The sequence below is a fragment of the Amblyomma mixtum genome, chromosome 1 (genome assembly GCF_055824585.1).
Source record: "Amblyomma mixtum isolate Tamu chromosome 1, ASM5582458v1, whole genome shotgun sequence".
NCBI classification, from domain to species: domain Eukaryota; kingdom Metazoa; phylum Arthropoda; class Arachnida; order Ixodida; family Ixodidae; genus Amblyomma; species Amblyomma mixtum.
Genome location: NC_143012.1, coordinates 7,433,660 through 7,504,861, shown reverse-complemented (window position 1 = coordinate 7,504,861; position 71,202 = coordinate 7,433,660). Strand labels below are relative to the sequence as shown.

General features: G+C 48.4%; 2 protein-coding genes and 1 long non-coding RNA gene across 3 annotated transcripts; 2 read left to right on the top strand and 1 right to left on the bottom strand.

The window, feature by feature from the left end:
- Nucleotides 1-1,235: 1,235 nt before the first annotated feature.
- On the bottom strand, nt 1,236-5,171 carry LOC149365383 (E3 SUMO-protein ligase PIAS2-like). The gene is made up of 3 exons (XM_089583519.1): nt 5,065-5,171; nt 2,971-3,491; nt 1,236-2,476 (listed from the first exon to the last, which is right to left on the bottom strand). Exons 2-3 carry the CDS (start codon nt 3,445-3,447, stop codon nt 2,207-2,209), a joined length of 747 nt encoding a protein of 248 aa, XP_089439645.1. The 5' UTR covers nt 3,448-3,491; nt 5,065-5,171; the 3' UTR covers nt 1,236-2,206.
- Nucleotides 5,172-20,614: 15,443 nt separating this feature from the next.
- Nucleotides 20,615-22,233, top strand: LOC149365382 (uncharacterized). Its single transcript, XR_016291369.1, has 3 exons — nt 20,615-21,731; nt 21,800-21,948; nt 22,011-22,233. It is a non-coding gene; the product is annotated as an uncharacterized LOC149365382 (long non-coding RNA).
- Nucleotides 22,234-25,318: 3,085 nt separating this feature from the next.
- Nucleotides 25,319-44,527, top strand: LOC149365381 (glucosidase 2 subunit beta-like). Its single transcript, XM_089542088.1, has 14 exons — nt 25,319-25,483; nt 25,853-25,969; nt 26,634-26,729; nt 27,016-27,073; nt 27,733-27,850; nt 30,229-30,358; nt 32,161-32,345; nt 34,973-35,065; nt 36,297-36,380; nt 37,240-37,420; nt 38,661-38,730; nt 40,271-40,435; nt 42,060-42,159; nt 43,973-44,527. Exons 1-14 carry the CDS (start codon nt 25,336-25,338, stop codon nt 44,120-44,122), a joined length of 1,695 nt encoding a protein of 564 aa, XP_089398214.1. The 5' UTR covers nt 25,319-25,335; the 3' UTR covers nt 44,123-44,527.
- Nucleotides 44,528-71,202: the final 26,675 nt, after the last annotated feature.

Genomic DNA, 71,202 nt, shown 5'->3' with positions numbered 1-71,202 from the left:
GAAACCAGCCCTGGCCGGCACTGAAATCAATGCGGCGTTTGTTTAGGCCCTAGGGCATACCTGGCTGCGTCCAGCTCAGGTGCATACACGTTCAGGAGCGCAAGCTGCCGGGCTAGTTGGTGAAGCATGTTAAATAGAATTCAGCGCAAAAAAAAAAAAAAACGGACAAGGGACGAAGTTCAGTAAAGCAGAAAGTTTGGCTGGTTTGTATCGATCCATCTAAAAACGGCGCACAGAAAAACACGCAGAACACAGGGAGAACAGACAGGTCAAGAGCGCACTAGCAACTGAAGCTTGGTTGAAAAACACTTCTCACTCTGTAAGCATGCGCCAGGAATTTCAGCACGTGTCAACAAGATAAAAACCCAAATAAAAACGTGACGTTGCTGTACGATAGACAAACGGTCTAAACCAAGATAATAGATCCAGGGAGCGGTGCTACACTGGAGATGATGGTGGTGGTTACTTTGGGAAATTCTGGTGGAAAGAATACTGGACGCGAGTTATGTTACCCTTAGTTGTTATGTTACCCTTAATTGTTACCCTTAGGGACTATCCCCTTTAATCCACCATTCCATCCTTTGTCACACTGGCATGGTCGTGAGAATCGGCCGACGGCATTGGCAAGAATTAAGGGGTCCTTTGACGGGGAAAAGCCGCTATTTCGCCCCTGCCCTGCTCTGACCTTGGCGTATGGACGCCGATGTCCGGTAAGTCACATGTCGGAGGGCTTAGCCTCCAGCACAGCGCCTTAGCATCGATTGTCCGCTTTCCGTAAATCATTTATGCAGTTGTAACAAAAGAACTACAGAGCAGCCAAGACAAACAGAAGAAAGAACAACACAGAACTAGCGCTAAAGTTTAGGGATAGTCCTGTTTTATCCTTTGTGTTAGTCTTGGTTGCGCTATAGTGCTTTTGTTACAATATGCACCATATAGCCCAGCAAGAAGTTCTTCTAAACCATTTACACAGGGGCGCTCACATTCCCTGCCATACCTTTGAGGCCTATTGCCGACCTGCGGTCAGTAACGAGGAGCGCCAGTATGGGCGCTGCAAACAATTCGCTTCGACTCCTGTGACCATCAGGACGGCTTTGCAGTTCGATTTTTGACCTCATTAGAAGCAAGACGTAACATTTATTCTCATAAAATTGCGACTAAACGGTGAAAAACACGAAGACGAAGGCTTTAAAGCAAAGTGTTTATTTGTGCGAACTTCGCTCTTCCAAAGACAAAGCAACACGCTCAGATGAGGTCATCAGAATCAACCATGCTTTGTATTTCGCCTTGATGCATTTGAAGACTGCTGACCGGTCGCCAACATTCACGAACATCATAGAATCACCCCTGCGCGATAGCGATCTCTACGCCAATCTATAAAACAGAGACAAGACGACCGACGTCTTGAGGACAAGAAAAAAAAAATATGCTCGCGCACCGGCGATGATAAAAAGAAAGCGCTCCTGAATAAAATAAAAAATATGGCGGCAATATCATATCACTTCTACCCTAAAGTCACAAATGGCCTTTGCATAAAATTCAAAAACAATCAAAAGCTAAAAGCGTGGCAGGATTCGTATCGACGGCGCTGCAATATGAAAATACAGACACTCATAGTAGCTAAACTCAACAAAAGAACTCACGTTGCCTAGAAAAAGCATTCCGCTCAAATGCAAATGGCGATATTGACAGCAACAGCTCTTTTCTCCAGGAGGTCAAAGATGCGTTCGCGGCTAAACAAAGAGTGAAACGTTTCACTTTCTTCTTGACCCGTGCTCGCTCGGAAGACTTTCTTCACGGCGCATGCTTTTCAGCCTCCTAGTGTGTCTGCAACTAACCCAGTTCCAAAGCACGTACTCGGGCACCGGTCCTCAGCAGAACATGGCGAACGCCATGAGGACCGTGAAAGGACCTGACGACTAAGAACGAGGGCAGCGTGGACGCCGCAAGCCGCAATGCACGGGAGCCGCCGGTATTCGGCCTATTCTCCCATAACCTCGATGCCGGTACGTCTCAAGGGGGCGGCCTCGGCTTTCGCAGAAATGCCATCGATAAACGTTTTTACCGGATGCCTCCTGGGCACGCGCAGTGTCCCCACCCGTGGTCACGTGGCCACGGCAACACTCACGTCACTGCGCGTGGGCAGGAGGCGTCTGGTAAACCGGTGCACACCTGCACTAATACGTCTCCGGTATGCTAAAAACGTCTACCAACAGCGTCTACCGGCGCCAGGCGCCGGGATGATCAAGGATATGTCTTCTTCGGGATAGTCCATGGCGTCCAGCATAAGCAGGTCCACGCGTAGGTCCTGGACGAGGACTTGCTCACCGCACACGGGGCAGCTCCAAGATGGCTGCAGTGTGCTCTCGTTTTTGTCCAGATAGGCGAATACGTCGAAACACTCGAAGTGCTGGCAGCGGGCTCCACGGCCAGGAACCCGCATCCTGTTCTTCGTCAGCGGACAGAAAAAAGTTACCTGCATACAACAAGCGATAAACAGTAAGCCTCGTTACGGCATCGCAAGTATACAGGCGCTCGACATCGCACGAACCACGCCAATTAAGTAACGGGATCAGGTGAATAATGGCTCCCAGCATGATAATACGCTCTCCGCTAACGACACGCTGGCGGATGAGCCGTGAAGCAGTGTACGTACAGCTGTGGCGAAAGTCCATAGGCACAAGAGCTGTGGAAAAAAAAAATACACGTATCGTTGGCGCGCTATTTGAAACTTATTTGAGAACGCGGCATCTCAGAGACAGAATATCCTGCTCTATCCCGATATCTTGAAACTGAGACGAATGAATTTTTTCAGCCACCGGGGTGATCACGAAGCAACGTCTTCCGATTACCTAGCGTTGACCTCAAGTTCAATTTTTCTCTTTGGAACTAATGAAGAGTTTTCTCCCCCTTTTACTGTCCTGTGCTCAGGATATATTTTTTTATTCCGTTGTAGGGACGGATACACACCTCCAAATAAGACTTAGAGTTGTGGTCTTCCTCGGTGAAGTGTGCTGCGGCTAAAGCCAACGTGTCATCCCGTTTGCCCACATAGGTGGAGCTGTCGTTGATCCCTTGCAGCAGCTCTTCTTCCGTCACCTTCTTCACTTCGTCGACGTGCACGGTGACGTCTGTAGGGATGGGTTCCCACCAAAAGACTAGCTCATTGTGGTCAGAGCTGGAGAGGAGCTCTGTTATGTTGACCATAGTGAACGGCAGGCCACGATAAACTTTGCCGTTGACGCTCACGTTCGCCGTGTGACCAGTGAGAGCGGAAGTGTCGGACTTCAAGTCGAAGTGGACGAGTACCATCCTCGACGGGGAGCGGCTCGCCGCGGTCGTTGAGAATCTTCCGCTGCACGAAACCAAGTCGGGGGACCGGGCCGAGATGTCGGCGGTCAGCCGCAATTCATTTACTGAGAGGTAGAACGGCTGGTCCGGAAGCATGGCTATGGATGCGAGGTAGAATAGCACGTGACGTTGCCTTTCACCTAGGGGAAGGAGAAAATATATAGTCAAGGGTACTGCATAGTGTACTTAACGAGGACGAATAACGTCTTAAAACAGCATGAACGAGGCAAGGGCGCAGAGAACAGACGTGTACGTATCTGCGTCTTTGTCTTGTTCGAGCTGTTTTAAGAATGATATTCCACCGTCTCGCCCAAGCTTATCCGTTGTCAGATACCCTTACGAGTCCTATACAAGGACTTATGCTTCTGGATAAGAGGTACACCCGTATAAACGGTATAAAATGCATTACCCTTTGCACTTATAACTCGGCTCGGTTCACTCATTTATGATTAGCCGGCAAGAAAAAAAATATCGATTCCTGCAGCAATAGGAGCAGCACTCTGGTTGGAGAAGTGCTGTACAGCTTTGACATTTTTCAAGCGCTAAGACAACGAGGACGATGAGGAACAGACAAGGACGAGCGCTAAGACAACGAGGACGATGAGGGAACAGACAAGGACGAGCGCTAAGACAACGAGGACGATGAGAGAACAGACAAGGACGAGCGCTCGTCCTTGTCTGTTCCCTCATCGTCCTCGTTGTCTTAGCGCTTGAAAAATGTCAAATCTGCACCAACTAGCCCGATCCGCTACCCTGCTGTACAGCATGACACAAGAGCGCGTGGTCTCATCCCTGAGGCATGTTGGCTTCAGGGAGCCTGCATGCTATTTTAGATAATTTTAGGTATTTTAGGGTAATATTTTTGTGCATAAGTTAGTTTATACCTGCACTCACTTTTTATGTAATATCCCCAAACTGAGGGTATTTAAGGTGGTAAAATGATGTGATATGACCACTTCCAAGGATTTGCCGAAGGCAGCACTATTGCACTGTCGCATGTCGTTGCTTGAGTAGAGTGCAAACATCATTAAGCTAAGGAAAGGCAGCGCGGGAGATTATTTCGGTACTCTCAACGCCCAGCCACAAAAGTTGGTCAGGTTGTAAACGAAGTTTACTGTGTCGAAAACTGCAGTCATGGAAGCGTGCGCTATGGTGCAGACGGGGACGCCCTAAAAACGAACTTGAAGTCAGGCTGGAAACCAGGACAACCGCAATATCCTCAGTGCTTTCCCACCACACGCCGAAGGCATTAATGGGCCCGCGTCCAATAAACACTTCCGATAAAGCTCTTCCGAGTAGCTTCACATTAATATTCCTTGCAGGCTCCAGCGCTAAGCTGCGGAATATGAGAGCATCATTTCGATACTTGACAGCCTCAGCACGGCTTTCCAGGCGCACGGAATAAGGCACCGTCCAAAAGCAAACTCATACTCTGAAAAATGAAATGTCCCGAAAACTGAGGCTTCAGCAAATATCGGAATCCCGACATACGCACATTTCTATAACGCCCCTCTTCTCGGGACCTCAAGTGTTCTCAAGGGCTGTTTTGTGTTACGCCTCCGGAAGCTTCTACGCCATTTCGTCGACAAAGCAAGAAAAAGAAGCTCAATGAATCGCGAAAAAGGTTGACACTCGTTGGAAGAACAGCCACCAAACTACGGAATTGAACTTGCGCGGCAAAGAAAACATTTGTCGCGGGTTAAGTATACGTACCTTTGGTTGAATCGTTGAAGGCACTGCCTCTGAAGCAATCTTTACACGTGTAGTTGAAGGACAGCTTTCAGTGCTGGCATCGGTTGAAAATGTTGTTGAAAATCGGCCTTGTTACAGAAGTCGACCCAACAGCCACAGCGTCATGAGCGAAATGAAAACGAAGAACAGGGAAAGTGCGATTAAACGCGCGATAAGTAGGAAGCGTCGCCTTGACGCCACCTATCGCAAAATTCACTGTGACTGCCTGTGCGAGTGAAATAAAGAAGGATGAGGAGGTTATCAAAGGAGGAAAACAGAGATAACTGTTGCTCTGGGTGGACACCTGAACCACGAAGAAATGAAGGTGGCGCAGGATGGGAGAGAGAACAAGATACATGTTGATATAACGGATGGTTCGGCAATAATTCCTGTAATTCAATTTCAACCACATCACTCGCTTCGCAACGGAACCGGTTAGGGACGCCTTGGTTTCCACAGTTGTCGTGATGTGGAGCCACTTACGTGGAGCGCCGGCTAACGTCACAGCTTGAACTGCATGGAGGAAAAAAAACTGAGGAGGGAGCGGCCGGCGACAACCTTGAAGCCTAGTCTTAACAAGCAAAGATATGGTAAAAAAAAGAGAGTGTGTCCCCCCATGATCACACCACGTGATAGCGTGCGGTAAAATCTAGCCCTGCTGCGCGCGCGCATGCGCAGATTAGCGCGGCAGACTGACTGTAGATCAACCTCCTTGCTGTGGACGCCCGCGCCGCGGGTCGCACATACGCGCGCACTAAAACATACCAGAACCAAAACATAAAGGACAGACTCGTAGAGCGAAAAACTGAGGGAGAAAACGGCTTCGTAAACACTCGGCTTGCGAACGCTGGTCGCGTGACGTCACGCTCCCTCCTTAGTTTTTTTTTTTCCTCCATGTTGAACTGGCATGATTGCCGAATATGGCCGCGAGATCCAGCAGAGTCACCACCCTGCCGCACAGCGGCGAACCCTCCTTAGTGTGAATGCTTAGTGTTCGCAACAGTGTTTACGGGAGCGTGTACGGCACACATTCCTGGTGACTGATATTTGTTTCGCATTTTGGTTATCTGCCTCTTAGTTGTCTGTCTTTTACGAAAATAATGCGAACACGCTGTAATCCTACGCTGCAGTGAAGACAACAGTTGTCCACATCGAATAATTCATGATGGATCTTGACATCTCGTGGTAAGGGAGTAATTATTCACTGGCGACCACCCAAACGCAGCCATACGACTACAGAGGAAAACTGTACTGGCACGTCACTCGCGTTACGGGAAGGCCATGGGTTCAGCCATAATCCTTCAATGTTTTTTTGCATAGAAGGCCATGGATTCAGCTGAACGGAGCGTCGTGGGGCGCTGCACGTATACGCAGGAGGCCAAACTACGAACGTGTGTCCACCGAGGTATGTGCGGCAGTTTCTGCGTCATTTCCTTCCCTCAAAACCAATTTTCAATTCAATTTTGGCGGGTCTGGCAAAGGACGAACACTCTCGGAACGCTGCCCGTAAAGGGGCCGCTTCACACTGCACGCAGGATCCCCGTGTCCGTGTCCATGTCATTATCAAGAACTCAGTGTAATCCCTCCCAAAGTCAACACAGTCATCGTAAATCCTCATGACTGGCGACATCTATTCGTTAGTAATTTCGCGAACCAACTAGGGCTGACCGATCTTCAAGGGGGCTGTCATAGGAAAGTTATTTCACTGAGCGGGACTGCTTTTAACGGCGCAGCGGTAGCTGTGGCAAGAGAGCGCCACGACACGTGGTAGTTTATAATTTGCACACTATGGGGTCAAAGACCCCTTTCCAAAGAATTTCTGCCCAAAGGAGTCGAGCACCAAGACGGAACAAAGCTTAAACCCATTAGAAACCGGCAGGTACTCGGCGGCAATGGGGATCGAACCCCGCAACTCCCGCATACTAGGCGGATGCGAGGAAATGTTGGAACTGGCACGTGCCTAAATGCCGAGTCCACTCTCTGCAGCAAGGCGCTCCTCGTCGTTGTGCAAGCGGCCGATGGCTCCTGGGCTGCTCGGCGGCCGAAGCGCCGGCTGGGCGCTGAGGGGTGCCCTGCGCTTAGTGATCCCTGGCGCCCTTGCGTTGGCCTGCACCACTGGGAGGTGCTCTCCAGTGGTTAGGCACGTGGTTAGGCTGGCGGTGGGGGCCACCGCGGCCGTGGAACCTGCGCCACTCGCGCGGCTACTGCCGCCAGCCGGGTGGCGCGCCTTGATGGCGGCCACCGTTCGACGGTGGTCTGCCTTGCCTTCTGGAGTCCGAGCCACGGGCGTCGGTCCGCTGGAGCTTCCTAAAAGACATACTGAGAGGGCGAGAGCATGGCGAGTGATAATTGATCGAGAGACACGGGTGCTACCTGGTCCTCAGGTTGTAGCGTCGGTTGCGAACCGCACCGCTACCTGCTCGTCCTCCCGGGGGTGAGATCGCCGCATCGCGCTGATTTTCCACCGCTTCGCAGCCATCGTCCTTGCGAAGGCGGAAAGCCTTCAAATCAGCGACATGCACCGGACCGGCGGTTTCGCCGTTTGTCAACAACCGCAGCTGGTAGGTGAGCGGCGTAGTCCGTGCCGTAACTTCGTACGGCCCAGCCCACTTGTGCGCTAGCGACGCGGCGAAACCGCGCGCTGCGTTACTAAGTGGGTGCGTTCTCTTGAGTACTAAGTCGCCCGTGTTGAAAACGATGTGACGGCGACCTTTGTTGTACTGATCCGCCTGCTCCATGCGCGCGACATCGAGGTTTTCGCGGGCTGCGCGCTGCGCTGCCTCCAAGCGCTCCCGGAGCCTTGCCGCGCACTGCAAAAGCGGAGGGGGCGCAGGCCCCGCCGCGTCGAGTAGGGCATTCTCTAGCGGAAAAGCGATCTCTCTCCCAAAATTCAAGTAAGCGGGTGTAATACCCACTGACCTGTTCACGGTTGTCCTTGTAGCGAACGCCAGTTCGGACAACCGCGCGTCCCAATCTCTGTGCTGCTCGGTCGTCGCGACCAGCATGCTCTTCAGATTTCGATTCACCCGCTCGGTTATGTTGCTCTGAGCGTGGTAGGGACTCGTTCTCCTGTGGCGGATTTGAAGCGCCCGACAAGAGTCTACAAAGACTTTGCTTGTGAAATACGAAGCATTGTCTGTAATCAGGTCGGAAGGGAAACCGAAACGAGTGAAAGTCTCCAACAGTTTTTCCCAAATTCGTTCCGACACAAGCTTCCTAAGGGGGAAAACCTCAACCCACTTGGAATAGTGGTCCGTTATTACCAGGATGAATTGGTTTCCGCGCGCGGACCGAGGGAGGGGTCCCATGATATCGCACGCGACCACTTGCCACGGGTAGTTGCTAACTACCGCCTTCATCATGCCAGCGGGCTTGCCCGCCCGAGGCTTGGCTACCTGGCATACCGGGCAGGTACGGGCGTATCCCAGCACATCCTTTCTCATGCCTGGCCAGGTCGCGACACGGCATAACTTGTCGTAAGTCTTACTGCCGCTGCCATGGCCTGCCAGCGCTGAGTCATGGAAGTACTGCAGGAACCGTTTCCGCAACCTTCTCGGGACCACGACTCGGAAAGGGGATGCTATCGCCTCTTCCTCGTCAAGTTGGGGGATGTAGCGGAGCAGCAAGCCATCATCGCCCAGCAGATACGCGTCGTACTTGCCCTCAGCGTTCCCGGTGCAAGCTGCGCTGCTCGCAAGCTCCTTCAGCACCCGCTGGCAAAGACCGTCTGCTTTCTGGGCCTCGATCAGCTCTTCTCTACTGACCGCTACTCCCCAAGACAGATTTCTTTGTGCCTCGCTCCTAGGCAGGCGAGCTGTCGCCGCCACGAGCTGCTGTGTTTCCCTTCTCTCACAGCACAGTGCGGGACCTTTGTCCGCCTCCTCCATCGCCAAACCGGGCGCGACACTCCCGTCCGCCCTCTCCTCCTCTCTAACAGCGGTGACGCCGCTTTCTACGAAGCTGGGCTGCGCCTCTGAAGCGCTTCCGCCAGCATTCCACGGTGCGCGCGATAAAGCATCGGCCACCTTGTTCAAGCTGCCCCGGCGGTACTCGATGGCGTACGCGTAACGTTGCAACGTCAGCGCCCATCTCGCGAGTCTGCCTGCGGGGTTCTTGAGCCTCTTTAACCAAGACAATGCCTGATGATCTGTCTGCACGGTGAAGACCGCTCCGTCTAGGTACATGTCGAACTTCGACAATGCGAACATGATCGCCAGGCATTCCTTTTCGGTCACGGAGTAATTCCGCTCCGCCGATGTGAGCGTGCGACTAGCGAACGCGACAGGGCGCAGTTTGCCCTCGTGTTCGTGTAACAAAACAGCTCCAACACCGTAGTCACTAGCGTCTGTCTGCAAGACAAACTGCTTGTTCAGGTCGGGGAGGCGCAGACTAGCGGTATTCGCTATCGCGCGAGCCAAGGCAACAAATGCGTCACTCTGTTCCTTGCCCCAGACCCACTTCGAGCCTTTACGCAACAGCAGGTTCAGCGGCCTTGCAAGCTCCGAACAGCGCGGGATGAATTGCCTGTAGAACGCAACCATCCCCAAAAACCTCTGCAAGCTTTTCACATCCATGGGGCAGGGGTAGTTCAGAATTGCCTGCAGTTTGTCATCATTCGGTCTCAGTGTGCCATCATCCACGACAAAGCCCAAGAGGTTCACTCTCTTCGATGCCAGCTGCACTTTCTTTGGATTGATGGTTAGACCGGCACGTCTCATTCTATCCAGAACGGAATTCAGGTGAATGAGGTGCTCCTCGAACGACTGTGAGAATATCACAACGTCGTCGAGGTACGCCATGGCGTAGTTGAACCTTGCATCGCCCAGCACGATGTCCATCAGTCGCATGAACGTGCTCGGGGCGTTAGACAAACCAAACGGGAGTCGAGTAAATTCGAAGAGCCCGCGGTGGCAGGTGAATGCGGTTTTCTCAATGTCACCTTCGGCCACCTCAATCTGCAGGTACCCTCTGCTTGCATCTAGGACTGTGAAGAACCTCGCGTTCCCTAACGCGTACATCACAGCCTCGATCGACTGAAAAGGGTACGCAACCGTAGGCGTCAGTGAGTTGAGCTTACGATAATCAACACACAGCCTGACCGATCCATCTTTCTTCGGCGCTAGAACCACTGGTGACGCCCAGGGACTTTGTGAGGGTCTCACCGCACCGGTATCAATCATCTCGTCAAGGGCACAGTCGAGAAGCTGCCTCTTATGCGCACTTAACGGCCTCGGGTTACACCTGAAAGGGCGCGTATCACCCGCCTGAATATCGTGCTGAAGCAGGTCGGTTCTGCCCGGTTTCTCCGTGAAGCAATCCGAAAACGGGAGTAAAGTTTCCGCGAGCCTTCGGCGCTGACTACTGGGTCCTGAGAAAGACGCAATAATCGCTTCTAACGGGCCACCGTCTCTCAGCATCTCGAGGGAGCTCACCTGCCTTTCTGTCGCACAGGTGTGGACACCCACCTTTTGTGCAGGACAGCCGGGCAAGGATGCGCTTTCGAAGGGAATGAGGGGGGCGAGCTGGCTGTAACGATAGCCATTCTCCCCCATGTCGAGCACAATGCCTTCGCTCGAGAGAAAATCCCTTCCCAGAATTACTGGTATCGACAAGCCAGGCAGATAGACGAAGCGATGTCTCCGCTTTCTGCCGTCAAAGCGCATCGTAAGACGCACTGCTCCCTTTGCCTTTGCCGCCCCAGCTGCTAAGCTTAACGGGGTTTGGGCCGGTCTGACACGGATGTTACCTATCCGGCAGGCCTCGTACACCTCGTCACCGACCAGTGACAGCGTTGAGCCCGTGTCTACGAGTGCAGAGTAGCATCGACCCGCTAACTGCACTAGCATAAAAGGGCTTGAGCGCGGAACGACTCCCTGAGCTCTACAGGCGAGCGGGACAAAGGCCTCCCCGTCGCCGGCGCGGGAGTTCTTTTCCTGACTAGCGCCTTGACAACCATGAAATTCTCCCGCTGACGGTGAAAGGCCGGTGCCACCAGACATCACCGCCAGCGCCTGGCGTTTCCCTGCATACGCCTAGCTTGGCATTCGCGTGCCACGTGGCCGGGCTGGTTGCAATTCCAGCAAAGCCGGTCGTTCACCCGCCGCGTGGACGGAGGACCCCTCGTTCCACGAAGCGGTTGGGGACGACTCTCCCCTTTCTCCGCGCATTCCTGACGCTCGCTCGGCGCGTGGCCTGTGAGGCCGGCACGGCGCCGCTGCTCGAATGCGTACGGGTCCAGCGCGCGAGGGACAACAGGGGGTTCCGCCTGCCTTTCCACGGCCATTACCTCGGCGCGCCGAGCCCTCATCGCGCATTCTCGGCCTCCATCCCATGCGCATCCCGGTTCCAGCGATTCGGCCGGCCTGGGGGGCGGCTGGTAGCGCAGTGGTGGTGGTGGTGGTGGTAGTGGTTTATTTAAAAAATAAAAAGTGAAGCAAAAGAGTGTTGCCGGCCGCGGCAATTGCTATCTAATATCTTAAGCACCCGAGCTGCAGCCGGCGGAAACGAAAGGGAAAGGGAGAGGATAGTGAGGAGAAGTATAGAGGGGAGCGACAGCAAGAAAGGACAGGGGAGAGCTTTGTACACTATTTACAAAATACAAAAGTAATCAAGTTCGCGCCGCTCGCGCGCTAATGTCCAAGCATTGTCCGAAAATAAGTGCGCAGTTCGGCTAGTAAATCCGCCTGCACGGTCTTGGCCTCCTGCGCTAGGGCCTCGAGGTTTGTAAAACTGCGGCCCCGCAGATACGGCTTGAAGCGTGGATGGCACTGCCTGATCACACGCGCAACCTGATCTCGGTCGGTTGCCGTCGGATCTGCCCTCTTGTACAGCTCTTGCATTGCGCGTACGTACTCGAGGAGGCTTTCCTCTGGGTGTTGGGTGCGCAACGCGAGCTCCTCCAGCATCCGGCGCTCATAATCAGGCGGCAAGAACTCGGCGCGGAAACGGTCTTTGAAGTCCGCCATCGACTGGAAAGTCGGCTGGCAGCGCCTCCATCGCGCCGCGCTCTCGACGAGTGCTACAGGCAGGACCTGCCCTAGCATTACGTCATCTGGGGCGCCCAGAGCCGTCTGGTAGTCCTCGAGTTGTAGTAAAAACTCGTGGACTGATTTCGCGTCCGTGTACCCGGAAAAGGAGGGGACCTCCATATTTATCCGCGGGCGCGATGCTGTCGCCGATGCTACCGATGCTGCGGCCTGGTTGGCGCCAGCCACCGAACCGAGCTGACGGGCTAATGCGGCAAACATCTCAGTCACCTGCCCCATTACGGCCGCCACGTCGGCCGTCTCACTACCGGCTGCCCCGCCATCCAAAGCCGTGGCTGAAACATCCTTTCTGGGAGGAATAGTTCGCGCTAACTGTCCGGCCGCATCGGCTAACTGCTCATGGCAACAAGAACATTCACATACACAACAATCTATCTACAAACACGCGGAAATACACAACAGAAAACGCCCGAAAACTACATAAATAACACAAAACCCCTAACAAATTTACAACACTACACAAGTCGCTACCCCGCGAACATTCCGCCTGACCCGCTCCTTAACCCTAGCGGTCCGGCGTGGCCCCGAACAAAGAGGGCCTGCCACGAGTCTGGCTGCACGTCCCAAAATCGGCAGAGAAATCGTCCACAAGGTGTTAATTTAAAGCCGCACGCTGGGCGCCATTATTTGTGGGCAATTCCTCTGCGCAGGGACGCACAGGCAGTCACTCGGGGCAGGACTTTGTACAAACGGTTTATTCTCACATCAGGGGGGCCGGTCATCGTCGTGGCAGCTGGGTCAGGTGGTCCTTTTGGGCAGGGCTGGTCCAAGAGCGAGAGAGCGCGAGCCTTCCCGGTCTCGCCTTATAAAGGCTTTCTCCCAGCCTCGCTCCCCCCGCCCCCCCACTCGGGAAGAAGGGGTCCGAGGCTACCCGCGGTGAGCGGCGCGAGATTTGACTTGCCCGCGAGCAGACCCTACAACGTCGAAAGACCTCTTCGTCTTGAATATCTACTTTTCCGCCCTTTGAATCACCGAGATAGGCGGGAGCACACGCGCACTGCCAACTCCAGGCTGCTTGAATGCTGAGCAGAATTTGGAAGAAGTAGCCATTAATTTCTTTTTCTTACTTTTTCGCTAAAGAATTATCTCTTTGCGATAAACATTTATGAGTCTCAAGGGATAGGCCCTATCTCTGTATCTGTAGCCTGATATTGCTTGTTTTTGGACTGTACCCCATCGCCACCAGCGCACCCATTTGCCCGACTATAAATTTTCTTAATCAAGCAACATTTAAAGCCGGTTCAAATTTTCTGGTTTGCTGTTTAACGAAAATCAAACTCCAACGAGCCTTTAAGGCTCGTTTTACAAACTTTAAAGACTTAGGGCTCATTTAGTAAGGTTATAATGGATAGCACTTCCCCAATCGATTTCTTTAGCGCTGGAAGATTTTTTCTTCTTTTGCAGCTCTCTACCTATTGGTGAAATAAATAGTATTATAAGCGCGAAGTGTACCACCTTTTCTTGTTCATGCTGGTGGACTTCTTATTATATGCGAGTCTATGCTTCAGTTTAGTACACAAATTAACTGGCCTATTAAGATTATGTGTCCTAATTACACTCTGTTCTAATCTGCGCTCCGCATTTTATCTTTCAAATATAACATGGCGGGGCATATCCGCGTAATTAAAGAAACATAGCGCAAGAACAAAAGCCCGACGACGACGAGACGGGACAAGCGCTAACTTTCAACACAGCGTTCATTGCGGCTATACGTATACCCTTCTGAATCTCCTGAATAAAAAAAAAAAACACAAAACCACGGAAAAGTTGCTGACAAACAGCCAAGCCACGTGCTAAGCCAAGATATCAAGCTCTTTTCCTTGAAAAGGCCACAGGCGGCCTACTGACACATACACCCCCTGCCCGAGCTATCTCCAAAGCTTCCATGATTTCCCTTGTCAATTCGTTGCGGTGTCGATACAAAGTGATCGTCTTATCGGACAAGGAATGGCAGGGTGGTTCCGCGTCGCATTTTTTTTTTTTTGCAATGCGCTGCCATATGGCCATCTGTGACAATGTTACAGACTTTTTTGTTGTGCTCTTGAAGACGCACGTTCAAACACCTGCCGGTTCGGCTTATGTAGTACCTTCCACATGAGAGAGGAAATTTTTGTAGACAGTCTCCCTCCTGCAGGGCACATAGGGATCTTTGTCTTTAACTCCGGTTTCCGCGTTCGCGTGGGGCAGCTCTTTTTGCACAAATCAAAAGCTTTTTTGGCGCCGTAAACAACACGTTGACTCCAGGCCGGCTGTGGCTTTATCAAGGAAAGAACTTGATATCTTGGCTTAGCCCGTGGCTACGCTGTTTTTCAGCAACTTTTACGTGGTTTTGTGTTGTTTATTCCCTTCCGCTCATTTCCGCAATAAACGCTGTGTTGAAAGTTAGCGCTTATCCCATCTCGTCGTCGTGTTTTTTTTTTTTCCTGTGCTATGTTTCTTTAGTTACGATGTAATACCAACATGCCCAAACCTATTCACTTCTCTGACATATCCTTCCCGAAGCCGACGCCATGCTTCCGTTCAGGCCGTTTTTCTAGCTAAAAAAAAAAAAAAATTCGGCCGAGAACCTCAAAGTCCTGGTATGGTTTCCTACTATGAAAACTTCCTCCCTGTCCTTGAAACGCTGATTTCAGACAATGGCCAAAGCATCAGCAACACCGATAACAGCTCGGCGGAAGCCCGGGCCACCTTATCATCATATCCGCGTGATGTGTCCATGCTCAGGATTGTAAAGAAACTGACGCAAACCGCTAAAAAGTTGCGACAGAAGCTGCGATGAATGTGAAATCTTGATGATACTGCATTCCACTCCTAAGACTTAACGTGACTTAAAGGGACACTAAAAGGAAATACTGTCAGGATAAAATGATAAGTTAGCATCACCTGATAGTAAATATGTCATTTTTACCGAAACCAACGCTTTTATAAGCCAGAAAATTGTGTAAAAGCGAGGTACACGTGGAGCTGCCACTTGAAGATTCGTGCAGCGGCGAACGCTATTTCGCCGTCTCAAAGGGCAATTACCGTCGAAATACGAGAAAAGCAGCTCAGCGAGCATATCCTATAATTTGCAAAGAGTCTCGAAATTAAAGCAACGCGAAGCAGACGACGGAGAGAAATGTTAGTTGAAAACACAAGCTCTGAATCTTTCCCCTCGCATTCTGTGCACTTAGGCTGCGTGCAGCCGCAATACGCAGCAAGCTCAGAGCAACAACATCTAAACGGCATTTACGCTGTGTGTGGTTGCTCCATGACCGGTGAAGCGGTTTTGCTCTAACGTCAGCCGTAAAATCGGCTACTTTGTTCCGGCAGCGGGTGTTATCAAATTACTAGCTGTTTGTTTTCTTTTTTTTTTTTAGTACGTGCTCATGCTCACACGCGCATGCGTACACGTCTTCGAAAGGAAAAGGCGGGTATGTTGAGATATGCTAAAAAATACCTCTGGAGAACCAATCGAATGCACCACCACCTCTCATTTGGCTCATTAAGGGGGACGTGGGTCTTTAAATGCGAAATAAGTTGTTTTTCCAAAAATCACATTTTCGGAAGAACTGAGGATTGGACGAGTTGGTGGTGATCCATCGTAAAAAACCAGCGCTTTAAGAACACGGACCGAGGACAAGGTGAAACAGACTGGCGTCAGTCTGTTTCACCTTCTCCTCTGTCCGTGTTCTTAAGCGCTGGTTTATTTACGATAGATCACATTTTCGGCATGCTTATACCTTCCATTCTTTTTATTTGTAGAAGATATTGAAAATATCCAACTGCAGCAAGAAAAAATTTCCCCAACTATCTCGTGGTCGAGAGCAGCATGAAATGCACAGCAGAAAAGACGGCTCATACATACTGACAGCCGCACACGACACCTAAGGAGCGTCCCTAATCAAATGTTTTTCTTTATTTAGCTTTCCTTCACAAGCTACAACGTGACCGACTTTCTTTGCTGCTTATAGTGTATGGCGACCCGCGTGACCAGCGATCGCTTCGTGCTAAGCTTAATTCATTACTGCGACAGCCACCGTCTCTACCCGGCACCTGCCAAGGGGCTGAGTAAGGCGGAGGAGCGAACTCTGCGGCGTCTGCAGACAGGAACTCTTCTCTGGGCTGTCATATCCAGGCACATAGCAATAGATGGGCGCTGCCCGCACTGTGGAGAGATCTGCTATATCTTTCACATGGTGTGGGCATGTACTCAGAATCCTCACCTTCCCCCACACGAGAGGCATGGGAGACTGCCCTCCTCAACTGCTCCACACTGGAGTCCCAAAGGGCTCTAGTAAAGCGGGCGCTAGACGGGGCCTGATCGTGCAGTGTCCCTGACTAAGGATACCGACTATGTAGGGGGGTCTTCTGACCTCCAAACTCTCTTTGAGCATTAAAAAGTTTTTCACCCCCACCACCTCGTGCTAAAGAAGCGGGGATGGTGTTAGTACACGCTACACACAACTCAAAACCACCGTCACCGCCTCCGCCAACCACCTCGTTGAAGAACGACAAATTAGAGCTTGCTAGTAGCCGTGCTGATGGATGGCACCAAAGGACCTGTGCTTTAGGATGGATGGGAAAAACTTTATTTGCCACTAATTATCTGAGGTGTTCGTGACCTTTAAGAGCCATTGGGCGACGTGTGGTCGATCCTTGGTCCAGGACATAGAGTTTCTTACTATTACCTAGAGGGAAAGCTGGCAGCCCGTCTATGGGAGTTTGCATGGCGACCCCTCGAGACCACTTCAGCCACCATGGGCGCTCAAAGCATCATGGGGCGGTGAGCTACTTGTTGCGGAACTACTACTTTTGGCCAAAAAGTAATAGAAAAATAAAGCTGTTTGATAACTACAAACGTCCTAACTTTCAATATCTTGCCTAATGATTGCAACAAATGAGCAGAAAAGCATTTAAGTGCAAAGTTTGCCCAAAATAAAAGATGACTAGCTTTCCTATTGGCCAAGTGATGAACACTAAAAAAACTAATATTTCGTAATTAACAGGCGCACTTTTAAAAGTAAATATGTTTTCAAAAAAATGTTGTTGCTTAGATACTTAAAGATTTTTTTTAATGGCATTTCGGAAAAGTGAAACCTTTTATTGGCGTTGTGTGTCGTCGCGTTTTTACTACTATGGGTTTTGCCCTCTGCGTTCGCGCGAAAGTCGTCTGCACACACACGAACAGCGTTTTAGAAATGAAACGTTTTAGTAGTGCCACTCCATGTTCCCGAAAAATTACGACTGTGCCGCAACGAGTAGCTCACCGCCCCATGATGCTTTGGGCGTCCATAGTGGCTGAAGTGCAGCGCCGCCAGCTTTCCCTCTAGGTAATAGTAAGAAACTCTATGGTCCAGGATGCCACACTTGACTGCTGCCATCGTGGCTCGGCGCACGAGAAATCGTTGCACTTCCTCGTCCTCCCTGTCCAGTAAGTACTGCGCCACACATGGGTTGACTGTGCTTGGCTCTAAGTTTTCCTTAGGGCAAGTCCATGTGACATGTTCTAGGGTCGGTTTACCCTGACACCACGCACATTCGTCTACGTACTGTGTAGGGAAAACCTTGTGTTGTTCGAGTAGATGTGGGTAGGTACTGCTTTGTAGTCTGCGCCAGTCTATCGCCTCCACTTTGGTTAGCCTTTTGTGTGGGGCTAGGCAGCGTTTTCACTGGCCCCTGACCCCAATATACACCATGAAAGAAGACAAGCCAGAGTCCGAGCACTCAGCAGGAAATTCAGCAACACTCCCAACGTAGTCTACACGGACGAAGCAAATTACTTATACCAATACAAAACTATGGTCATGGCAACGGACGAAGGACGCAAAGAAATAACCAGCGCAACGATAAACAACCCCAGCATAGAGGCAGCTGAAGAAGCCGCCATCGCTTTGGCAATAGCGTATGCGGCAACGCAACAGGACAAAACCTCATTATGGTAATGGACTCCAAGCTAGCGTGCAGAAACACAAGAGGCAAGATCGACAGAATCGCGAATCGTATTCCACAAACGACGAGAATACACATAACAAACTAAACATAGTACAGTATGGGTTCCGGGACCGAGGGGATGAGCGGCAACGAGGCAGCAGACGAGCTGAGTTGCTCGCGTGTACGTCAGACAAGCTGACTCAATACTCTGCACCAAGGGCATCTTTGACCCTGTTACCCCCCCCCCCCCCCCCCCGTACTCAGACGCACTCGACCTATCCTTTAGGGTTCGCGCAGTGACGGTAACTAACGCGGTGCCATCACACTTGCTCTGGAAGCCTAGTCCGAGCCCACCCAATCTCTAATTACGTTCAAAGACATCACTACATATTATAAGGACAGTCTTCGTCGTTTTCAGGAACCCTGTAAGGGTCTCCGGAGAGCAGACGAACGGCTCCTTCCCAAAATTTTTGCAAATACAATGCTGTGCCCGGCAGTATTGCAGCACTTCAACACAGAATTTGATGGTGGCTGCAGCCTGTGCGGAGCAACGTTCTCGAACGTTTTCCACATGGTCTGGGCCTGCCCTTCCAATCCCCACCCATCTCAATCCTTCATCTCCCACCCTTCTAGGGCCTGGGGGGCGCCGCTGCTCAGCTGCCATGACTACACAGTCCCAACGAACCTTCGTCGCCAGGGCGCGAGCGGCGTTATACGCCATTGGGGCTCCGGAATAAGAGCTCCACCTGGATTTGTGAGGACCTTGGCCAATAGGGCCTGGGCCCAAACGCCTCCTTGTACATAACCAATAAATGTTTACCGCCATCACCACCACCATGACTGCCGGGACTGCGCGTGCGCCTCTCGGGATGTATGGGTAGAACGTATGGGCTCCTGCACGACGCGCGATGCTTTCGCCCACCATAGGCCCATGAAGACGCTGTTGTTGACGCATGCGCTGCTCCGGTAACAGCGCAGCCCTCAGGTGCCAGGATGGGTGAACTGAATGTTTCGCCAGTTTGTCTAGGTTCGCCTCCGTGTACTCCCTCCGTCCTGGCGCCAAGGTCATCCACAGGACGCCGACAACCGGAGCTAAAAGCATTTCATGAGTAATAAAAGAAAAGGTTTGCGACTAAACAATGATCGAGGTTGGCGGATGAAGACGAATTTCGCGGGCCGCTCGCTCCACTCCGTCTCTTCCGATCGCGGCCATTTTGGTGTCGTTGGAAAGCTCGCTTAATCCGCCACGTTTTGACTGCTCGGGCGCCACAAACAACCCTACTCAGTCGGTTCTTCAGCCCCTTTTCTGAGGCATGCTTTCAGGCAGCCGATTGGCTCATCTCGGCTACAGAGAGCGCCGACGATGAGAGCCGGAGTCCGTTTCCTGCAGGGGCAATGTTGGCGGGTAGACCGACAGCGGGAGCATGCGGCAAGAAGCAGGTATAAGCAGATGCCTCCCCGTTCGGTCTAGCGGCGACGGCGGCGAGCCCGCGTACACCATCCTCTAGATTGGCCGTGTTACCTCAAACCCGGTCCCACTCTCCCCACCCCACTCGTAGTGGCACTGTGCGAGTCGCATCGCCAATAGTTCTCCGTGGATACGTCTTCGGGTAACGGGGATTACCTGTATGCATTTTCAAGGTGATTTCACCTGCATTTGTTTCTTATTTTTGTGTTGTTTGCGACCAGCATTTGATCTATGATCGTAAATTTGAAATATACAGAGAAAACACATTTGTCTGCAAAGTTTCATGAGTCTGGCAATAACTAAAAAAGTTAAATATCCTAAGCTCTTTACTTCGACATTTTTTTTAAATGTTTCCATGCATGGAACGAAACACTTTTTGTATGGTACATCTAGATAAAATGTTGGCTGATTAGCCGTAGAGCTCCAATGAAAAGACGTCGTTGAAATAACGCCACCGCCGTTCGTTTTTCGCAGGCGCATGGCAGGCGCCTTGAATGGTGAAGAGTTTCACTACTTTCGTTTGCGGTTTTTCCAGCAACGCAGCCATCTTTCCCCGTGGAAGAAACGCTGGCTCCTTAGGAACCAAATGTTCCTTAGGAATAACATATCCGTCTTGCTTAGTTCGAGATCTCCTTTAGTGCAATTTTATCACGAGAAGATGCGGGGGAAAAAATGCCCCAAAGCTTTCAGTCCTCCACTTTTTCCAGTATCGGAGACAAGAGCAACAAAAATGTGGTCTAGACAACGGTCTGCAAGCGTGCAAGACGGCATACCCGTGAAGACGCGCGTGTCTGGAACAAGATCGATTCATCGTGACCCTCCCGCCGGGTGCCCAGTGCCGTCCAATGAAGAAGCAAAGGGAAAAGCGGCGAGCACCGTCCGCGCGCGAAAGATGCGGCAGCGAACTGCGTCGTCACCACTTCAGTCCGCACGTGTGGAACCGCTCGAAGACGCTTGGAGCCAGCGACAAACTGAAGGGGAATGAGGAAGGTGGGGGGGGGGGGGATTTGCGGAAAAAGCTGAGTCACTGATCGCCGATAACCCCAACGACAGATATCGCCTTCCAGAACCTTGCATATGTGCTTCTACCAGCGTCGCTCGAGCGTGCGCGAAGGCGCAGTTTCGCGGTTAGAAACGTAGCAGCCGGCCACGGATATGCTGCTGCCATGCCTCTTTATTGATGTTGGGGGACAGCGTTTGTAGACTAATTTACGTATTGGCGGTGGTTATTCTTAAATAGTCTTCGCCATTCCACGGGGGCCCCTGGAAGCCGTTACTCCGATGACCGACCGACAAGCGCCGAGGGAATTATCTCCGAGCCAGGCCTTCGGCATCCAAGGTAGGAGCGGGGCTGTAGCCCCGCGGCGAGGGCGACCTGTGTCCATGAAACCGGTTCTTGGCTACGAGCCAACATTCACTATTTTCTCCCATAAGCATTGGAAAATTGCGTGTCATTAGCACGCATAGGGTACAGGTTTCATGGACCGCCGCCGTCGGGTTTTCTTCGGTGACGGAAGCGCGGCGGGCTAATTCGCGGCACGCTATAGGTTTAGCTGACACTAGGCAGGGATGCGGTAGAGTCGAGTCAGCGAGGAAACGCCACTTGTTCTCGCTGTCTCAGTGAGTTTTAGCTCATAGAGCCCGCTGCCGTTTGCGTCATGGAAGAGTCGCCCGTTCCGAACGCCGTTGCGGCTCGGCCACTATGTCGTGTCAAGGAATGCCCGGGCGCGCAAGTGCTCTTGAGCGACATGTGGTTTGTGCCCGCGTACGGCGCTCGGAAATTCTCGCCACCCTCGTCCAGCAACTCTGAAGAACGGACGCTGCCTGCGGTCTGCGGCACGTCGTGTTTCCGCTGCAGCCAAGGTTAGTGGACAGCTTTCATTGTATACTTTACAGCTCCGGCTTGGGCATCATCGGTGTCTGCGCTTCGACTGCTGTGAGGCCCTGCAGCCTACACTGTGAGTACCCCACTTACATGTTAGCGTTCCTGCAAGTCTTTTTTTTTCTTTTCAGATGTGCGCGCTCCACCTCTCACATGTGCATATGCGGAGGAAGGCCCTGCGCTGTGACGTTTCGAGACGCACCTGGCCAAAGCCACCTAGACTGACCTGGCCCGTTGTGACAGCTGCTCATCGTGCCAGTCTCTCCATGCTCCCTGCATCTTGTGCTCTGCGCGCTGCTGTTCCTGCCGTCAAAGCTCTGCAGCCGCCGAGTTCGAGTAGGTCGGTATAGCTCCCAAAGTGCGTGCACTCTGCTTACTAACGTGCAGGTTCCCCTTTCGTCTCCGCAGGTGCGCGCGGACTTGGGCTATCCAGTGCTCCACGCATTCAGCACAGAAGACCCTGCAGGCTGTGTTCCAAGGCGGCGTGCGTGGACCAGGCGTCACAGCCGCGCGTCGTAAGCGGCATTCCCTACCGGCTGATTGCTGACGCCTCCCAAGTAAGGACCCGAATTCGGTACGCTTGGGTCATTTTGTTACAGCTCCGCTTTTATCTTCGCAGATGCGTGGACTTGCTTGCTCTTGGACACTACACAAAGCACTCGGTTGAGCGTACGTCTTCCCAGCTCACCTCTAACCCCGGCGTGAAGTTGTGCGTCGTGCCAGATTCCTACGTTCCACTGCTCTCAAGCCAAAATCGTTGTGCTGTCACAAAGGCGCCTACGACTGGCCTGCTGGCATCAACGTGGCTTGCTTAAATCGCGAAAATAAAAGTATACACCATTTCTCCCCTTCGTTGTTTTCTCTCACCACTTCTGTGCTCGCTTGCTCAGCTGGTTAGAGCACGTTTTGGCTGACGAAACTATCGCGTTTGTAGTTGCATTGATATTGCCGAAGCAGCCGAACTACGGTCGGACAAAACTGTTTCCGTATCATTGGAAAATGGGCATTTCTGGCAGGTTCTCTGGTAAAACTTCGATGAAAAATTTGGTATGTTTATACGTTACGCTTATAATGTGAGAAAATATTTTGTAAATTTTGAATTATGCTTTTGAAATATTTGGGATGCTTTGAGAAGTGCACCTCCAGCTGCAAAAGTGTTTGCTGCCTATAATATACAGCTATTTTTTGAGGTTGTTACAAAATCTTTTTTTCTCCAAATATATTGATTGAAAATGCTGGTAAGTATAAGCGCGTCTATTAACGTCAATGCCCTCTCGAATGACAGACATTAAAAGAGCTCGGGGAATTATAATCCCCAAGAAAAATTTAATTCTTAAAAGCTAGCGAACTCTGCAGCAAATCTTAGAAGGAAATGCGAATATCATTAGAGGCTCACACGCCACTGAGCGACACATTTATGTTCAAATAACTTTCGCAAAACTTTGGCTGGTGTTGTGTAAACTCTGACGATTTTGTTCTGCGCTAATGTATTTTGTCTAGCTATATATTGTATACTCAGGACTAATCTTTGATGTACCCGTTTCCTTTTTCTCCATTGTTTTGTTCTATATTTTCTGCCCACTCCCCTCTGCAATGCCTGCAAGGCCCTGAGGGTAAAATCAATAAAATAAATAAATAAATAAACACTTGTACAGACATCGCACACAAGAGCAGTAAAATGTCACGTGGACATTAACCTCGGGAGAAAAAGACACGAAAAAGTGCCGGCACAGCTTCGCTAGAGAAGCAGTCATAGGAGATCGACGACATTCTTGAAAACGAGCAAGGCATTGAACGAGGCATTTTATGAGTCATCAGATTTATTTGGAGGTTGTTCGCTCAGGATTAGCATTCAGACGTACTCATTCATGTCGACTGATATTTCATTGCCGCGGGTGAGAAAAAAGGCCCGACAACATAGCTATTATATCTCGTCACCTGTGTCTGCTTCATCGCACTGAAGTGACACAGATATAGATACAGATGAACAGATGTATCTGAAGGGATGGAGGCAGGAAAACTTGGCCGAAATGTAGACAGGCGGAAAATAGGGGCCATGAATTAGGGGCCGCGGCGGCTTGGTGTCAAGAGAAGGGGCAGTGCAGCGCGTTCGGCCATAACGCCGCTTTGCCGTGCATCTGAAGAACTCGGAAGGAAACTCTGTACACAAGGACAGCGAGAATACCTCTTGAGCGGCGGTGATAAACAAGCTAAGAGCAGCGCCAATAAAGGATGAAATTAATTTCCGCGGCCTCTGCGATAAAGATGATAAATGAAGTTTCTCACGCCTCCGCTGTGAACACGCGGCGAAACCGAAAGCACAAAAATACGTTGTCGCAAACCGCGCGTCACGCTGAAGCTAGAAATCAGTTTTGTTTGTCTTCGCAAGATGGCAGCACTTCCCACAAAGACAGCACAATTAATTTATGGCCTCCGAGATTACCAATTGAAATCACCGGAAAGCCTCATGTCTCTCAGTTAAAAAAACTTATTGTAAGTCCCAGCAGGTGGCAGCACCTCTCAGTATGTATGCCGAGAGCATGGATGGTTGAGAGCGAAAGCCGAGCATGGTCAGAGCATGGTGGCACCTTGTTTCAAAGGGGACGCTCCTACCTTCCGTCCACTTATCCTTATGCGGTGGAAATTAGTAAAAGACGTTCGGAATATTAGTGGCTCAAAAGCAGACAGGTTACATAAGGTTACAAGTGTAGGAAACTTATTGAAAAAAAATGGCAAATTTTAATAACAATTTACAGCACAGTTAAAAAAAAAACTGAAAAAAATTGAGATGGTGGCAGCTGCCACTATTCTTTTTCAAAGAAAATGCTCCTATCTTTTATCCACCATTCCCAGTGATCCTTCTATCCATGCATCGTCAATATGGCGCGAAATTTCAAACAGAGGGTTGAAACCTCTCCCGTACGGAAAACATTTTGTGCACTGACAAAGGCTCATTTCTGGGTCGTCATCACTGTGTTATTCATTTCTGGGTCGAGGCCACTTACTTCTGGTGGCTTCAGTGTCTTTTGGCATGGAGGAAGTTTTTTCTTTTCTCCATAACTACAGTGTTCTGTACAATAACTTTCGGTTACCGGATGCACCATAGAGTTAATGGGATGCACTATCCAGTCCATAGAGTTTCTTACTATTACCTAGAGGGAAAGCTGGCAGCCCGTCTATGGGAGTTTGCGTTATAGAGGCTCTATATTTGCGTGGAGATCCCTCGAGACCACTTCAGCCACCATGAGCGCTCAAAGCATCATGGGGCGGTGAGCTACCGACTGCAGAACTTCAACTTTTGGCCAAAAAATAATGCAAAAATAAACGCTATTCGATAATCAAGAATGTCCTAACGTTCAATATCATGTCTGTAAATTGCAACAAACGAGCAGAAAAGCATTTAAGTGCAAAGTTCGCCCAAAATAAGGGATGGCTAGCTCTCCTATTGGCCAGGTAATGAACACTACAAAAACTAATATTTCGTAATTAACAGGCGCACTTTAAAAAGTAAATATGTTTAAAAAAAATGTTGTTGCTTAAACACTATAAGAGGTTTTTAATGTCATTTCAGAAAAGTGAAACCTTTTATTGGCGTCATGTGTCGTCGCGTTTTCACTACTATAGATTTTGCACACTGCGTTCGCGCAAAAGCCGTCTGCGCATACACGAACAGCGGTTTCGGAATAAAACATCTTAGTAGTGCCACTTCGTGTTCCCAAAATATTACGACTGTGCCGCAACAAGTAGCTCACCGCCCCATGATGCTTTGAGCGTCCATGGTGGCTGAAGAGCAGCTCCGCCAGCTTTCCCTCTAGGTAATATAAGAAACTCTATGATCCAGCCCCCTAGTGAAAATCAATGAACACCAGATTTTTTTTTTTTTTAAGCGACACCTGGCGGCCAAAGCGAAGAATGGCGGCTGCTTCGTCACTTCCGGTGAAGCGATGGCGGCGGCCATGCGTGGCAGTACGATGCCGTGTCTCTCACGAGAGATGGTTGCCTCCGTAATTTTGGCGCTTGTATTTGCTGTAGCTCAGTGCCTAGCTGACGATAGTATTAGAGTTTCTAGACCACGCGGCGTCGCACTTAAACGTGAGTTTATTTTTCCTACCCGCAACCCGGTTGCGTCACCGGCCAAGTAGCGTAGCTCAGCTGTGATCAGCCGGCACTTGTGTGCCTTTGGTGTCGAGGGAAGTGGAGGCGTTTGAAAACCCCCCTCCGCATCTTGCAAATAACCCGCTGTGAACCGAGGTTCGAAAAAGGTGCTAGAAAGACTTAAAGTAACTTTCGGGGAACGCCCACAACCTTAACGCCGGTGCTTGCTTCTCAGCTCGTCACTGTGCCTCACGCATCATACAGAGATAAAACGTAGCTGTGTTTTATTATCGCGCCCCCTCATAAACGACCGGTAAGTGCAGCGGTTTCACTCAACGCTCGCATTTTCTTGTGCGCGCTTTGCAGATGCATCGTTATACGACCGTACAAAGAATTTCACGTGTTTCGACGGCAGGAAGGACCTTACATTTTCGATGGTGAATGACGATTATTGTGACTGTGACGACGGCTCGGATGAACCAGGTAAGGAGCCCTCGCAATTTTCAGAGCCGTGATCGGGGCCTCATGGTCCACCGAGGCTCCGCGGTGCTTCGTTCACATTGTAACGTGCGCTAAGGAGGAAAACGAATGCGGCGATACTTTGCTGTATCCTCTCGTGCCGACTTTCTTCCTCATCTGCGGCATGAAAATATCCTGGAAGAGTCCGTTGATAACAGCTGCATGCCACTTTGATCTGATGTATAATTTGCTGTAATTTATAAGGTCTACCTAATTGGTTACGGAACACTTGTTACCAAGAAGCGCTCCTTTGCAGCGTGGGTACGGCTTCGATAAGGCGAAACAAGTGTATGCTTTATTGCAGAAAACAGTTTGATAGATACACACACTGTGTTACTGCAGTTTCTCGTGTTTATTTTTCTCTGATACCTAAAGTGTGAAACAGCAGTATGAATTACTGAGGCAGGTGCCATGCAAAGTTTTAAATAATTGGCCTGAAAGTTCATAATGCATAACATGCTATGGCTTTTTATTTTTGCACTGTTTTATTACTTTCTGTACTTTTGTAACTTATGACCATGTATTTCTTGCTTTGCCTTACCCTGGTTAGCGAAGGCTGATTTGCCAGAGAAGAAAGTAACACACTGCGGCTTTCATAAAAACATCTTTCTTTGCCCTTACTTTTCAGGCACTTCGGCCTGCATAAATGGCAGGTTCCACTGTGACAACTTGGGCCACAAGGGGCAGGACATCCCCTCTTCCTGGGTCAATGATGGCCTTTGTGGTGAGAAATGTGACACCTTTACTCAGTGTGGTGTCTAGCATTGAGAATAGAACAGAGGGCAAAATAATTTCAGGCTTTCTTTGTTTACTACATCTCTGGCAGCTTGCCTTTTCATTTCTGGACTGAAAATTGGCACAACGTCACGTTTTCGCAAATACTTTTTTATTGCTGTCATTCGCATTGTTAACCAAAAACTCCAACCGAGGATGTGTGCTTGTTTCAAGAGGCAATAGGCACCAATGATGATATGAGCCTAACTTAGCCTAATTTTTCTCTTCCACTGCAGATTGTTGTGATGGCAGCGACGAATACGCGACTGCTGCTGGCTGTGTCAACAATTGCCTGTAAGTCTGAGCATTCTTACTTTCTTTAAAAAAAAAAAAAATATTAACCATAATCTACCCTTCTAATTCCAGCCAATTTTGGTTCTAGCAACCAAAAACGAGCATAGTTGCTTTGATTTTTTTTTCTTAAAGCTTAAGAGTGGTAGAATCTGTAACAATAGTTCTTTGCTTTCTATTGTGCTATGGCAGTAGGTAGCATTTGAAAGATTTAAAGGAGTGAATCTAAGTGAACAAAAAAAGTACTCCCAAGAAAGATGGAATCTGTCAGTTCCCCCAAACTTCTCTGAAAAACATCCTGAGAGTTGTAGTCATGCCACTCACTCTGTAGGTACTCAAGCTGTCCCACTTGAATGCAGGTCTACCAATGTTAGTATTGTTGTCAGGCATGGTGCTGCTGAGATTCTGCACTTATTGCTGTATGGCTCCACACAGTCCTTAGTAATGTTAAGCCGTGTGTCTTCTTTTCCTGATATCGTGCTGGGTGCTTGAGGGTAAAATGCAGTTGAGTAAAGCAGAAATTTGGTCGAGTTGGTAGCGCAACAGCAGCGGGACATACACAAGACAAGCGCTGGTCCCGTACAGTGAAATGCAGCTGTGTAGAAGTTTGTAAACAAGATGTATGAAGCTGTGCCCAACAAGTGTGTTGGTTTTTGTTGCAGGGAACTTGGGCGACAGGCACGTGAGGAAGAAGCTAAGCAGAGAGAGCTGCTGACTCGTGGCCTACAGCTGCGGCAGCAGATGGCCAACGAAGGCAAGCAGCACCGACTCGACTGCAAGGTTGGTGGCACTGCATTGTGATCGTAATGCTTGCTTGCTTATTCACTCACTAGCTTTCGCACCTATCTGCTCACTCGGCTCGCTCACCCAGCTTGCTCACTCATTTGACTCACTCTCTCACTGATCAGTTTTCTGCCACTTAGTTCCTTAGTAAGCTACCTTATTCGCACTTTGTCATTTACCAAGTTTCCTACCCACCCACCTACTTATTCACTCCTTAACCAAGTTGTTCGTTGACCATCTAATTAGCTCGATTATGTTCTGACGCATCAGCTTGATCACTGACAATTTGTTCTAATCCTTCTGCCTGCTATGCAGAAGCTTGGCTCTTTCAAACTGCTTGTACTACTCTCACAGTGTGAAATCTCAGCTTGTCGCTTATCTCTCAAGAATGAGTTGTGGCCACTGCCAGAGACTACTGACGTTCTCCAGGAGTATCTGATTTAGCTTGCTATTTTAAAGTTGTTGCCCCAGAGTTTTACAAACCATTTCAGTACCTTCCTCAGCAGTCCGTTCACTGCAGATCATTTAGATTTAAATTCTGATGTGAGTCTAAGTGGCTATGAAATTTTTAGTCAACCCAGTCCTAGTCCTAGTTAGCCTGATTTCAATTCCAAGTGAGCCTGTGTCATATCATGCAAGTGAGCTTGAGCCTATATGAGCCCATGCAAAGCATGCATTACGCTTAATCTGTGCAACTATGAGTGCAGGTGACAGGTGAGCCAGTTTGAATTCATTGAGCCTTGCTGATCCATGTTTGCAGGTCCTGCCGTAAGTAATAATAGTACAGGGTTAGAAGACATTTCATTTTCCGGGGAAGCCATGGATGGAGTTATTGGTTTTGTCTGTCATTTACCAGTTTGCTCAGGACTCGTTTGTCTGCTTTTGCATCAACAAAGTGTCAGTGAGGTCTGCACACATTTTTTCTAAATGAAACACTTTCTCAACTGATGTTTGTTTGCATGAGACGTTACTATATTTGGCGATTTATGGTTATGGATGGCATATGTTGGTTTCTTGGAGTAAGCCATTGTTGGCTGGTCATTAATTGTATTCTGATACTGCTGAGCAATAGGTTTGAGAGCATTCAGCCAGCTCTGCTTCATATCCCTAAACTGGAAAGCACATAAGATTTATGTTCTGCTGGTACATATTAACTTTTGTAGCGACAACTTTGAGGCCTAGGAAAAGTCTTGAAATTATATTTTGACAATAACACACTGTGTGGTGGAGAGAAAAGTTGTAAGAGTTGTGTTAAGAGGCTGAAAAAGTGGCAGGAATGCAGGTACCGTATCTTCCGGTATATAAGACGGTGCTTTTTTTCAAAAATCTTGCTGGTGCGTCCTATACAAGGGTGCGTCTTATATGCGACTTTTTCTGTTTTTTTTTTGCGAGTTCAGAAATTACTCAGGTCCATGTTCAAGCTTTTTTCACCGAAAAAACATCACTACCAATAACGTGGTTTTAACACGGTTAATAGTTCAATACGGGGACCACCGAGAGCAACTTTATTATTAAACGGTGGGGATGACGACTTCCGGAATCATAAACCCGCGACCGTTTCGCAGGCCCCAAGCAAAAGTAATGTGAAATGTCAAAAGATGGTGACAATCACGTTTCTCGCCATTGTCAAGACAAGCCGGCGTTTCTTTCAGTCACCCTTTGAAACTTTGTTTGCTCCGTGTTTGTAGTACGTACGTAGTGCGAAGAAAATGTTTCAGCTGGGTCGCCTCCAGAAATGGGCGTGCTTTTTGATAGCACATCTTAAGATCAAGACTTCGAAGGTTTTAAGTTAATATAAAATGTTCTTATGGACATAAGGAGAGTTCCTTCGTTCTTTTTTTCTTTTTTTGCTAAAACGTGGGTGGGTATGGCGTGAGTGTTGCCTTTTTCGATCACTTAGCGGTGCTTAAGAACTTCTCACAGGTAAGGTGCATTTTGCAATGGTCGCACAAGCATGTTTAATTAAGCCTCACTAGCCTGACTGGGTAAATTGGGATGCGTCTTATACACGGGTGCGTCTTATATAATAGCTTTCTCAATGACAGCCTGCATATATGGGGGGTGCGTTTTATACAAGGGTGCGTCTTATACACCGGAAAATACGGTACATTGTGAACTGTAGTTGATATCCTGATGATCAGGTGGAGGATTTAGACTCAGCCTGAGCATGTAACTCGGAGAACAGGTAACTGATGGTCTGTTAGGGATACACAGTGGATTCCAGTGTGTTAGAGTGCAAGGCCAAAGGCAGCAAGCAGTCGGGTAGGGAGATGAGGTTGGGTTCCCTGGGATAAGCAGGTGCAGCACGATTGGAAATCATTGGGGAGGTCATCAGTTTGCAGTAGGGGTAACCTCCCTGGTGATGGTGATTGCAGAACAAGCTTGAGGAGCTGCGTGGGAGTGTGGAGGATGCGCAAAAGGCTCGCGAAGCCCTCGAAGCTGTCAAGAAGCAGGCCCTGGACGCCGAAAGCCAGGCTCTGCAGAAGTATAGGGACGCAGAGGCTGGTGAGAACACTTGGCAATTCTTGACCCTGACGGACGCACGCTGTCTTGCTCACCGTGTTGCTTTTCAGAGGAATGATCTCGTTTTGATGCATGATGGCAGCCAATGTTTGACATTCACGGAGTGTGGCGGTCAAGTAAAGGTTGGCTCTAAGAAAACAAAACCAAGAAAAAGTGATTGCAGTTATGTTTACTCCACTGAAAAATTTAGGACAAAGATAGTTAGCATCTTTCTCAGTGTAACGATAATGCTATAAAGAAAGGCTGCCAAGCTTTCTTGAGTATTTGTTACTGAAACAAGTTTTCTGCTGCTGCTTATCAGGGATGACAAAGTGCTAGGCTAGGACTGCCTCAGTGCTTGCAGATTTTTTGTTGATTTATGGGCAGTCAGGCTGTTGTTCTGCATTTCAAGTACTGTACACAGTTTCAAGTAACGCCACCCAGAAAAGCAGTGTTCTGGTTGAGCAACTCTTGTGCTAGGTTGTGACCCTCCAGCATCAGCGGGGGAGATCACCAACTGAAACATGAGAAGAAAATTCAATTACAAGTTGTACAATCTGGCAGCAATACCTTTCTTGACTGCTACTGTTCAATCTCACAAGCGTGGTACACTGCATGCATCTTAAGCACGGAAATAAATAAACCATCCAAATGACGAAGACAAATACCATGTACCAACTGACCCAGATCGAAACTGTTCTTAAAGGAGTAAGGACATCTAGTTTTAGTTATGTCCTGTTTGGTGGAAATGATGCATAAGACTTCAGCAAAAATGGATAGCCACGTGGATTATGCCAACCCTCGGCAAATAATTTATATCTGAATTTTTTTCTCTCATGTTTCATTTCATGATGACTGTGATGTAAAAGGTGACTTGAGGTTAAGTGAGTCATATCAAAAACTGCAGTATCGTTGCTGCTTTCTTCGTTTGAATTCATTCAAACTTTTATACAAGCCTACTCTATAGCTATAATGAAAAAAAATGAACAAGCAGCGATTATATTGCAATCTGCGTATGCCTCGCATGTCCTCAACTCGTCTTGAACGCCATAGCCTCTTCGTCTGTTCAAACCAAAACTGAAATCACACAAGAAAACCATTCGGTTTTAATTTGGGCAGTTGACATATACGAATTCCTTATCGCGGTTTATTGATACTAATGTAATGTGCACTATTCCAAACAAGAAAAACCATGTATCCAGAAATTTGGTATGGACTTAGTTAACCGTATTATTCGCAGTGATGTACAATAATAGTTAAAATTCAATTAGTATTGCAACTGGTCATACTGTTGTAGTCTTACTGTGATTAATATGATTTGTGGATAAAAGCAATTTATGCATTCATTCATAAAATATTAGGTAACACTTCTCAAAATCAAGATGCAGATTTTTACTGCCCAAAGCTACACCTGACCATGAGGCATGCCAGGATGGATGGTATAGGATTAATTTCAACTGGAGATCTTTGATGTGTACTGAGGTCTTGGCACACAAGCGTTTTTGCAGCTTTTTCCATCCAAACGTTACTGCGCTACTGTGAATGAAGCCTCTAAACTCAGTCCTCCGAAATTTCACTTGATCATAATCACCGTCATCAGCCTGACTATGCCCACTGCAAGGCAAAGGCCTCTCCCATGTCTCTCCAGCTAACCCTTTCACTTGGCAGCAGGCTATTTTTCTAGGCGACACTGGTCAGCTCACTAGTGGAGTATTGTAGTGAATCCTGAGCTTATTTGAATCTAGCATTTGGAAATTGGGCTTACCTTGTGTAAAATGGGCTGCGACCATTACTTGTGTCCTCAGAACGCAAGCGAGAGCAGGAGGAACAGGAGATGCAACGACACCAAGAAGAGGAGAAGGCCAATGCGCGGGAGGCCTTCACAAGCCTGGACCTGGACAGCGATGGACTGCTCACCGTGGTGGAGCTGCAGAAGAACATCATCTTCGACCAGAACCGCGACGGCGCTGTGTCTGTGGAGGAGGCCAAGGTAATGGACATCTTGTGCACGATGTGTGGACAGGAAGAGGAGACGATCGAGCATGTGGTGTTGTCATGTCGATTGCTCCGCCCCTGCCAACCGAGTGGATGTACCCTTCCGCAGGCGCTAGGTTTTGACACAGAGCAACCGGCAGAAGGATGGTGTGGGCGACAGTGAAATGAACAACCAGGAAGCCATTACCAAGGCCAGGGCGGTCAAAACAACAAAGCGCCGCCTTGAAAATTGGAGTGGACTGAAGCGTTAGGTGGTGGTGACGACACGGCGGGACAGACTTCGCCGTAGCGTCACAAAGTTGGCTAGGACGTTCGTGTAATGTCCGCCTGTTACAAAGGGATAAGCCCCAAATCCAATCCAATCCAATCCAAAAGCTGAGCCGGCGTAGGGACAGTGGTTATGATGCTCGGTTGCTGACCCATAAGACGTGGGTTCGATCCCAGCCGTGGTGGTTGCATTTCGATGGAGGCAAAACGCTAGAGGCCTGTGTACTGTGCGTGTGAAAGAACCTCAGGTAGCCGAAATTATCCGGAGCCCTCCACTACGTTGTACCTCATAGCCTGAGTCGCTTTGGGATGTTAGACCCCGTAAAACCAGAGCCAAACCAAATTCAGTTTTTTGTACTAAGATAGGGAAGCTGTTAGCTGCTTTTTTCCAAGTAACTCAGTAAATCAGCTTGAAAAAAAGAGGTGTAGATATTGAATGAAAACTGGAGGTTTCCTGACACCTCTCTGCCCTATGCTGCAAGTGACATGGCTAGCGGCCAAACAAATATGAAAAATCAGATTTGTGATGCTGAATAGAATACGAAAGGCGAGAGTACAGCTGCACAAGTTTTGTATGACTTATTTATAGAGCCGCTTATTTGCTATAAATTGGTCTTTGGTTTGGTTTGGTTTATGGGGTTTAACGCCCCAAAGCGACTAAGGCTCTGAGAGACACCGTAGTGGAGGGCTCCGGAAATTTCGACCACCTGGGGTTCTTCAACGTGCACTGACATCGCACAGTACACGGGCCTCTAGAATTTCTCCTCCAAAGAAATTCTAGCCGCCGCGGCCAGGATCGAACCCGCGTCTTTTGGGTCAGCAGCCGAGCACCATAGCCACTGAGCCACCGCGGCGGCTAAATTGGTCTTTAATTTAATTTCCCGTACGTGAGGCTCAGAATCACACTAATGATTTTGTTAGTGCTTAGTACAAGAATTGATATACAGAAGGAGGTCCCATAGTTGGTTACTGTGAAGGAACTACCTATTTAGAATGACCATAAAATAAATGAAACAACATCGCAGCATATTAACAGACCAAGATCGCTCAAAATTAAACCAAACACTGTTTGTGTCTGTATTTACATTGTTGACAGGCACTTGCTGAGGACCAACTTGGTTGCAAGACTGGAGGGAGCTTTTTGAAGCTACTAGATTTGTTCTTATTTTGCGTTATAGCATTTGTACATGCTTGTAGAAATGGGGTCCTTTGCCATGAAGGACACTTCTTGAACTGCTTGTTGAGTCCTTTCAAAGGCAGCATAAAGCGAAGTTCATGGGAGGCGAGTGTTCATTTATGCGAAATTGGCTCAACAGGGAAGGCAGGCTGCATTGTGGTCTTTCAGTTTTTGTCATCACGGTGTGACCGAACAGTCTGTTAACATTTGAGCGAAGGTGCTTCAGCTATTCTTTTTTTGGGAAAGGGGATGCTACTGTGTGGTCGGCGGACATCTGCGTAAGCATAAGAGTTTGCAGGATGCAACATTCAACCTGAGCTATTCATCAGTGCTCGAGTGCCAGTGACGTGGTTCTGTATGCTTAAAGGGACTATGAAACAAATTAATTGAGATTACGTAAAGATAGGCAATCCATCACTCGTCACCCCAGCGAAAGAATTTTCGAGCTAGCATGAATAACAACGAAGTTATAGACGATTAAAAATCACGCTCCTCCTCTCCCCCCTCAACTCATACACGCGGAGCACGAAGAAAAAATAAAGAAAACAGCTCCGGGACTGGGCTCCGCCTATGAATACGTCATTCGCTGACGCTCGGTTTACGACTTCCGGTTGTCGCACTCCCGAGGAGCAGCGTGCGTCGGCAGCGTCTCTCCGGTCTCGGCGCTTTCTTTGCTCCCGAACTCCCGGCAGAAAGAGGCGGCAGAGGTAAATTGAAAACATGCGTGAAGGCAATGCCCTGGCCCGCGCTTGCCCGAGGGGGTCGCGCGGCGCCTCGGGCAGACGATTTTCACCGCTACCGGAAGTGTGCCTTTGATGTCGTAGCTGCCGCGGCTCGAGTGAATGACAGCGTGTGGTGGCCTGCCGACGTCACGGGACTAGTGACGTCTGTTTTCCCGGTTTTGGTTTCAAAATCGCTCCCTACGAAGACACCAAACGGCCCACGAATTTTAAAAAACACGATTTTTAAAAAGCCATAATAAATTGGTGGCTCAGCTCCGAAGACTCATACTTGGTGTTAGTGCTTCTGAGCATAACTTCTAACATTTACAAGCGGCTTTTAATTCTTTTCATGGTCCTTTTAATAGTTTATTTATAGGGCAAGTGCCTCTGGAGCATTGCATTGTGATGGTTGATGGTTGCGTGAATGTGCTGTGTTCTCTCCTCTGTTCGGTGCAGTTCTTCTTGCACATGAAGGACGAGATGGGCATGGAAGAGTTCACCACCACAGGCTGGATGATCATGAAGCCAATCTACACTATGGGCAAGGGTGTAAGTGTTCGCTGGATGCTACCTGATGTACATTACAGTGACTACAGTGATATGGTGCTCACCATATGTGGTGAGCACCAGATGACCTGGAGACACGAGGACAGCAGTGTGAATAAAAGCTACGTCTTGGAGAATGCTTTTAAGCACAAAAAAATAAGTCAATATGCTATATATTGGTGTGTAAAAGTAGACTCCAAATACATATAAGAAACTGTTCCTACTCACATCCCTCGCAGGCCAAAATTCGAACATAAGTTGAGGCTTCTTGGAAGGTGTGAGATGTATGTCTTCAGCACATTATTTGTTATGTAGTTCCCGCAGAATGGCATTGAGGCGTGCGTGCAGCTTGAAGTAACTGATGTGTTTTGTATTATTCTGGCACAACACACATACTGGGACTTACCAGAAGTTTGCTCTTGCGCCATATATCACTCAACTGCGAAATGACCATCATCATGATTGAGCTGGGTCAGCGGCTTGCATTTCAAATATTTTCCAGCGCAGCTGATTTGCCTGCAAATAAAGGCCTTTTTTTTTTTTTTTTGACACAAGGCACCCCGTGTGTTCTGCCTGGAAGGGGCACCAGTCGGAAGTACTATGTACTACCCACGACTTGACTGAAACTTACCTTAGATCAAACAGCTTCGTACTTAGGTGGACCCCCCCCCCCAGTCCCCTAATATCAGATGGTCATTTCTGTAAAAAAAAAAAGTTTGATGTGTATGTGAAGGCAGTGTACGGTAAGGTCAACCACAGCTGCAAGGGGCCAATCTACACGCACACTTGTCATCTTAAATTTTTTTTCTTGCACTGTTTGTTTTTCTGGACATCTAGGTCATCTGTGGCTTACCAAAAAATTCTATTTTGGTTATTTTGCATCATTACTAACAGGAGTTGTGCTTGTAGTGGTGCTAGTAGCAGCACTAACCGCTTAATCTTGCCTGACCTGTTGACCTCCAGTCTATGCTGTGCCATGATTAAGGCACCTGAAACACCAAGGACAATCCCCAACATTGTAGAAGCTGTCACACATTATCATAATTGTATGTCAGTGATCGGGTCGAGTCTTGGGTACTCGTATGCAGAGTGGTGTAAGCCTCTGCGCCAGACGTGATAAATAATGAAAATAAAAAAACAAACAGTTTAGCAGCACTATGTATTGGTGTGATTGTTAAAAATTGAGGTTAAAAAACTGGTTTGGTGAGTGAACAGTGTTGTGACTTCTACACAGGCGGAGACTACTCCGGCTCCTGACACAATGCCGCCGCCTTTGGAGGAGCCGCCAACTACCACCACGCCCTTGCCTTCATCGAAGGTATGCACACTGTCTGTGGCACTGTGGATGCAGTTTACCACTTGCTTGACTGTTTCAGAATTTCAGCTGAACATTTTTTTTTTCTTCGTCTGCTATTGCAAGATTTCTAAACTCATTCAGGTGCCATTCATAGTTTTGGTGAAAAAATTTGGCTTAAAGAAAGGCAAATTGTTTTGGCATGGGAAATACTGTTAATTTTCTGCGGTCGTATAGTTAACTTTTTGGCTGCTCGTCGCCCGGCTGCTGACTCGAAAGACGCGGGTTTGATCCCGGCCACAGCGGCTGGATATTTATGGAGGCGAAATTCTAGAGGCCTGTGTACTGTGTGATGTCAGTGCTTGTTAAAGACCCTCAGGTGTTCAAAATTTCCGGAGCCCTTCACTACGGCGTCCCTCATAGCCTGAATCGCTTTGGGACATTAAACCTCAATAAACCAAACCATCCTTTAATTTTCTTTCTACACAGTTGTGTAAAAGGTGTCACAGGGGTTGCAAAGTTGTAACGTGCTTTTCATAAGTAAAGGAAATGGGCATTCTATAAGTGTAGTGGGGAATTACTACACCAGTTTTCTTGGGATGGCGTTGCGCACACGAACAAACGTACACAGGAAGAGGCAGAAGACAGAAAGAGCGCGCTCTTTCTGTCTTCTGCCTCTTCCTGTGTACGTTTGTTCGTGTGCGCAACGCCATCCCAAGAAAGCTATGCACCAACCCGCCCAGCAAGAAGTTCTTCTACATTACTACACCAGTCACAGTTGCTACAACTGACGCAATTTAGTAGGAAGGGCATCAAGCTGGGCTAGCACTATGCCCTTGCTGCTTTGTCGTCGAATGTGTTTCCACGTCCTGCCCGCCTGCAGGAGGAAGAGGATGAGGAGGAAGAAGTTCCGGAAGACACCACTGAGGAAGGCGAAGATGATGAGGAGGATATGGAGCCGCCCAAGTTCCCTCCCAAGGACGACGAAGACGCCACTGCGGACACGCCGCCCGCCACGGACAGCACCACTGAGTACGACGAGGAGACCAAGGCCCTTATGGAGGGTGAGCTTGGGTTCTTTGTCAAGGAGCGGTTTCTTTTGGCAATGCTGGTTCTGAAATTACTTCACGCACCCTTGGAAAGACGTGAAATCGTGCTTAAAAAAGGAGTTTCTTGCCGCCATTTACTACCCAGCTGAATGCAAGGGTGAACACTCCTATGCACTATTCCTTGACTGCGCAGCATAGCATCAATGTGTAACTGTAGATGAAACACTTTGCAGAACTTTTTAGTTGAAATATGAATTTCAGTATTTGCTTACATAGCTCAGTGTAAAAAAAATGAGATTGATACCTGTGCCACTTGGAAAAATTCAATGCCTTAAGTTTCAATGGCATTTCATGGCATTAGCCTTACTGCAATTTGCAACCTACTGAGTTCATTAAAGCTCATTTGCCCGAGCAGTGCACGCTCTCGTCCCCATGCCATACACTGAAAAGCAAACAGCATTGTTATTAACAACTTCCTAACAAGTAGCAAATAGTTAATTCATAACTTTCAGTGAGATGAGATACTATATCTAGTGCATTTTTGATGCGAAAGGCACCATTTATATCAGCACTTATGACAGATACTCTTGGCTTGTGTGCTGACATGAGAGTTTATGGCTACTTTTTCGACTTGTCAAGCAAGAACACCAGTATTTTCTGCAAAATAATTTTGATGTTGCGTTTGAACAATATTCCCTAGATATTTTGCTCTTTAGCACTGTTTATATTTGGGTGCAATTTTTTGCTGTCTTGGAAGAGTTATTGTCATCATGACTTTCGTATAACATGAGATGTGTACGTGTAGTACCAACTCTGGAAATATTCTCATTAACAAACTTAAGGCCTTAAGCATTTACTGCCATTTCTTGTGCACTTGTGGCAGGGGTAAGAGTTCTGTTCAACTCATTTATTGCTTGATGACGGCATGAAAGTACGCGAGTGCATTTTTTTTTTTTTCATTCAGTGACTAATTTGAATTGTTAAGTAATTTGCAGCTGACATTTCTCCAAGGAATGTAGAACCATCTAGAACCCCTAGAAGCCTGTAGAATTTATATTTAACTTGCATTACAGTTCTGCCAGCAACTTCACACACCGTTTTTAGTAGGATAGCTTTATTCTCTTGTCTAGTTGAATTTTACTTAAAAGAGGTAACGTGTGTGGATGCTGTTTATACGTAATAATTAAGGCTGCATTTTTTAAACTTGTAACTAAGTCTGTTTGAGCATCGTGCCATTTTCTGCATGTTCTTTCAGCTGCCAAAAAGGCACGAGATGAGTTCACCGAGGCCGACAGCAAGGTCAGAGACCTGGAATCCCAGATCAGGTAAACACAGAATCACTACCTATGTGCCCAAAATATGATTGCAGATTGAGCCATTTTTTCTGTGTATGTGTGCTGTGTTTTGTGTGTGTGTTTACTTGAAGCAAAATCAATGGTATTTTATGCACCACATATGCGCGGTCATTTTCTCCCGGTCTGGTGTCCATCTGCCCTTAGCACTGTTTCCAATTTTTAATGCGGATGCGTTAAGGAGCTCATGTCGCAGGAAATCCGGCATCGGCGGTGTTGTTGACCGTGAGTGAAAAATCCATGATAAATCCCTTGAGAAGCAGGAGGCAGGTGGGCCGCCTAGATGATGTAATCTTGTGGTGTTATCATAACCTGCTCACCGGATTATGAGCGAACTGCTTACCGTGGCAGGTAAATTATTGATTGATTGTGGGAGGTTGCTCGGGAAGAACAACATGGGTCGCACAAGCACCCACCAGTGGCAGCAGCTGCCATCGCAGGGCACTGGCTTATCGCTTAACCACTGCACCAGGAGGGGTAGGAGGATTCCCAGGGATCTACGAATGTAAAGTAGAGAGTGACCAATTCTGCATATATGGGCATTAACCCATTAACGCTACTGCGTCATACCCTTAAGGCAGAGCTTGTGTGGCCCCTCCAATTTTTTTTTTCTTAATGTATGAAAGCACATAAGCTTTAGTTTGAGAGCTTCAATTGGCTCTTAGTTTTCTGCCCTGGCTTTTTTGGGACTTATGTCTGCTAGGGTTCGTCACCAGTCGCAGCTTTGGCTGGTTGCTGTGATCCATACTAACCTTCTTTTGCCAAAACCTTGAGAAGTGGCGACACTGCTAGCTCGGATGCTAACCTCTTCCAAATTGCCACTGACAGCATAAACCAAGCAGGAAAGCTGCTGTAAGAATAGAAGCAGGGTGTACTTCGCACATGGTTAGTGTATGCTGCATAGAACATCTGCATTTGCAAGAGCACTTTATAATTTCAAAATAAGGGATGGCACACAGTTAACATAATTGCACAAAGCAGTGGGTGTACGTAATATTATAGACAAATCCCATTTTGGTACTGCTGCGGTGGCTCAATGGTTATGGCGCTCAGCTGCTGACTCGAAAGACGCGGGTTCCACCCTGGCCACGGCGGTTGAATTTCGATGGAGGCAAAATTCTAGAGGCCCGTCTGCTGTGCGATGTCAGTGCACGTTAAGGAACCCCAGGTGGTCAAAATTTCTGGAGCCCTTCACTACTCGCTTCAGGACACTAAACACCGCATACACCATAATCCAAAACTCATTTTGGTTTCCATGAGCTATGTGAGGGTCACCTGGTTATATGTTCCCTTTGCATAAGCATTGTACAGTTCGACATTGTGTACTTTCTGGCTTATGTTTTCACTGATGGTTTGTCATCGATGCTTGGTCTGATGTAGATTATAGTTATGCGGCTGACACTCTTTCAGTCACCTTTGTTGTTTTCTGTGTACCTGCACTTCCCCCTCGCTTTCTGCCTTTTGGCTCTCTGGGTAACTGTATATTAAATGCATTGCGACCTCAACTGTGCAGGAAACTGGAGCAGTCCCTGGAGACAGACTATGGCCCGGAGGACTCGTATGCCGCCTTGCGGGAGCAGTGCTTTGAGTTCTCGGACCGCGAGTACACTTACAAGTTGTGCATGTTCGACAAGGCATCCCAGGCACCCAAGTCTGGTGGCTCTGAGACCAGCCTGGGGTAAACACCTCCTTTCTTCTTTTTTTGTTGTGCGTTAAAGCGTCCCAAGTCTTCCTGTACCCTTTCTGTGTGCAAACAAGGTTGCACCCATGCACGGGCGTAGAAATGGCCATATTTACGCAACTCATGCACCTCCACATTTATTGCTTATTTTTTTGTTCATATGGTGTTCGGTTCTTTGTTTATATGTTCATTCTCTTCTGTGGTCATATCTCCATGCAAGTCATCACAGTTGCCGGGAGATGCAGGAAAGGGTTGGGTAGCAACTCAACACTGAAAAAAATTTCAGGAATTAGTCACCTAGTTTTATTTTCACGTTCTCTTCTCTGTAATGATGTGTAAGACGTTAGAGTAAAGGGATCACCACGTGGTTTTAACATGAAAGCACTAATCCAGAGGTTCAGTGCCTAGCTTAGCAAAACTGTCTAGCGTTTGTCTTTTTGAGAGCAACCTGGATTGCGTAAATTCCACTGTTGGCAGCACTTGCCATCTCAAGGCAGTGGCGCACTGCTTAGCTGCTGAACCATTGCGCCAGGAGGAGCATGAGGACTTCCAGGGATGTATGAACGTTAGATAGAGAAAGACCAATTCTGCATGTACGGATACACCGTGCTTTCGCACTGTCTACAAATGTTGTACACATTCTTTCATTTTTTTGCCTACTTTATTATTCAGCTTATATCATGAGGACCTGGTTTCACTTTCATCAATCCGATAATGGCTGTGACTTCAAAGCTGGCACTAGATCATTTGAGGCATGGAAGTAACTGCATTAGGATTCCAGCTCTTGAAGCTTGAAGCAAGCTGGCTTAAGCTTTGTAGTGAATTAAAGCTATGTATCGGCAATTATATTAGTTTTTTTTCATGCCTCACACGACCTAGTAAAGCCACCTTTCATGTCACAGCCATCGTTTCGTTGTTAAAACCAGCACACAAACAGCATCAAGAGGAAATTCAATGGTAAATTATTTAGCAGCTGCAGGGGAATATCATGATGAGGTGATATATGTGTGCTAACACACAGGAAAACACGCGAAAAAATTTGGTGTCCACAGTCCTTTAAAGTTGTCTGTCAAAAAAAAAGTGCAAAATTTTGTTAGCTGACCTTGTATAAATGGCTTACTGCCTTGAATGGTTACGTTAGCCTTAGGAAAGTGGTGTCAGCCAATAATAGTTAGTGCCCTTCCTGTCACTTTCATGTGCTCAGGCAGGGACTTCTATTTCTAATTCTTCTTGGTTCTCCCACCACAGTATTGGTCATTTTCATGTGATAGGTGCATTTCATAAGAAAAAAAAATTAAAGATGGGAATAATTGATTCTAGTGGTCATTGTTATGAGAAGTTATTTTACTTGAACTAGCTGAACCAAAGTAAGGATCGAAAATAGAATCTAGAACCCCTCTGCCCGCAGCTTGAGAGCCTATGATCAAGAATGGCAACAGGTTCTTCAGTTGACAAATAACTGCAAGTAGCTGGGGACCGTGCTGGCTTAAAAGGCTGCACAGTTGCAAGTCAAAATTGCTTGCTTCGTGTTCATTGCTTTTCTGCCTACTGTGTTGTGAATTTGTGGGAAATATTCATGGCCAGGAATAACCATTTCTTCCACTTGTAACTTTTGTTGCAGACAATGGGGTAGCTGGCATGGTCCGGAGGACAACAAGTACACCCAGATGAAGTACGACAGTGGCGCGACCTGCTGGAACGGGCCCGCCAGATCCGTTGTGGTGAGCTGATTGTGCCAGGGGGCATTTTGCGCTGGGGCTCCACTGCCGATCGGGAAGCAGCGAAGCAGTAGACTGCGCCGGCGGCATATGCTCTGGTTGCACCAGAAGAACTTGGTTCCACGCCAGTGCTGTTACTTCGCTTTTTTTTTTTTTTATCTCATCCAAATAAGTGCAGGCCCTCTATCCACTGCGGTTCCTTAATCCCAGCCCGCTTGACGCTTACATGGAGAAACAGCGCTGTGGGCAATGCCTCGGCTGGCTCTTTGCCTGTGATCATATGGCTGCAGCGCGGCATTTTGAAAGCCTTTGAATTGATAGTCTATCTAATCAGTGACCAGTTGAACGCCGCTGCAATCGAGTCAGTTGTCTATCGAGTCAGCGGAGCAGCACGGAGCTCTATCTGGATTTCAAAGGCCTTTGTGTGGCGGCAGCGTGCACTGTTGAATGTGGAACACTTGCAGCATAGTTGTGAAGAATAAAATCAGAGTAGTGTACAGTGAAAGCTTGTTAATTCAGACCCTATTAGTTCAAATACATGGGCAATTCCAACTGTATAACTTGGTCAGTCCAAGCTTTATAGGAGTCTATGTAAAATATAGCAGATGATTTGAACACGAATCGGTGGTGCCGCGATAAATCCAACTACCCCCCCCTCCCCTCCTTGGCACGCAGCAAGGCAAGCAACTGTCCCATGAGGCTGCGCCGCCTCTTTGGAGGCGATGTGCACAGGGTAAAAACGGCCTGTGAGGTGTAAGGCCGGATAAACGAAAGGGAGGGACTCCCTCTGTGGCAGCATGGTGACAGCAGCTAGCACGTCCTCAGAGATTTGTACCTGGCTGTTGCTTGTAGTCACTGATCTCGAAGGCTTCAGTAGCCTGCTGCATAAGCTTTTGTTGTTTAGCGATAGATGATGCGACCAGCGGCGAGATGCAGAAAGTCAGGTGCGTTGCATTGTCTGTGGCACTCAGGCTTCAGGCTTTAGAGCAGAAGATGCTGGCTGTTGCCTTGGTGGAAAATAAAGCAAATGGTGATAAATGGTTATTTTAGAACAATAAAATAGAGTAATTTCACTATGTGACTGCTGCGTGATCACAATGTACCCCATATTCTGTTTGCTTTCGTTAGTTCGAGCTTCACTTAATTTGAACTGTGTCAGCGCACCCGTAGAATTTGAATTAACGACACTTTACTATAATCTCTTGGAAAAAAATATGAAACTTCAAAATACTATGCCACTTAGCTATTCTGCAGAAAAAAACAGCCTGGGTCCTTAAACACTGCAGCAAGCTTAATACCATTCTTTCCAGCAGTACAAAAGAAAGACACCAGCTCGCTCAGAATTGCATAAACTTTTGGGCTGATTGCTTCCTTGCCTGCAAAACTGTTCTTAGAGACGGTGGCAGCACATCAACCTGGTGCAAGATGATGGAATCTCTCGGAGGCGATCGAGCAGTGGCATAACTGTTCTGAGTGTGACCAGAATTGAGACACTCGAATACTGTCAACTTGGTAGCCATTTGAAACTGTGTGTGTGACAGGAGTATAACATTGTGTTTGGCACTATAGCTTTATCCGCTTATGCACCATAAAATTCAATACAAGCCGTAGCCCTTATTCTTGTGCTTCGTTGCTGTTAGATTGGATCTTCAGCCCTAATTGTGGTACTCGAGCTCGAAAGAAACATTGCTAGTTTAGCTGCCAGTCATGACGTCACAAAGGGCCTATGAAGGAATAGGGAAAAGAATTGCTGCAAAATACACCCCGTGAAACGCTTTTGCTAGTGCCGTCCGCGTCAACTCTGACCATTTTGCAGGTCGACCTTCACTGCGGTCTCGAGAACCAGCTGACATCCGCGTCTGAGCCAAATCGTTGCGAGTACCATTTCGACTTCAGCACTCCAGCAGCATGTGTGGAGCCAACGGACGATACATCCGCTGATTCACACGTCCACGAAGAACTGTAATGGATCTTCGTTGCCGTGCTCAACCATTGGGGGAACATCCATGCTTGAACCATTCCAGCGGGCCCAAATAAACTGTCACCACAAGGGGACGATCATGGGTGTAGCCTAGGGGGGCAGGAAAGGATTGTCAAGCACAAATTTTTGGCATTGTGTGTAACAGTCCACACAGATTGATCCGTCAGCAAAGAGAGCAGAGAGTGGTTTTCACCTGCCTGTTTCATGTTTCGCCTTTTGTATCTTCAGTGAAAGGCAGCACAAAGCACATGTACCTTTCCCTGCTCCCTTTGTTTGCATACTGGTGGAAGTCCTCGACTGTTTGAACTGCATCAACCTTCATTTTCCTGTGCTCCTGTTTTCTCTTTATCTGGCATAAGGAATAAAGTTTTGTGTGATTGCGATTTTTAAGCTGGACTTGCGGCTTGCTTTTTCTCAACATGCATTCCGTTATCAGCATCATGGCATGGGACTTAAGCAGTCTGTTTTAGGTGACTTCTAGGTGACGTCTGGTGGTCTATCACTGCCATCCACTATCCATCTTTCTTGACACAGGCTGGCTTTAGTGCTCTAATGAATTGAAATGACGAAGCATTGATTCATATTCAGAGGCAGGCTGATGCTGCTTTGGATCTAGGTTGATGACAGAAGGTAGAAAGCAGAGGAAAGTTTCAACTGGCATTATAACTGTGCCACTAGCAGCTTTCGAATAGAATGGAGGTGAATGGGTAAAGAGGCGGAAGCAAAGGTGGGAAGGAAAGACAAGCAGCTGTGTGAGAACCGGATACCCTCTCTTCCCATGTAACTGAGGAACTAAAGAACTTACCATCTGCCATGCTTTGCCATAATTCAGATATAAAAAGCTGTATGCCAATTATTTGTCACCGTCAGTGACGGCGGAGCGTTTGCACTGCAGAACAGCCATAGCATGGGTACCAGGCATTAGCAGTATCGAAGACACATGAACCTTCTATGCTTATCTTTGGTGTATCGTTCTTAAGTATCGCTTGACAAAAATAAGAGCGGATTATAGACTTGAAAGTGCGTCAGCACATTCATCCGACCCGCCGCGGCGGCTTAGTGGCTAGGGCGCCCGACTACTGAGCCAGAATACCCAGTCTCGAACCCGACCGCGGCGGCCGCATTTCGATGGAGACGAAACGCAAAAAAGGTGCCCGTGGTTTTAGTTGAGGACAGAAAGTGACATTGTCTGTCTCACATCTCAGTGGAGGTCTGAACCGCGCCGTAAAGGGAAAGCATAAAGGTGGGAGTGAGAGAAGAAAGGGATGTAGTTGAGGGTTTCGGAATAATTTCGACCACCTGGGGATCATTAACGTGCTCTGACATCGCACAGTCCGCAGCCGCCTTTCACGTTTCGCGTCCATCAAAACGCAGCCGGGTTCGAATCCGGATCCTCTGGCTCAGTAGCCGAGCACTCTAACCACTCAGCCACCGCGGCTGGGTGGAGTAGAAGTTTATATTTCAGGAAGCGTATCTTGTTATACTCGCCAAACTGGCAGCTAGGGAGCCTTTTGGAGTGTAGGTATACGCACACCGAGGGCTTAGAGTGTTGATGTTGATGTTCTGATTTATGTTATTCTTGTCTCTCCTGCTTGGGCCAATTCGGCCTGCTGAATCGTGAAATGAATGAATAAATTAGCAAACAGAGCAGCGGAAACCCTTCAGGCACTGTATCCACGTTCTAACTTTGAATTCCGCGCCATCAGCATCAACATGGCCGCTGAAAGCTATAAAGTTAATAGAGTTAATATAACTATAGTGCCTAGAATATTATATTCTAGACACTATAATACAACCAAAGCATCATGGTCTGGTGAGCTAACGAATGCAGAACTGCAACTTTTGGCCAAAAACTAATGCAAAAATGAACGCTGTTCGATAACCAAGAATGTCCTAACATTCAATATCCTGTCTAATGGTTGCAACAAATGATCAGAAAAGCATGTAAATGCAAAGTTTGTTCAAAATAAGAGATGGCTAGCTAAACTGTCTAAAAATACAAAAACTAATATTTTGCACTTAACAGGCGCACTTTTAAAAAATACATGTTCTGAAGAAATTGCTGCTTAAATATTTTAAGAGGTTTTTTAATGGCATTTTGGAAAAAAGAAACCTTTTATTGGCACTGTGTGCTGTTGCGGTTTCGCTACTATGGCTTTTGCACACTGGGTTCACACCAAAGTTGTCTGCGCATATATCTCTAGGCAGTTTTTTTTGTCAAGTTTGTGGCGCCACCTCTGGTAGTTATATCGAACTATAGTTGGTTATATTAACTCTATGGCTATATCAGACTCTTTGAAACCCATCTCTTTATCAAGTTTGTGGCGCTATCTCTTATAACTACATCAAACTCTCTGAGGCACTTGTCTACACTTGTCAAGCTTGTGGCGCCATCTCTTGCAGTTACACCGATACCTTTTATAAAATTTGGGGCCTCTGAGATTACCGTTTGCTTAATTTCGGAGGCCACGGTAAATTGCTTGTAAAAAGTAGAGATAGACATCGCGAAGTAGCTTTGATTTTTGCATGCGTTCTTTTCAAATGGTCGTGAATGATACAATTTACCTTTCGGCATGCCTCAACAGGTTAATGTAGAAACGGCACACCAATTTTTATTGTCAGAGACGGAGAAAAAGTGCTACAGTGAACGTTTTGAGCATAGAAAACTTAAGAGGCGATGTCCAGTTTCACGCCCAACACTAGTGGACGGGGCGTCTAATGCCGGAAATACCAATGTGGCGTTTTCTGGCCTCTGTGCGCCGTTTTTTGGGCAAGTGTGGTATGAAATTTGCTTATTGCTTAAGTTGTTCAAAACCAAGCTTCTACCAGAAGAAAGTTGCAATTGGACGATTCCAGCGCTGAAGCGGTGTTCTTGAAAGCAGCCAATGGAGAAGCCCCTCCAAAGAATCGCGGCCGACCGAGCAATGAAGGCCCGCAGGCGGTCGCAAAAAAGCCTCACAACGCTGAGCCGTCACCGAAAAACACAGCGCGCTATGATGGAAGCAACCGTTGGCCCCAGTTTTTGAAGACGTCAAACGCACAACGCTGCAGACAGGAAGGCTGCGCATCCACGAACCGTGTCCTGTGCCAGAAATGCGGAGTTTTCGTCTGCCTGTCGTCACAGCATTATATGGCTTATCAGCAACAAAACCCGGTGGCGCTGAACAAGAAATATGGTGCCAGAACCTGATGACGTAACCATGCCCTCGCATGCCGTCAGCAGTAGACCATAAGATAATGATGATGAAAATATTTATTGTAGTAAAGGTAGAGGGTGGGGGAGAGGAGGGGGGTGTCTTTAGTCCGGGACTCCATCGACGGAAGCTGCTGCCGTTGCTCGCTCGATGAGATGACGTTGATGTCCATCTTCCGAGGTAGACAGTGCCGCCTCCCACCCCTCCCTCCCGCGTTGGCCGAGTTATACTATCAATGACTTGGTTCTTCGGCAGGGCCCATACCATATTGAACAGGCTTGCCTTGTCCCCGCAAAATCTGTATTCTGATTCGATCGAATCCGGGTTCATGGCGTGTAATACATAAGGTCTGTGGAATGTCTCAGACTAGTCTACGAAGGTAACTCTCCTCGTGTTTGCTCAGGTTCTTGGCAGGTGGGGGATATATGTCTGCAGCTCTAATCTGAGATAGTTAGTCTCTCGTTGTATGTCTGAGGGGATCGAACTGGTCCAATTCCGAAACTTTCATGTTCTTCTGAGTTCTTGTTTAAATGTATTCGACTCATTTTGAAAAAAAAAAACAAAAAAAACTTCGCAGTTATTTACTTCACAGTAAAACTTTACTTCACAGTAACGTTTCGGTGGTACCTCGGCCCATCACTGAATATAGAGAGTATAGCAGATACTACATCGTTGTATGTTTTATGAATAAAGCTTGAAAACTTGGAACATCCCCTCGCTGCCGGCAGACGCTCCTCGCATCTGATACATTCGTTTATAGCCACTACATCTTGAAAGACGCTTCTGTGATCGCCTCAACAATGTGGCGCTTTCATTTCGTTGAACCAAAGCAGATGAATACAAGTGAATCTATTCAACATATGGTTCTAGAATTACAAGCGAATTGTTTGACGGGGGCACGAATTCAAAATTTAAATACAAATTTCAGAGGGCTGCTTTGTCTATATCTCGAAATTAATCTTGAGGACCAGCGCAAAACAGACATAGGAGCGCTAACAACTGAAGGTCTAATTGGACAAACCCAGGAAACATATAAGGCGAAAACGCGTGAAGCTTAAAACACAAAAAAACATCAAGGATTACACCGCAAAGAAAAGGCACTTATCGAGGAAAGCTATCTCGTTTCCGTGTAAAGCAACGGACGGTTTTACCTCACACGTGTCCAAGTTCTTAGCAATGCTATAAGCTTCGAAAATTTCCCTGCATATCTGGTAACTGCTGTTTTATGCAATCGTCGTATTATGTAATCCAGCAGACAAGGGTAATCTTAATGTTCTTTGCCTTCGCCGCAGTGCCGCACGAGGTTAGAAGAGGGGGATTTTTTCATGTTAAAAGAATTTCTGTGCTCTTTCAATCTGACGTTTATGCATCTAGCCGTTTGACTATAATACACCTTTCCGTTTGACAAAGGAACCCTTTACACAACCGATTTTTTGAAGTTAATGAACTTGTCTGCATGCGACACAGTGCACCGTCGAAGGTCGCGTCCGTCCTGTATCTGCATGGTGTCTCGCATCGTCTAAAAAGATCGCAGAGCGACACAATGTGCAGGTGGCCTTCTCTACCGAACATAAAGCTGGGAAAGTATGCGCTGCAGTGAATAAGAAGCTGGAACCGGACTCTTTTAACAAAGTGGGTGCTTGTGATATCTCAGAAAACTACACTAGGAACACTAGGAATTGCAGCGACTGCCAACCAAAAAGAAGACTCCCCTTTTTTTTGAAGAAGAAGAAGATAAACCTCGTTCACATCGCTCCTGATAGAGAACGTTTCCGCCCCACAAATATCGGATTTAAATAAGCAGAGTTAGGCCTGACGAAAATGCACCTTTTAATGAAATATAACCCAGCCAGAAATCATGAAGTGGACGCCAACTTTAAGTACTGTACGTGCCTAATTATTTATTGTCGCCTTTCGTTCGCCCTTACACTTACCTGTAAACATCACAGGACTTTACGAAAATTTATTTTCTGTGGTACCAACATCCAAGTTCACTTAGATGCTGACACCAGTGGTTTCCAAGCCGATAAACTTTCCTGGTACGGCTCCTACACTGCTCAAATTGACGTTAATTTCCAGCAAGATCACCCCCCCCCCCCTTTTTTTTTATATCCTTCACGTATTTTTCAGCACCGATATAATTATGAAAAGCTCGGCTTCAACGAAACCATGTTCGCAGACGCCGACAGTACGCCCTCGCATTCCTTTGTATCCACAGTGTGCCTCAGAATACGTTCGTTACAAGTCTAAGAGTGGCGGCAGAACACGCGCGAACGGCGAGTGTGGGAGGGAGGGTAGATAAGTGCTTTCTAATACAAGCGCTTGCGATCACTCTCAATACGACAAAAAGAGAAGGCTGTTCCAAGCTGTTCCAGCTGTTGCAGCGCCCTTGGAAACACGCCACTCAAGCGATAAGTCCTATAGGAGGTATACTCACTGAGGCCGCACTACCAGGCGGCGCGAGCGTCGTCGCGGCAAGCGCGCCATGTTTGCGGTCGTTTCACGCCAGCTCGCGCAGTGTCACGGTGCGCGGTGAGGTACCCGGCCTGAACTGTTAGTGATCCGTAACATATTTGTACGATGTTGGATACGTCAGCGACCACTTATCTTCGTGGAGCGCGTATTGTGGATGAAGTTTGCAGCAGAATTCTTCTGCGCCGTGATATAACCGAGCTAGCTGCCTCAACTCGGCAGCAAAACTGCCTGGTTGCGCTGCTCGCAAGAATGTACACGACTGGCTTTTAATATCAGTTGATAACTGTCAGCTAGTCATGCAGGGCACATCGTGAATAAACAGCACGATTAATTACCGAATTTACAAAACTGCCGCCGCAGAAATTGATAATTCAAGCGACTGTAGTCCGCGAACTGCTGACGCTTCTCACGGTCTTTCAGCAGAAAGGCAAAGCGTCATAGCTGCCTTATTTACACGACAGAACGGTGAAACAAATACTGCCATGCGCTCGCAGCACGAACGGCAGACACAGCGAGAATGTTTTGCAGTTTTGATTGTAGCTACGTAGCGCTACTTCGTATGTACAAGACGTCTAGCGCTTTCGCAGCAACGCAGTCTGCAGCCATTCCGCTAGATTCAGTAGTAACATGTCACTTTCAGCAGATAGAGATGACAAGTTAAGCTACAGCTAAGCGAACAGACCCTTCGAATTACTCGCCTCTTCAAAAACGGCACTTCGGCCGTCGGCACCGCGGACGTCAGCACCCTCAGCACGGCTCTTGGACTCACCCGCTTGTCAAGTAATTGCACCCTCTCATAGGTTTGTATGCTTTAATTCCTTGGCCTGTCAGCAAACTTAAGCCGTGCACAAGGTGGGCCTCGATACCGGTGAATTCAACGCGCGGCAGCAGTCCTGTACGTCTCACACTGCGCCGGCGCCTCCGCTTTCTTACGGGCCGACCTTTTCACAAAGCGGAACCTTTTGATCGTGGCCGCTCTTTTCTGCTTCGCGCAGTTCACGGAACACCCTCTCAGTAACGCGGTGTTACGGGCCGGACAGTAATTATCTATGGCGAGACGCGAAATACACTCACATTTCACCCATCACCGGCTATTCAAACGCTGCGGCTGGCTGCGGCGGCCGCGCGCGCGACCACCAACATGGCGAATGCCGCGCCGGCCGCTAGCGCCCCTTGCGGCTGACGTCATGTGAATACCTCCTATAGTTTCGTTTTCCCTGGCCTTGCACGTCGCCGAGCCGGCACACATTGCTTTTAGCCGCCGGAAGCAGCAACTGCAAACAGCTTTGTCGCCGACGGCCTCGTAAACGCACGATGATTCATCCGCGCTCGCCTCTTCTGACGCGTACCGCGCTGCATGAGTCGCAAATGATGAGGTAAAGGGAAAATAATGCGCTAAAGACGCCTTCTCTTAACAGTGTTCCCCCAAGCTCTCTACCAAATACACTGTCAACAAGAGCTCTGCGACAGTCTCCATAGGGCCCGTGTATTGCAATCCGCCGGTGTAATTGTTGAGCCGAAGCTCGGAGGTTAGCTGACTGTCGCGACGATCGTAGGCAGTAAAATAAAATACAAATTGCGAAATATGAGGTGGTTGTCAACTGCGCTGGCGCCTGGAAGCAAAAGCAATGAAATAGATGCAGTAAAGAAAATACGGTTAAATTAAAAGCCGTTCTTGGTCTGTTGGGTTTTATGGCGCATTAGTGGCTAAGACTGTCATGCGCCAAACACTAGGTTTAAATTCTCGTATGCTGCGTTTAAAGAAGTAAATGTTTTGAAGGCTAAGGATTGTTTGACATGTGTCCTTCCTTAGGAACAGAAAGAAGCGTGGTAAATCTACAACTGCGTTTTCTCCGAAGAAACCTTGGGTGGAAAGGAATTAGTCCATCGTAGAACAGAGTGAATGCTTTCTTCGCAGTTTCTCATGAATTTTACGTATACTAAAACAACGTTTTCATTTAATGACAACGAATGAGAAACGAAGACAGTTTTTAATTACCGCTCCTATATGGTTCCTCAGTTTACTAACTTTCGCGAAGTGGTGGCCACTTAGCAGGCTGGGTGAACGTGGAGCCAAGTGCCATTGCCCACAAGAAGCTACAGAAAGATATTCACAGTGGAAATTCCTGAATGGCTGCATGCACCGTATTAAAGCATACTTAAGCCAGCCCTAGGGCAGACTAAGCACACGTGTCAATCTCTACGCCCTTCAGCTTTGAGGCGAGGGCAAGGGGCTCGAAGTGTAAGCCGGGCTCTTTCTGTAGAAACTAGCACGTTCGAGAAAAAAGAAGAAAAAAGCAACCTCCTCGCCATTATTTCGAGTATATCCGATACTCGGTAGAGTTACGACAACTGATAGCGCATTCTGTATTGTTTTATCTTATCGGAATGTTGGCAACACACCAAGCTGCAGGAAGCCTGAGAGCATTTTGGATAACTGAGAGCAACCGCTGAGCACCTTCACTATCTTTTCCCCGAAAAACAAAGGAAACGAGAACCTAGAAAGGCAGCAGCGAGTTATGGGCAAATTGCAATGCCAAGGCGGCGCTTCGATTGCTCCACTGTGTTGCTGAAAATTCATGGAGGAAGGAAAACTAAGGAGAGGCCCTTCGTATTCCCAATGCATTGGCAAGAATGTGGCGGAAGTGACGTCAAAATTTAGGCTTAAAAAGTCGGGCCACTAGCAACGTTGTCGTTGTTGCTAAGAAAACTCGGGCCACTAGCAACAGCGTACGGCGTCGTTAGCGTCGTTGTTGCTAGGGGCCCGAGTGTTTCTCGGTGGCGGTGGACGGGCATTTCGGCACGGTGTGTTTGGCCTTGCGTGTTAAAGTCTACATGCGTAGCGTCGTGACGTTACGCACGCATCTAGGATTGCTTTTAAATGCGGCAAATAACCGCTCATTTGATATTTTGTTCGTCAAACTTGGTGTCGTTACGCGGAGCGATCGATGCATTGAAATGAATCTCGCGAAAACGTGGCACTCCGGAACCGCGCTTCGACACGCGAAGAAGCGTTGATTGTTTTGATCAGCGAACTTTCGCACCTCACCAAACAGCACAGAAACATGAAGCCGCTCTCGGCGATGCTCAGCTGCGTTTCGAAGGCCACACGGCGGGTGTACGGTAGCCCGAGGAGGATGGTGATATATGTTGTCTTTCTTCGCCTGGCATCGGAAAAGGTTCACCGCACCTGTGCGCCGGTCTGTGTCTAGGTGCGTGTTTGCGGGGAGGGAAGTGTAGGAGTGTAGCGGCGAGCGGCGCGGTTTTTTTTATACCTTTCTTTTACGAAGCGCTTGCGAGCCGCGCGCGATATCCGCCCCGTAGCTCGGTGGAGAAGAAAGATAGTGAGGAAAGCCGAGCAAACTTCCGGTTGCGGGGCGGCTTCACAAAAAGTGACGTCAGGGCCTCTCCTTAGTTCTTTCCTTCCTCCATGTGAAAATTGCAGTAATCGTCACCACCAGCATCATCATCATCAGCTGCTGCAGTCAAACTACGTCAAACGCAGGACAAATGCCTCTTCTCATTAACCTGGCCTGTGCCAGCTGCGGCCACAGCGCTGCGAAAATTTTGTTATCTTATCTACTCGCCTGATCCTTACCGCCCCCTGGTATGCTTGCCTTCTTTTGGAATCCACTATATATGTTACCCAAGGGGCCATCGCTTACGTGCTCTTAAATTTGCTGCTCGTCACAACCGCGAGACGATGTTCTCGCGACGAGAAGCGCGCGGCTGAGGGCGGCTGATAACGTTATTAAGCTAAGTGCTATCAAATTAGCCCAGATAGCAAATCCACGCGACGTGCGGCTTCAGCATAGCGCGTGGGCTCGTGCCGAGGTGTATACGCGAGGGGATGGCGTCGCCAAAGCACTATGGAAACAGACCAAAGGAACAGACGCGTGCAACTAAAAGCTGCTTCCTCCTCTCCCGAGGCCGTGTGTTACGGAGCTGCGATCGGCAAGGATTTTAGTCTTTGGTTTTGCGCCCTGTGGCATGAAACCAGGAAGGTGTTCGGAGCGAAGTGGTTGCGTGTATTTGCGACAGCTGCAATGCGGAAGACTGCGTACATATGGTTATACAACGCCCAGTCAACGCCGAAAGATGGTGGGGACGCTGCACATCGCGACCTAGGTAAACATAGAAGTTGCACTACTCTAATGAACTGGATTAGTATCGTGTATCCCTAATCTAGTTCACCACAGGCTGCAGTGGCGACGGCAGGGCGCCAGTTATTGCACCATGGCTACGCTGTGCACAATGGGGGACTGGTTGTCTAAAATGAACGGGGGAAAATGAAATTTGCTCCTGCAAACTAAAAAATTGGCGGGGGCTTAGCTTTGGTTAAGCCTAGAGAGGTGAAGGCCTGAAAAAAACACTGCAATTTTGGAAAAAAAAAACATTTTTTTTCGTTTTTTTTTTCAGACGAGAAAAAATGGAAAGAAACGTCGAAAATTTCCCAATGCAATTTCAAGGTTCTATGATTGCATGCTTTCAGTTTAGGTTTATGTTTTTGCTTAGAAAACCATTACAGTGTGCATCGTTGAACGATTCGAGAGCAGTCGTCATCGCCGGTGCCAGGTAGTGCTTTTAAAATGTTCGTGCTGCGAGTACGCGGGTTGAAGGCCAGGTCACATATAAGATCTATGCTTGACTTAAAAACACACTAATACTTGAACTCACGGCTGAAGTAGAACAAAATGGCTGCAAATGCTACAACGCGACACACACGACATAAATAACATAGGCTGCTGTGCACGTAAGCGGTTTTAGCCAAATACAGGCCTAGCTTCTTGATTTCCAACGTAGCAGAGTACAGGACATCCGCAGGAATTTGGTCCAGGACAGGGGTCTTCAGCGAAGCACGTGACCCTATCTACCTCGTGGCAAGGCCTTTGCACCAACCAGCCGCTAACCCCTCCGGCTTGCCGACTGCTGCAGATACCACAATCAACCTCCAGCTGCGAACGAAACAGGTCACGTTTCGGAAACGTGCGAACAAGGATTCGCAACAGGCTTTCAGGGGAACGCGTTAGAAAGCTTGTGTATGTGGAGTCGAACCTAGCTGTAGACACAACTTCAATCCATGCTGCTGCGCGTAGTGCCGCATCCAGCGACAGTGACTCTGAGTGCGATATGGAGTGACTTATTGATCAGTTTTCATGCTCCCTTTCTCGGTGCAATAGAACAAGAAGTTTGTTCCACAAATATGAAATTTATATCTCCATATTCGTCTGAAGTGCAAATCATTATCTTCTCGGTGCAATAGAACAAGAAGTTCGTTTCACAATATGACATATCTATAACTGCATATTCGACTGAACTTCGGAGCATTATTATTGATCTTTGTGCTGTTGCAAATAAATCTGTTTTTGACACGTTTTGCAAAATTTCCAATTTTTCATGAAAAAAACCCTGAAAAAAAAATGTTTTTTTATGACATTTAAAATTTCTTGAAATTTTACATTTCTAGTAAGCCTGGTAGGTTGTGAAAGCAAAAGCGCAGCTCCTCCAACTGAAGAAACGCAGTGCGCCGCGTTTTCAGGTCACGCGTGGCTACCGGCCGCCGCTGCGAGACGACTCAAAGCGTCTTCGGTAATTTTTTTATATTTGTTTTTGATGTTGTTGCGACTGAGAGAAAGAAAACATAGTCTACAGCTGGTATGACGTCACAGCGGCAGTAGCGCCACAGGTGCGCAGCGCGGCGTAACTGCAGCCGGGCTCTCTGAAGGAGCGAGTTGGTCGCCCATATTCACTCCGCTAAAGGTCAAACGTAACTGCGGCCGGGTCACGCGAAGGCTTGAAAGTGCGAGTAGTATTGCGAGTAGTGCGAGTAGTAGTATAAAAAAAAGTACCAGTGGTGGAGTCTAACCCAGCGTTGCACGTGAAAGGAGCGTAGCCACTCAGTCAATTACACACACTAGCTGTAACTCTCACTTCGAGAAACAACTGCACAGGACCCGACGTTAGCTAAAGCTTCAGTTTTAATAAAAGCCGACAGTCAGATACAACTCAAGAACGAAGCAGCTTTTAATCACTAAAGGACCCCCCCTTCCAGCCAATGGCGTCGTCCGATTCTCATGACCCTGCTAGAGTGACAATGTAGGCAGTTGCAGATAAAAAGGGATGGTCCCCTCCCTCTATGGTCGGGGATACTCTCATACTTTCATTGCCACGCCGCTCCCTGCATTGTCACGCTAGCAGGTTCATGAGAATCGACCGGTGCCATTGGCTGGAAGAGGTATTTTTACGGGGAAAAGCCGTTTCGTTCTTTAGCTATATCCAACTATAGGCACAGTACAAGTACGTGCTTTAAGGCAGTGAATACTCATTAGCATCCACTCACGCGCAGCCGCACGGCTACAAAGGAAAATTTATACAGCTTCCAAAGAAACTTCGTAGTTGAAGAAAAATTTGTCTTGGTTCAAGGTTCGAACCCGGGACCATCGCCTCACCGGGGCAGTTGCTCTTGTTTCTGTGTAGCCGTGTGGCAGCGTTTGGGTTGATGGTAATGGGTGATTACTCCCTGATTACAAATCTGCTCCAACTAGGGGATTCCCCTAAACGTTCATCCAACACAATTCCCACTCAAGTTGTTGACCAATTCGCCCTCGCCCAACCATGTCCTAACCATCCCAGTTAGCTGAATTGGTACAGTGGTGAGGCGATGGTCTCGGGTTCGAACCCCGGATCATTAAGAATTTTTGTTGAACTACGAAGTCCCTGTGGAACTTAAGCAGAACCGAATGAGTTGGTGAACGTTCAACATTATGTACAGCGCAAAAAACGAAGACGGGAAGAAACACGCAAACAAACAAGCGCTGACTATCAACTGAAATTTTATTAGGAAATACTCGGGCTTATAAAGGCTTCAACTCAGCACGCGCAGGCGCACAAAGCATGAAACACAACAAAACAACAGAAAAAGCAAACCAAACCACACGTGCGCATTAGCCTCATTGCACTGCAGCAGTACTCTTAAGATAGTTCAGTTCTACCTGGTGTAACGCCACCGAAGCTTTTGCAACGCACAGAATGCGCGATGTGGCAATCGGATACGCCTCTACTATTCCCGGCACTTCTGATTCCTGTGCCTGAAGACGTCGGCAACGTCCCTGTGGAAGTTATTTAGCTTTCCTTTGTAGCCTTTATAGCGGCGCTTGGGTGCACGTTAATGAGTAATTACTCCCGTATTGCAAATCTAATCCACTTTAGGGCATTCCCCTAAATATTGGACCTTACGTGATAAACGAAGCCGTTACTAGACGACGATGTCATTGTCAAACCGGGGCCAAAGTTAGGCTTGTCAGCATTAATACCGACACATTTGAATCATAGCTGTTTCGCTGAATACGCACAAAAAATTTTGCTGCCTTAGTTCAACAGTTTCTCCTCTATGGGTTTTCTCCACGCAGTCTGCAACGGGACTCTGTGCCTTCAGAAACATGCAACAGTGTTTTATGACATACGTTTAGTTAATCACACGCATGATAAACTGTGGATTTAAATCAAAGTTACAAATATCATGGTAAAGCACGAGAACCTTGAGAACTGTTCGGAGGAAGCAAAAAGATGATTTAAACAAAGCAAGCAACTTGGAAGGCTTCTGAGAGCACATAGATTGTCGGAGTTCCTCGCGTTTTCCCCTCTGCTGCCATGCACCCTCGCCTCTGGCGTAATCTCTCTCTCTCCCTCTCTAGCATACCGCTCCTCCCTCCTCCTCCAACCTGCTGTTTCTTGAAGGGAGATTTCCCTGCGGCGAGCCGCTCGCAGTTGCCGACGAGCTGGAAACAACGCGCCATGCCACGCGCACTCGCGCGTTCTCACGTTTTGCTGTTGCTGACGCTACTCGCGCGCTTTTTTTCTCTTCTGCCGCGCGCCGATAGCAGCGCCGCGCAGCCCTCTCTCTCTCTCTCCTCTGACGTTATCCTCTTCATTCGCTCTCTCTTGCGTGAGACAAACCAGCGCTGTGCAAGCGGGGAGAGAATGTGAAAGGCGCCTGAGCCGAGCGCAGCCACACGTGTTTGCACGAGCGAGAGACCGAGCCGCGCATTCGTCGCACGGACCGTCGCAGCTTGCTGTTGGAAGGACGGATGGATACTCGGATCTCTCGCTTCCGTAGATAGTGTTGTAGGTGGGCAGGTAGTGTGGTTCGCTATTGAGCTGAAGCTGTATGGGCATCTACCTTACGCGTGCGAGGACGTCGTCAACTGGTGTGCCATCGTTGCCTACATTGTGTTCGTGTTGTGAGCAGGGTTTCATTGGAAACTGCTGAGCTTCGCTGTTATGGACGCCGCCACAGTGTCTTAACGTGCCCGAAGAAACCCAAACGCCCACTAGAGTTAGTGGGAGAACGCAGACAGCAACGCATCCAGGGTCCACGTAGGAGAAAATAACGTCATGCTGGAAACCGAAACGATCGCTGTTTTGAGGATGGACGGCTTATTGGATGATCCGAATCAGTGGATTCTACTCCTGGTCCTGTGGTGGATATACGATGTATTTGCTGTGGTGGTGGTTCTATTATTTTTCCTGCAGTGGTTGGCGACCTGCACTTGTGGTGCGCGACAGCGAGGGATCACGTCGCGGACCGAAGTCGACCGCACAACGCCGACACAAGTGAATTTTGCACCGCCAACGGATGATCCCTCAGACGAAAAAGCTAATACGCACGGACTTGTGCCATCAGTCGCAGCGAGGGCGGACAATGATCCTCACGCGCCAAATAACAGCCGTATAGAAAATACTCTGCCTGACGTCGATGTGCCACCTTCACCGCAGATACCGAGACAAGAGACTCATGGAGTACCTGTTCATTCGGCCAGTGTGCCACCCGCACCGGTTTCTGAGCCCGAAGAGGAAGCTATTAGGCCCCGTCCTGTCGCCGCCGTACGAGGAATGCCTCGGCCCGTAGAGGCTCCTGTACCACCTCGCCTTGCTGGCGCACCACCTGCACCAGTTTCCCAGACAGCACCGGTACCCCCGACCGCAACGGTCCCTCAGCCCACACCGGTTCCCCGGACTGCACAGGCCACCATAGCGGCTCCTCCCGTCGACCTGCCGCTCCAACCACATCCTCCCATCCTAATGCCTCCGGTGTCGCCTCGTGTTGCGGATACAGCTCCTGCGGAATTTGTTACCGCGGCGTCTCGACCTTTGCCCGAATCAGCAAGTGCTACCGATGACTCAGCACTCGAGAACGCATTACTGGGATTGACTGCAACTTCCTTTCTGTGTGGTGCGCTGAGAACCGACGTCACCGCCACGTACGAAGTCTGCAATGCTAGCGCAACAAGCTTCATGACCCCACCTCCTGCGCCGGTCACGTGTACGCAGACGGCTCCAAAGCCGAGCCATTCTCGGAGTGTGACTCCTAAATGCGGCTCCTGTGGAAAATTCTTTAAGGTTGTGCCGGGCGAAGACTCTAGCCTTTGCGAATCCTGTCAGAGCAGTCGTGGAAAGAAAGAACAACGCGCGTATAGCGCTCCGGAGCCAAAACGTGCGGTTACCCCAAACTGCGGACGCTGCGGCAAATTCTACCGGGTTGTCTCTGGCGGTGACCCTAGCCTCTGCGAATCCTGCCAGTATGGCAGTCAAAAGAAAGCAGAGGATGTGTACACGACCCCACAGACAAAACGCGCTGTTACGCCAAACTGCGGAAGCTGCGGCAAGTTCTACAGGGTAGTGCCGGGTGGAGATCCTACCACGTGCGAGTCTTGTCAGTTTGGCAGCATCGTGAAACAATTGTTCCCACCCACCAGCCCGCAACCGCAACGCACACCGAACTGCGGCCGCTGCGGAAAGTTCTACAAGGTTGTCCCTGGCGGTGACTCTAGCCTGTGCGAGTCCTGTCAGTACAGCCATCGGCAGAAAGAATTGGTCACATACAGCAGCCCAGAGCCAAGACGTTCTACCACACCAAATTGCGGTGGTTGTGGTAGGTTCTACAGAGTCGTTCCAGGCGGGGACTCGAGCCTTTGTGAGTCCTGTCAGTATAGCCGTCGACTTACAGAAGCGGCCGCGTACAGCACACCGAAGCCAAGACGTTCTGCCACACCAAACTGCGGTGGTTGTGGTAGGTTCTACAGAGTTGTTCCGGGAGGGGATCCTAGCCTTTGTGAGTCCTGTCAGTATAGCTGTCGACTTTCAGAAGTGGCCACGTACAGCACCCCAAAGCCAAGACGTTCTACCACACCAAACTGCGGTGGCTGCGGTAGGTTTTACAGAGTTGTTCCGGGAGGGGACCCTGGCCTATGCTCGTCTTGCCAGTACGGTTCTAGTCTCTACAGAGAGCCAGCCGTTTCTTACTCTCCTGTTACAGTGTCCTATCGGTCTAGCCCAGCGTCGAGCCCTCCGAGGCAGAGGCGACAGACTCCCAACTGTGGCTCTTGTGGAAAGTTCTATAGGCGAGTGCCGGGCGGCGATCCCAACTATTGCGCGCGCTGCCAGTGATTGGCTCCGTGTCTGCGATTGGTATGTGCCACTCTCACGATCAACTGATACAGATGGTCCGGGTGTTTGAATAAAAGATTAATGTCATGACCACTGTTGTTTGCCGTATCACATTAAATCTCTGTTCTTCTCGGCGGTATATGTTGGACAATCACCCGCCTCCTAGCGGATGTCTGAAGGCGCGTTTGGAGAAATGCAGTTGTACATGAAATCTGGGTACTGTTACTCCTTTTCCAGCCGATTATGGCGAGGCAGAAAAGCACTTCCTGCAGGCGGCGCAAATTTTTAACGCCGGCTGCAAAACATTGAAGCCATATCGTTGGAACAAGACGAGGCTTCAGGGTGTGGTCTAGTGCATGCGAATAAAAAGAAAATGTCGAGGGCTTGGACATTCCTCAATTGCATCAATCCGCGCAGCAGTTATATTGGAACTGGTATCTTCTGTCCATTAAATGGTCAGAAAAATGATGCGGCATCTCAGACATGTTTTGTTTTTAACTTGTCAGACTGCCATCGGATGTTGCCACAAACATTTTTTGACAGCGCAGAGCCAAGAAGAAATTACCTTGGGCTCCTCCTGGAAAAAATTCCCGGCTACATGCCTGGTCCTTTGTTTTTGATATCAAGTCGGGATAACTCGCATGGCCAATATAGCAACTTCACATTCGTTGTAATTAAATGCGCATATTTTATCCTCTTAGGACACTTAGCCCATGTAGCTTATAAATTTTGTGGCAGCCTTTTTCATTTGTGTGTGCAAATTAATTTTCAAAACATACAAAGTTATTGCATTTCATATCTGTACATTAAAGAACAACGTATCCAATATGTCATAAATCTGCCTTCAAAGTTCATACATATGCTGAATATTTTTTTCAAATAAAAATTTTATTCACATCTTGCTTTTTTTTTCTTCTTCTCTTGTGCACGTACTCTTTCAAGATATATATAATTGCAAGAGGGACATAATCGAAAGATGTTTGTAGTGCCAGACAATACACGCTCATTTTTCTCTTTTTTAATCAAAATTTCCCCCTTAAAATATGCTCGAGGCAAACCTGGGAGCAGAGGTGGAGCACGTGCGGGGCAGCCGTATAGAAAAGGGCGATGTCGCGATGTTTTCAAATGCGAGCTCCTGAACTGACTGTCAATAAGATAAAAAAAAGAAGTCCTTTCCAAGCTATTTCAGCTCTTCTGGCGCCCTTCGGAACGCGCCGTTCAAGCGACAAGTCCTATAGTTTCGTGTTCGCTGACCTTGCATATCCGGCCCACTCCGCTCTTAGTCGCCCTTGGCAACAGCCGATATGAGCCTAGTCTCCGACGGTCTCGCAAACATTGGATGATTCATCCCTGCGCACCGCATGCCGCATACGACGCCCGCTCGCTGCTCTACCTATTTATTGCGCAAAGCTCACAACACGCAAGCCACAGCACTCGTCCGCAAGACAGGAGTGTCCTGTGGAGAACGCATACACCAGACCGAAGACTTTAATGATTGGAATTGCCTGTGTAACCTGCAGGACCTCGATACCGCCGCGAGCACGAAGCGCACTGCCAAACGGTTTTAACCATAATACCATGCTAGGAAAACGGAAGGCAAACTACCCATGATACCAGATAAGCAGAGCCTGCTTGTAGTGGGTCGTGTGCGGCAAGAAGCTTGGGAAACGGGGGAACTGCCTCATCGGATTGGTACGGAAGTGTTAGGCTCCGTCTCCAAATGGGCATACTCATCCCTAAATGGCCAGTGGAGTTCACTTCATTGACGTTTGTTATTTATCACTGTAGAAGAGTTTTCACGAAAATGTGATATCAGATACATAGTATTCTATGGGTGCTTCCAGGGGAATGGCTTTTTCTTCTTTATGTCCATTGTTTCGTTATAAACCGTTTCGTTATAGAAGTTTGACCTGTTATGAATGGGGCCGGCTCTGTGTGAAATAAGCTTTTTGTACATGCATGTGCTTATCACCTAGAGGTCAAAAGCCATCACAACTGTTATTGGAAAAGTAAGCTTTGGTTCAAAATTAGATTAAACAGACTCGTCGCCAAGAATCTAACTCAAGCTCAATTTTCAATAATCCTGCCACTTTATATGGGCCCTGGATTTATCCTCCAGAATTATAGCTTCCTCATATTCAGATGCGGTTGAGTGGCCGCGGCCATGGTAGCTGCGGGATGTCTGAAAGAATGCAATAGCCATCTCTTAACTCGCATACGCAGGCGCGCGAAATGCAGGAGGGCGTGAGCATGGAAAAGTTGCCGGAAAGGGCTCGGCAATTCTCGCTCGCTACTGTGTGTTCTTTGTTGCGTGTGGAAGCATATTAAACCAGTAACCTTTTAACTGCAGCAAACATGCCGTCGAACACCAACACCTAGAAAGAATACACACGCTCCCATAGTTTCGTGTTCGCCGAACGAACAGCCTCATCGGAGTATTCTTCCCTCGTCTACTGGCGGCAACATGTGACGTCAGCATCTCCACCAATAGCTTCGAAAACAGGTTGGTACTGTCTGCGCTTCGCTACTCCAGAACGATGTATGCACAACTTTTTTTCTCACTTTGCGCTGCGATGTCCTGCATCTAATTTTCTTGAACTTAGCGACAGGCTGTGCAAAAATATTAGCTGGGCGCTTTTAAAATAATAATAAAATGAAAAGCTATGGTACTTTCAAGACCCGAAGTGAAGAAGCGAACCGCTGCAGCTGAACGCACTTCCGAAACTCCGTGTTTAGCACATGATAGGTTAGGATGTTTATCTGCCGCTGAGCTCGACGTACCAACAAAATCCCTCTGGGCAGGGATGTCGACCGCACCTAAGTATAACATCAGAACAAGTGGGGGATTTTGGACGGTCCCCATTCCTCACTTTAAAAAAAAAAAATTCGGTTCTTTCCTCATTTCTTTTTCGAGAGGAGGAGACAGGACAGATAGTTTCGACAATGACTTGACGCTTGACAGGTTGGTATACATTACACAGATATGGCTACTGCGCAACTGCCGCCTTCCAGAGCTTGCAAGCATGCGCGACATGGTACCGAGAGCCTTCGGCTGTTCCCCTCCAGTGTGTGAGAGCCCAACGTCGATGTCCCATACGCCGATACGTTGCTCTTCAGGCGCCGTGGTTTGCTTCCGTAACGCATAGCTGACAAACTAACATCTCAGAAACAGCTTGCATTGCTGCAAGCTGCTTTCGCATTCTTTGCTCCATTACCGTGGGCAGTCCTTGTGGAACAGCTTGTAGTACGGTTTTAAACTCTGCTATTCAAGGAAGAAGCATGGCGCAACTATTCGATGCTCCCAAGAATGCTTTAAACTCCGAGCCTTATAGGTGGGGTTGTGAAGAGTTGCAAAGACGACAGGACGAATGCCATGAGCGTGGGCGCTAAGTGTGTATCAAATTATGCTAGGATCGAACACAAAATATATGGTGGTTTAGCATTGCTAATCATGAGATACCGAAAGCACGGTACCTAAAGCATGAAATGCCGAAAACATGCCCGAAAGCGCGGTGGGCCACCCAAACTTCGGGGGTGGGTCACTTAAATTTTGGGGGTAGGCTAAACCCATTCTCAGGGGTGTCCCAGGTCGGTTCCGAACTTGGGTAAACTCAATTTTCCTATTTTCGGGGATGCACCAACTCATTTTTGGAGGTGGACCAATTCTAATTTGAGACTAGGACAAGCCTGTCTTCAACCCAAGCACACCCATATTCACTGGCAGTAAAATTCTGCCAAGGTCATTACAAGGGAAAATTTCGGATTGACGGCGTGTCTCACCATTCAATTTTCGCCGATTTCGGCCACTTCACTACAATGTCAAATTTCAGGTGGTCCTTGTCATATTTGGGCATGGACCATGTCAGGGTATGCCATAATCATATCTCCAACCTTCAGAGCCATTGCCAAATTTCTCGCAGCTCTTTTTACAGCCGATCGAATTGAACCACGTGACCAACCAGGAGGTTTCATTCAACCCACGGCTTTCGCCAAGCACGCCGCTAGAAGTGCTTCCGCAATAAAAACCACGTCACTTTCATGCGACAACTGTTCGAAGCAGGTTGTCGGCCATCCTGCTATCTTCGTGTGTGATACGTGGGAAAGCCGACGAGCAGAATTTTGCTCGAAGTCCAAGCCTATCTGCGTCCGAATGTGATCGGTCCACGCGATAAATGGCGAAGAACGCGATGAGTACGTCTTTGTACTAGTTTGCTGACACTCTAAACTCGATCTGCGAATAATTTGTCCAGATATTGTGCTTTTGTCATGGTCGAATTTAATGAAGTCGTTGCGGTATCTGTTCGCAGGCGAAGGTTCGAAAAATTTCGAATATTCGTAAATAATCGAATAATAATTTCTCGAATCGAATATGCACCGAATATCAAACATATTTGATTCGTATTCGAGTTTAGACTACTCGCAGGCCCTGTAAATTAAAATTTATTGGTAACTGAACAAATTGCTGCTAATGCTCTTCATCGTAGACGCCATACTCGGCCTTTTCTTCTCATGTTTGTTTCTCGGAGATGCGCCCGCTGCAAGTCGGTGACCAACGGGAAAGCACTTGGCAAAGCGCCGTGGCCAGACGTTGCGAGGAGGTGGGAGAGGGAGTAGCGTACAACGCACTGAAAGGCGCGCTCTAGAAATCGCCCCTCAACATTTGTCAGAACAATCCGCTCCAGCTACGCCGCCGAACGATGCGCGCAGCAATGACCTTGCGTCTGACACCACACGGCCTGCTTTCCTTCTCTTCTTTTGCCGCAGCAACAGCCGACGCCGCGCTCCTCGTCGACGGCTTCGGATTTGAGCGCGAGGGATGCATCACGCGCCGCACGCCGAACACACGCCCGCTCCTCCCTGTTGCGAACACCGCGGGACATACACAAGCTTCGATTCGCGTTAAGCAAAGGATCATTCGCATCATGGTTCACCGGCTCGGTTCGTGTCGTCAGAAGTGCGTAAGCCAGCGCAGGAAACGTCTCAGAAGTTTGCAGCTCCAGCTGCTCGACCTGGTGGTACGAACTGACTATGCAGCTCTTCTTAATTTCCTTTGGGATTCGCAGTGATCATTCCCGGCGTCAGTTTCCTGTCCACTGTTTTTTTTCCGTTCTGGGTGAAACATGCTCTCGGCGCGTGATTTGGCCAAGCGTTGCAGTCCAGAAAGGAGGACTTCTCATAGCGGACATTCGCAACTGCAAACTTCACCGCTGTCATCACGCACAAGGGGCCTCCGGGATTCCTCCATAAGGTAAATACCCTCGTGGTTACGCGCACAGTACGCACACGTGTGTAAACAACTCCCCCCTCTCCCAAGCTCTTTCCGGCGCTCAGATTCGAGGGTGTGAGCGAAAAATACTACTGCTTTCAGTACAATACCACCCAAGGTCTAGTCCGACCTGCCGCTTTATAACAAGCTCAAATACAGGGCGCACTGTTAGTGCGTGATCAACAAACTTGGGTATATAAAAGGAAGAAACAGCACGAAGAAATATGGACACACGAAGAAACGACACACAAACAGCGCTCGTGTGTGTGTGTGTGTCGTTTCTTCGTGTGTCCGTGTTTCTTCGCGTTGTTTCTTCCTTTTAAATGCAGTAACAACTAGCCCGGAACCTTGCTCTTCTAAACTTGGGTACTCAAAAAAAAAAAAGGACAACACAGGAAAGCAGAAGCATTTGCCGGTGCGACCGGCAAAGGTAGAACATCTTCTAGTCAAGTACCTGGTTCGAGCAAAACTATAATATGCAGGAGCCTTACAAAATATATTTGATAAATTAACTAGACTCACTACAGAATCTAGCCACTCTATAAATTTGTTCATGCTATTCATGCAATGTCAGCATATCACCTTTGAAAGCAAAGTTCGGTCTAACAACCTTTGATTGTCATCGGCGAATTGGCAGTATGTGCTTGCATTATAAGGTTTTTTACACCTTACTTCGCATTCCACCCTAAATCAGTCCTCCGGCACGCATTTCACTCCGCATTTGTCGTCCCCAGCAAACAGCCCGTCCGCGTGTTCATGCTGCAACGCTTGCTGCAACATTCTTCCTTCGCTTCACGGGCTTTCACACGACGCCACCTGCACATCCACATTTTCGAATTGCTCAACATCCATTTTTAGCCGAGAATTTGTTTTTTCATTGTTTATACCTGCATAGACCCTTTATGTAGTACTCCAAAATTAAGGGTATTTAAATGATTAAAGTGATGTGATGCTTGTGTAGTCCTTTATCTTTCATCTCTATTTCTTGGGAAATCATTCCAAACCCGTGGCTGCGCTTTCGTATCCTGCAAGACAGCGACAGAAAAGAATGGCTCTCTCTGAATCCGCTCACGAATTACCATTTTCATTTTAGCCAGTTGCATCGTTCTCTCTCTTATCTCGCGAGGAAACGAAGAATTGAAAGATTCATAAGGCAGCTCTAGAGAAAGCTCCACTACCCACGAGCTAGAATTAAAGATCATCACTTAATATTAGTGTTAAAGCACTATTCCGATGGGTAAACCCAGGACAAAATCTTGAGGTGTTTGTGGGTTTGTGCCATCACTGCCGACGGTGTCGACATCCCACAACATAGTTTACACTCCTTGCTCCCCCGCTTGGCCGATGCTCCCACCCACACAGCGTCGCCGGCGCGCTCCACCGTTTCCGCTTCCGACGCACGCGAGCCGACGCGAGCAACCACGCGGCGGTGTTGGACGCGTGCTGCTCGTGCCGAGTCTATGCGGTTGCTTTTGAGGCTATGTTGCCTCCGTCGCTTGCACTCGTCCTACTCGATTTAACTGTTAAAACCCTAGCATTTACGGAATGAAAAACGGCTAGATAAGCCAACATTTGAACGCCAACAGTAAAGTAACCAGGCATGCTAACGTTCATGCAGTTCTGCTGTCACACGTTTCTAGAATTTAGGCAAAAATACTGTCATATCTTTTTACAGCGAAAGCTGCAATAGCTTTGTACAAGGCATTCAAGGCATTGGTTCGGAGAAAAGGAAAGACGCATAACTGTCTCACTTTAAAGGTGGACACCCCCGCAACCTCACAGCGCGATTAAGGTGCTCACGCACCTAGTTATGGGCCTTTCCTGTAACCAACGGACGGTTTAAACTGCGAGTAACACTGGGAACTAGGCTGTTTGCTTCGTGTAAGCGGTCCTTGGAGTGCGTCAAGTGTACCGGGAATGCGATCGAACCGAAGACCTCTAGCAGGAGAAGGCTGAGCTCGTACGTGAGCCTATACGGGCCTGTGAGACGCCCAACCGGGCAGTCACGTGTGAAACGTCAAAATGGGCCTGCCACTCCAGACCTCTAGGCCGCTAATGCCAATCAGCTTACGCTTATTAATGCGCTTTAAGCCGGTAAGCACGGCTGTAGCACCCATTCATGGTAGGACGAGCGCGAAGGAGGCGGAAAGCGATAAGGAAGAGAGCAAGAGGAGGAAAGAAAAGGAGGAGGGTACTGCGAGAGCGCTGGAATGTTGCACGCTCTCTCTGCGGCGGCCGCCGCAGAGAGACGCGCCGACGCGCCGCACAACGGAGGCTCGGCGGTGGCGGCGCTAGGACGCACGCTCTTACCGCGGTGCGCGTTCCAGTGACTCAAGCCGAAGTAGACCGTCGACGCCAAGCGCTGGCGCTGTCGGGCATTGTGTTTTCCGTCTGCGATTGTCCATGGTTTAAATGCCCCAACAGATGTGCTCGAATCTCGCCTTACCTTGTGGGTATCGTAATCGTGAAGTGAATTCTATTCTGGCGACGCTCCTGCAGACGAACTCTTATCGGCCCCTGAGCTGCTGTTTTCAGACGCCGCCGCCAACTGACAAGCTGCCCTTGAAGGTGACGTCAGTGTCGGCGTGGTTTGTGTAAGCAGGCGTTGAGTCGCATGCCCTCCAAGACTGAACGCGCTCTCCTGTTCCCTCTCTTTTGAAGATGGACCCATTGTTAAATTTTGCGTTCGGATGTGTATTGCTGCTCCTCCTGTGGTGGTTCGCCGTCATGCTGATACTCAATGACCCCTTGCAGCTGTGCGGCTTACTGGTGAACACGCTGATGGACCCATTATTGAGAGCACTGACGTGGTCGCTTCAAGAGCTCCCTGCCTCGCCTGTATTCTCCTCGCAGACTCAGCGGCCAGTCGTAGAATACGACCGTGCTTGGAGGTGCCAAAAACCTGCCGGGAAGTTATCGCCGAACAGGGTCGCTGACTTGAAAGAACAGACGCGGAGTCCACTGCAGATGCATACAACGAAATATGAAACGCAACCAGGGTCTCAACCGTGCTCCGAGACGGAAATAGCGTCTCCGTCGACATCGAACAACGTCCAGGGTGCAACCGAATCGCTCGAACTCAAGTCGTCGATCGCAGCGAAGGCGGACGACGATGGCCTCTGCTGTGTCGAAGAATCCCCACTGCTCTTCGATGACCCACCCATACAAGTTCTGCAGATGAAAGCTGCTCATGTGTTTGCACCGCGCCTCGATAACGACATACCAGTTGCGCCAGATTTCGAGCGACAACATCACTCAGCTACAACCGCAACGGAATTTCGGGAAAGAAAGCCAAAATCTAGTCCACGTCCGTCTGGACCAGGTTCCAAGCCATCTAACTGGTTCTCAAGGAACACTGCATCACCTCTGGCAGCGGACACAGCTCCTGTGCTCGCCCCCTTTCCTTCGCTGAGCGAGGCAGCTGCCCACGTTCCGGACGAAACGGCCAGTGTTACACCTCCGTTCCTGGGTGCATTTACAGACATCACTTCAGAAGCAACTGCAAATTGTGTTTCCTGCGGAAAGTTTCACGGCAGCTTAACGGATGGAGTTCTCGCAACTTGTGAGTCATGTCAATCGGGAAGTGGCGAGCAAAGATTACTTTCGTCCTGGGGTTCGCGACCGAAACGCAAACCCAGCTGTAGTCGCTGTAGAAAGTCCCACGGACTTGTACCATACGGAGATCCCACTATCTGCGAGTCTTGTCAGTTTGGTAGCATCATACTAGACCAAGGATCAACTCTCGCGCCTCAGCTGTTGGATGCTCTCACTAACCTTACTATAGGCGGCACAGCAACGTGCACTTCATGCGGAAAGCTATACAAAGCTATACCGGATGGAGACCCAAAAGTCTGCGAGTCCTGTCTGTCGAATGCACTCACAAACCTCTCACTATGCGGAACTTCAAAATGCACATTCTGTGGAAAGGATTACAAACATTTGCTGCATGGAAGTCCAACCGCTTGCGAGTCTTGTCAGTCTGGCAGTGTCATACTAGACCAAGGATCAACTATCGCGCCTCCGCTGTTGGATGCTCTCACTAACCTTACTATAGGCGGTACAGCAACATGCGCTTCTTGCGGAAAGCTTTACAAAGCTATACCGGATGGAGACCCAGAAGTTTGCGAGTCCTGTCTGTCGAATGCACTCACAAATCTTTCACTGTGCGGAACTTCTAAATGCGCCTTCTGTGGAAAGGATTACAAGCCTTTGCTGGGTGGAGATTGCACAATCTGTGAGTCCTGTCAGCACGGCGGACAAAATAAAGAACTCTATCTGTCCGGCAGTCCGCAACCACTACGCACACCGAACTGCAGCCGCTGCGGAAAGTTATATAGTGTTGCGCCAGGTGAAAACCCCCCTGTCTGTGGGTCTTGTAAGCACGAAATCTCCTCTGAAGCATTCAGCAAGTGGCGGCATCCAAGAAGCTCACCGACCTGCGGTCGATGTGGAAGATTCTACAGAGTTGTGCTGGGCGGAGACCCTACCACATGCGAGTCTTGTCAGCGTGACGGTATTGCTAAAAAATTGTTCCCGCCCAGCAGTCCGCAGCCTAACCCTACGCCGAAATGCGGCCGCTGCGGAAAGCTTTACAGTCATGTGCCAAGTGGGAATCCCACTATGTGTGTGTCTTGTCAGCAGGAAAGTTTCGCTAAAGCATTTCGCCAGTGGCGACAACCAAAAAGTGAAGCAAACTGAGCCCGCTGTGGAAAGTTTTGCAGAGTTGCGTCGGGCGCACATTCCACCGTCTGTGAGTCTTGTCATCACGAAAGTTTCTTTAAAGCATTCTTACAGTGGCGGGAACAGAAAAGCACGCCGAACTGCGGCCGCTGTGGAAGGCTCTACAGAGTAGTCGCGGGCGGTGACCCTATCGTCTGTGAGTCTTGTCATTACGGCACCCGTCCTAAAGATGAGCGGGGACATTCTATAGTCTCCGACTGAACCGGGGCAAGTAACTGCCATCTGTCGGTCCTGAGGTACATTCTACAAGAAAGCTCCTGGCAGAGACCTCTCCTACTGCACGAACTGCCAGTAGACACGGGTGATAGAGTTTTTGCGATGAGTTCTCTGTAGACGTGAAGTCAGCCACGCGTAAGGACCTGCTGACCTTGTTATTTTTGAAAGCCTCTTCGAAATGTGTGTCATTTCGCGTCCTATATCGGTAAGGAAAGGCTAAGCACAAGCATTTCGCGCGTAAAGGATTGCGTTCGTAATACGTAATCGTCCTGCCCTGCGTAATCAATCGTAAACGCTATTTATTATTGCTGCCGCTTTCATGATCCGGCACCCACAGGGAGCGGCAGGTTTTTGAGAAAACACATTATAGGTGACGCTCCATCCTCCACATCATAGTTACAAATCCGTTTTCGCTGCAGGTAACCCCGGCAGAACTTCAGCTAATTCAGGAAATGAAAAGTCGTGCAGTTATCGTGTTTTTGGCTGCAGGACACCCCGATTCAGAGATCGCAACATTCTTGAAGGTTGCCGGATCATTCCTGTTCAATGTGCGGAAAGAATTGCAGGCTGTCAGGGGTGATGTGGACCCTATTTCTCAAAGGAAATGACTTTGTCGGCATTCTGACACAGGTATGACGCCGGAATTCATCAGTCGCTTCCTTGGTGTCATTGATGAAGCTCCTGGAAAGTCGATATGGGCCCTCGCCAAGGAGGTGGAGGTTGACAGG

Bases quoted from the DNA above. Each gene is read 5' to 3' on its own strand.
- LOC149365383 (XM_089583519.1), bottom strand. From the start codon at position 3,447: ATGCTTCCGGACCAGCCGTTCTACCTCTCAGTAAATGAATTGCGGCTG. The intron at 2,477-2,970 runs GTGTGTATCCGT...TGTTGTATGCAG, and splicing joins ACTCTAAGTCTTATTTGGAG to GTAACTTTTTTCTGTCCGCT.
- LOC149365381 (XM_089542088.1), top strand. From the start codon at position 25,336: ATGGCGGCGGCCATGCGTGGCAGTACGATGCCGTGTCTCTCACGAGAG. The intron at 27,851-30,228 runs GTTGGTGGCACT...TGGTGATTGCAG, and splicing joins AGCACCGACTCGACTGCAAG to AACAAGCTTGAGGAGCTGCG. The intron at 32,346-34,972 runs GTAATGGACATC...TGTTCGGTGCAG, and splicing joins TGTCTGTGGAGGAGGCCAAG to TTCTTCTTGCACATGAAGGA.